This window comes from Ranitomeya imitator, chromosome 2 (assembly GCF_032444005.1).
Source record: "Ranitomeya imitator isolate aRanImi1 chromosome 2, aRanImi1.pri, whole genome shotgun sequence".
NCBI classification, from domain to species: Eukaryota; Metazoa; Chordata; class Amphibia; order Anura; family Dendrobatidae; genus Ranitomeya; species Ranitomeya imitator.
This window is the reverse complement of record NC_091283.1, coordinates 563224512-563296600: the sequence shown is the minus strand read 5'-3', so window position 1 is coordinate 563296600 and position 72089 is coordinate 563224512.

The window sequence follows — 72089 nt, the reverse complement described above, 5'->3', positions numbered from 1 at the left end:
TTGGAAAATACCACGTTGGAGGTCCTTGCTTTCAGCTTCCACCTACTTCTAAGTTGTCATTTGTGCCAATGTGCACCATGACCGCTGGGTCCTAACCAGCCCCTCCCAGTAATCTGTCCACCTGATCAGCGATGTGTTGGACTCGAGCACCAGGTAGGCAGCACACCGTTCGACGATCTGTCTTTGTGACAGATTGCCCTATCTGTTCCCCTAATAATTGAGTCCCCCACTACCAGCACCTGTATGGCCTGCCCTGCTCTCCTATTTCCCTCCTTAGTGGAGCAGTCAATCCTCCGGCTTTCAGAGGACATGCCTGGCTGCAGCAGTGCTACTCCTGTACTTGCACCCCCCTCATCTGCCAACTTAGCAAACTTATTGGGGTGTGCCAGATCAGGACTAGCCTCCCTGGCACTCTTCCCTCTACCCGGGCTTCTAACTGTCACCCAGCTTGCTGCTCCACTGTCCTGGAGCTCCATCCTACCATCCCCCCTCATCTATCTCATTGAGCATCTGCTCAGTGAGCAGAAGACTCCTTTCCATGTTGTCAGTGGATCTCAGTGTTGCCAGCTGCACATTTAGATCCAGAATCTGGGCTTCCAAATGCACAATGTGCTCACATCTCGCACAGCAGTACGCTCCCTCGACCAACTGATTAAGGACTGCATACATGTGGCAAGATGTGCACTGGATGGCATTAACAATAGTGGAGCACATTTCCTAATGGGGATTGCACCAGACAGAACCGTTAAACAAAAAAATAAATAAATAAATTATGGCCCCATAAGATGCTCCATAGAGATATTTGCCCCATATAACGCAGCACATGGCCCCATAAGATGCTCCATAGAGATATTTGCCCCATATAACACTGCACATGGCCCCATAAGATGCTCCATAGAGATATTTTCCCCATATAATGCTGCACATGGCCCCATAAGATGCTCCATAGAGATATTTGCCCCCATATAACGCTGCACATGGCCCCATAAGATGCTCCATAGAGATATTTGCCCCATATTCTGTTGCTGAGATTAAAAAAGAAAAAAATCACATACTCACCTCTCGTCGCCCAGGCCCCCGGCACTTGCTATATTCACCTGTCCTCTGTTCCACCGCCGAGCGCTGCTCCCTCTTTCCCGTCCTCCGCACTGACGCTCAGGCAGAGGGTGCACACTAATTGCGTCATCGCGCCCTCTGACCTGAGCATCACTGCAGAGGACGCAGAAGACAAAGCGGCGCCGACGGTGGAATGAGGAACAGGTGAATATAGCGCACTGCCCCCACCATACTCACCTACTCCCGGCGCTGGTCCCTGGACATCCCTGGTTCTCCGGGGGCCGGCAGCTTCTTCCTGTACTATTGAGCAGTCACATGGTACTGCTCATTACAGTAATGAATATGCGGCTCCACCCCTATGGGAGTGGAGTGGGGTCCATATTCATTACTGTAATGAGCGGTACCATGTGACCGCTCAACGCTGGAAAAAGCTGTTAGCGCCCAGAGAACCAGGGACGTGCAGGGACCACGCCAGGAGCAGGTGAATATTATTAGACAGCTGCCGCTCCCCCTCGCCTACCGACCCCTGGGAATGACTTGAGTATAAGCCGAGAGAGGCAATTTCAGCCTAAAAAAATGGGCTGAAATTCTCGGCTTATACTCGAGTATATACGGTAACTACATTTTTACCCTCAAAATTTCATCTTAGCCACAGATTTTACATTTTCACACAAGAAGTGGGTAAAATGGCACAGTCATTTGTCCCACAATTTCTTCTGAACGTGGCAGTTTCCCCTATGTGGCTGTACAGTTCTGCTTAGCCTTACGGAGAGACTCGGGAGGAACGGAGCGCTATTTGCCTCCTATAGTACAGATTTTCTTAGAAGAGTTTGCTAACTCCATATACAGAGCTCCTAATTGCTAGAGCAGAATCCCCCCTCAAGTGACCCCATTTTGGAAATTATACACTTTTGGGAATTTATCTACAGATGTAGTGACAATTTTGACTCCATGGGTATTTCCAGAAACAACAAGCAATGAATGTTACCGAGTAAAATTGCAAACTGGCGTTGTAGTGACCAGTACGCTGTAGTGACCTGTACATTATGCCCAGCTCATGCTTCTGGAGACATGCACCTGTAAGTTAGGCGGGCTCTCATCGCTTCAGAAATGCCTAACATGTGGACGCTATATATGGTTTAGGAACACTGTGGGGCTTAGAAGGGAGAGGAAGCATTTGGATTTGGAAGCACATAATTTGCTGAATTTCTTTTGAGAGGCGAGGAGCCGTTTAATTTTTCCAGAGCCTTTGTGCTACCAGTAATGTGGAAGCCCTCTATATTTCCGTTAACAGATGGCTGACCTGAGTGAGGGCTTACTTTTTTGTGGATTGAGTTGAAGCTTTTATTGAGAACAATTTACCTAATGTTTGGGATCATATTTATCCGGCGCTCTATGCTGAGCACTCACATTGGGGTTTTCATCTAAATCGCCGAGTGAGGTGATTCAGATGAAACCTCCTAGGGATCTATTCACTATAATGAGGCAGCAGAGTTACTCTAGACTTCATCTGGCCTCTGTTCAGCGTTGACCTCCTTTTCAGATGGGCGCAAAACTGTTTTTCAACGGAACTTTTATGCAATCCTACAAAGACGGACACCGCCTGATGATGTACACAGTGCCTCTTTCTGCCTCATTTTAGGGAATCTTCCACCGGGAGTTACGTCTGAATCACGTATTTCAGATGTTTACATGGAAAACTTGGTGTAAGTGCTCAATGCAGAGCGCAGGATAAATTTGCGCTGAGCCGTACTGCAACCTTTGGGAGGCAGAATGAGCAAAAGCCTACATCCACAGATCTGTGCTTAATTCTCCAAGATACTTGGAACAATCTCCTTACCGAGTTCCCTTAACCCCTTCCTGACTTCGCCAATCTCCTTTTTTTTTATTTTTCATTTTTGGCTCCCCTTCTTCCAAGAATCACAATTTTATATATATTTTTTTTATCTATATGACACTATTCATTTTACCACATAGCTTACTGGAAAATGGGAAGGAAATTCCAAATGCAATGGAATTGCGAAAAAAGCCTCAATTCTGACATTGTGAATTGGTTTTACAACATACATTGTGTGGTAAAATTGACCTCGCATTATGATTCTCCTCATCAGTACAATTATGAAGATACTGAATTTGTCAAGGTTTTTATTATTTTAGTGGTAAAAAAAAATCAGGAATGTGAAAAAAATTTGATGGGAAATATTTGATTGTATCGCAATTTTCTCATACCCGTTACACTTTAGGTTTTTGGTTGCTAGAGCTGTGTGAGGGCATGTTTTTGCAGAGTGAGAATGTTTTTATTAATACCTTTTTAAGAGAGATATGACATTTTGGTCACTTCTGTTTACGGTGTGGAACAATTGCATTAATTATTTTATATTTTCATGCAAAATATGTGTATTTTATAAAAGGTTTTATTATCTTTATTTTTAATGGTGGAAAAAGTGTTGTGATTTGAACTTTTATAGGGTTTTTATTTTATTGTCATATTTTTAAAACCTTTTTTTAATTTTTGACTATATTTATTAGTTCCCTTAGGGGACTTGACCGTGCGATTGCCTGTTCTATAGATAACAAAACTACAGTATTGCTGCAAATAGCAAAAATCACAGTCTTCTTTGAAGGTTAGCCACAAACTTGGTTTCAATGGAGCTCTGTAATGACTGACATGGAGGTCTTTAACAGACCCCCTGTTGTCACAGCATCCCATTAGCGCCCCGGGTGCGCTGATGGGTGCATTAAAAAACACGATTACATGCTAGTACGCTGTTAAAATCGTATATACCCCCCACCAACTTGCAACGTACATGTATGGCAGTTGTTGGTAAGGGGTTGAATACTATGTGCAACTATACCTAGATGAATTGATTCTGGTTTGAAGGCAAAGGACTGTCACACCAAATATTGATTTGATTTAGTCTTTTCCTTTGCTCATTCTCTTTCCTATTTATTAATTGAGAAAAATAAACTATTAACACTTCTATTTTAAAAAGCATTCTTACTGTAAAGCAATTCCACATCTGCATATAACTATTGCAAAACTATAAACAATGCTCAGCATAAATGAACAGATCCAACAGATTTGTCAGAAAAAAAACTTTATTTTCCATTCAGAATCAACATTTTCTATGAAGTAATATACTACAAAATACTTTCACAAATGTGGGCCATTAAATGCAAACAAGATTTGTTATTTTCCACACCCAAAAAAGTAATTTTCCCAAAAAGTAATCCAAGATCATGTTGTAAAAAATGAGTACACTTTAGGGCAGGGAAGCACAACATTTTTTGGTCCAAGGGCCAAATTGCCATGCTGAACCAATTCCAAGGGCCGCAAAAAAATTTAAAGGGATACTTACATGAATCCATCACTAGAACCACCATCAGTACATTAATACATCATCAGAACCAAGGTTTCAGTATTTGATGAAGATTTTGAGAGTTTATGCTCCCAAAAAAATCAGTATGGATACACACTAGCTTAGGTCTCCTTCACATGTCCTGGTGATTCCTGTACTGGTGAGATCTGTGGTCGGTGTCCGTGTGCCATCTTTATGTATGTATGTAACATCTGTGTATCCATTTGCCGTCTGTTTGTCACATCTGTGTGGCATCCGTGTGCTGTCTGTGTCCATGTGTTGTCAGTGTGCTGTCAGTGTGACACATATGGAATGAAATAGAGAATAGAAAATAAAGGTGGTGGGCTGCACGAGAACCTAGTCCTCTGGCATCGTTTTATTGACGACATATTTTTTATCTGGTCTGCAGGCCCAGAATCCTTGGTAGACTTTTTAGTGGAGATCAATAGAAAGTCTTATTTTGTAAATTTTACTGCAGTTACTAGTAAAGATACAATACATTTTTTAGATTTAAACATTTTCATTCAAGATGGTACTATACTACTATACATACTCGTACCTATTTCAAACCCACCGATTCAAAGAACTATATTTCCAAGGACAGTTGTCATCTTCCAAGCTGGCTATTGAACATACCAAGGAGCCAGTATACATGCATATACAGAAACTGTTCTCGTCTTCAAGATTTTGATAAAGAAGCAGATATGGTAACCACTAAATTTCTAAAGAAGAGCTATGACCAGGCCCATCTTTCAAAGGCTAGACAAATGGTATTAAGTAAGCCACGTCTGGACTTGCACTAAGAACAAATAATAATAATAATAATAATAATTTTTATTTATATAGCGCCAACATATTCCGCAGCGCTTTACAAATTATAGAGGGGACTTGTACAGACAATAGACATTACAGCATAACAGAAATACAGTTCAAAACAGATACCAGGAGGAGTGAGGGCCCTGCTCGCAAGCTTACAAACATGAGAGGTGGATGGTAACAATTGCTTTAGTTATTCGGACCAGCTATAGTGTAAGGCTCGGGTGTTCATGTAAAGCTGCATGAACCAGTTAACTGCCTAAGTATGTAGCAGTACAGACACAGAGGGCTAATACTGCATAAAGTGTATGAGAACATGATGCGAGGAACCTTTTTTTTTTTTTATTTTTTTTATTATAAATAGGCCACACAGGGATCGTTAGGTTAATGCATTGAGGCGGTAGGCCAGTCTGAACAAATGAGTTTTTAGGGCACGCTTAAAACTGTGGGGATTGGGGATTAATCGTATTAACCTAGGTAGTGCATTCCAAAGAATCGGCGCAGCACGTGTAAAGTCTTGGAGACGGGAGTGGGAGGTTCTGATTATTGAGGATGCTAACCTGAGGTCATTAGCGGAGCGGAGGGCACGGGTAGGGGGGTAGACTGATACCAGGGAGGAGATGTAGGGTGGTGCTGAGCCATGGAGTGCTTTGTGGATGAGGGTAGTAGTTTTGTACTGGATTCTGGAGTGGATGGGTAGCCAGTGTAATGACTGGCACAGGGTAGAGGCATCGGTGTAACGGTTGGTGAGGAATATGATCCTGGCTGCAGCATTCAGGACAGGTTGGAGCAGGGAGAGTTTTGCAAGAGGGAGGCCGATTAGTAGAGAGTTACAATAGTCCAGACGAGAATGAATAAGTGAAACAGTAAGAGTTTTTGCAGAGTCGAAAGAAAGAAAAGGGCGAATTCTAGAAATGTTTTTGAGATGCAGGTAAGAAGAGCGAGCCAGTGATCGGATGTAGGGGGTGAATGAAAGGTCAGAATCAAGGATGACCCCAAGGCAGCGGGCATGTTGCTTTGGAGTAATGGTGGAACCGCACACGGAGATGGCAATGTCAGGCAAAGGTAGGTTAGTATAGGGAGAGAACACGAGGAGTTCAGTTTTTGACAGGTTTAGTTTTAGATAGAGGGAGGACATGATGTTAGAGACAGCGGTAAGACAATCACTGGTGTTTTCTAAAAAGGTCGGTGTGGTATCAGGAGCAGAAGTGTATAATTGGGTGTCGTCAGCATAGAGATGTTACTGGAAACCAAATCTACTGATTGTTTGTCCAATAGGGGCAGTATACAACGAGAAGAGTAGGGGGCCTAGGACTGATCCTTGAGGAACCCCAACAGTAAGGGGAAGGTGAGAGGAGGAGGAACCAGCAAAACATACAGTGAAGGATCGGTCAGAGAGATAGGAGGAGAACCAGGAGAGAACGGTGTCCTTGAGGCCGATGGAGCGGAGCATAGTGAGGAGGAGCTGATGATCCACAGTGTCGAATGCTGCAGAGAGATCCAAGAGAATTAGCATGGAGTAGTGACCATTAGATTTAGCTGTTAGTAGGTCATTAGAGACTTTAGTGAGGGCAGTTTCAGTAGAGTGTAAAGAGCGGAAGCCAGATTGAAGAGGGTCGAGAAGAGAGTTATCTGAGAGATAGCGGGTAAGACGGGAGTGGACCAGGCGTTCGAGGAGTTTAGAGATGAAGGGAAGATTAGAGACAGGTCTATAATTAGCGGCACAGTTTTGATCGAGGGATGGTTTTTTAAGTAATGGATGTATGATGGCATGCTTAAATGAGGAGGGAAAAATACCGGAAGTGAGGGAAAGGTTGAAAATTTTTGTTAGGTGAGAGGTGACAGCCGGGGAAAGGGACTGGAGGAGATGTGATGGAATGGGGTCACTGGTGCAAGTGGTCGGGCGAGAAGATGCAAGGAGCCTGCTTACTTCTTCTTCTGTAACTGCTTCAAAGTCAGAGAGTGAACTAGATGCAGTGGGGGAGGGAGGACAGTGCATGGTATGAAGAGATTGGGAGATGATTTCCTGTCGAATGTGGTCAATTTTTTCTTTGAAGTAATTGGCCAGATCGTCAGCACGGAGATCCGTGGTTGGGGCCTGCTCTCTTGGGTTGAGTAGGGACTGGAACGTGTCAAAGAGACGTTTAGGGTTATTGGACAGGGAGGTGATGAGGGTGTTGAAGTAGGTTTGTTTGGAGAGGTGAAGGGCAGAATTGTATGTCAGAAAATACTGACGTGTTGAAGGACATTCCGATTATCATTCAGTACAATGCCAACACGCATATTTACACACAATAATTGTCAGGAGACATTGGGATTTATTAAAGGAGGACAAAATTATTGGTGACTCAATACCACCCAATCCCAGATTTAATTTTAGAAAAAGTAACGACCTATGGAACACAATAGTTCCCTCGATACCTATTTATAACCAAAGAGGGGAATCTATCTCTCAGTTTGGTTGCAATAAATGTGTTTTTTTCCCATGTCACAATTGCAGTGTATGCAAATATTTGAGGTCAACTAGGCAATGTGCCATCTCAAATGGGACACAAGAGAGTTTAAAATCCGTGATCGAATTACTTGTACCACTATGGGGGTAATCTATGCATTGATATGTCCCTGTAGTAAAATATATATAGGGCCTACCAAGCGTCTTCTGAATGTGAGAGTAAATGAGCATCTCAGAAATATAAAAATGAAATTCAGTGGACACCCATTATGCAAACATTATTTAGATTGCCATGATGGGCGTGTTAAAGGCACAATAGCCATGGGTTTGGAAATAGTAAAAAAAGATTGGCGAAAGGGTAATTTTATTAAAAAAATGCCCAGAGCTGAAAGTAAATGGATTTTTAATCTGGACACCTTGAAACCAATAGGTCTGAATAGTGAGGTAGAGCTGTTTGCATTCACATAATTTACTTAGATCTATTGTCGCCGAATTATAAACATATGTATCGATTGTATATAACTGAGTCTTACTCTGCAATGGGCCATCCCTGATGAAAAAGACCGTGTTCTTCGAAACACGTTGGAATTGGTCCATTCAGTGCTCCTTACCCGTGTTGGTCACATGACAACCTACGTAACGGAAGGTCCTGTCCGATGCTTGCCACTCTTCAGGTCTCGATCGTGTGCCGCGAACGTCCGCGTACAATCGGTAAGGAAAGTCATGGGGAGTGTATGTCACTGGCCGGGACGTCACACCTGAAGACTATTCTGTAATTACAGAAGAATCTCCTAAACGGTAACTCCTAAATTGTGACTGCTATCATCTACAGGACGGTATTTTTTATCGCTACGCTTCCTACTCAATTTGACTTCTACCCTAAGGCACTTGAAACTTCTTTATCTACAAGTATTTGGAATATTTGAAATATAGACCCAGTCTTTGGAGGACATTATGTATATGTATATGTGCACCTTGCTCAATGTAATTCGTTAATTCAGTATCGTCGGTGTGTTTTTGTTACATTGTGACCTTTTTATTAAATATTATATAATTTTTTTTTATATGGTGGAGAGAATGTTGGATAGCGCAAACATTTCTAGTTATTTATTGGGTTGATATATTTTTTGACAAATTTGTAGTTTTGTCCTGTTTGCAGCTGCACTTTCTTCCTATTATTAATCATTTTTGCTCCTACCTTCATATTCATAATCTAGAAAATAAAGAGTGTTAGGTATTAAATATGTCCAAGATAAAGATAGTGATGAGAAACATGATAAATAGATAGACAGGTAGATAGATTGGTAGAAATATGTCAGTGTGCTATATAATCGGTTCTTTGTGGGGGTTTGTGTTGTTTTCTTTTTTTAAATACATAAAAAAAAATGTTCTTTATATGTGTAATTTTGAAAGCTAGCATAGGGAAAGACGACCCCCGTGAGCTAATATTAATGATCTTCGGAAGGGGCCATTAGCCCTAAATGCTCCCAGGCTATTAATAACAACTCACAGCTCTTTCCTTAGCCTTTACTTGTTAGTTTACAGAAGGACCCCCCCCCCAAAAAAAAAAAGATGTAGGGTCCCCTATAAATTCTAACCAGCATAAGCTAAACAGACAGCTGTGGGCTGATATTAATAGCCAGGTGTTAGGCTGGGTTCACATTGCGTTAACAGCAGCCCATTCAACACATAGTAACATAGTAACATAGTTAGTAAGGCCGAAAAAAGACATTTGTCCATCCAGTTCAGCCTATATTCCATCATAATAAATCCCCAGATCTACGTCCTTCTACAGAACCTAATTGTATGATACAATATTGTTCTGCTCCAGGAAGACATCCAGGCCTCTCTTGAACCCCTCGACTGAGTTCGCCATCACCACCTCCTCAGGCAAGCAATTCCAGATTCTCACTGCCCTAACAGTAAAGAATCCTCTTCTATGTTGGTGGAAAAACCTTCTCTCCTCCAGACGCAAAGAATGCCCCCTTGTGCCCGTCACCTTCCTTGGTATAAACAGATCCTCAGCGAGATATTTGTATTGTCCCCTTATATACTTATACATGGTTATTAGATCGCCCCTCAGTCGTCTTTTTTCTAGACTAAATAATCCTAATTTCGCTAATCTATCTGGGTATTGTAGTTCTCCCATCCCCTTTATTAATTTTGTTGCCCTCCTTTGTACTCTCTCTAGTTCCATTATATCCTTCCTGAGCACCGGTGCCCAAAACTGGACACAGTACTCCATGTGCGGTCTAACTAGGGATTTGTACAGAGGCAGTATAATGCTCTCATCATGTGTATCCAGACCTCTTTTAATGCACCCCATGATCCTGTTTGCCTTGGCAGCTGCTGCCTGGCACTGGCTGCTCCAGGTAAGTTTATCATTAACTAGGATCCCCAAGTCCTTCTCCCTGTCAGATTTACCCAGTGGTTTCCCATTCAGTGTGTAATGGTGACATTGATTCCTTCTTCCCATGTGTATAACCTTACATTTATCATTGTTAAACCTCATCTGCCACCTTTCAGCCCAAGTTTCCAACTTATCCAGATCCATCTGTAGCAGAATACTATCTTCTCTTGTATTAACTGCTTTACATAGTTTTGTATCATCTGCAAATATCGATATTTTACTGTGTAAACCTTTTACCAGATCATTAATGAATATGTTGAAGAGAACAGGTCCCAATACTGACCCCTGCGGTACCCCACTGGTCACAGCGACCCAGTTAGAGACTATACCATTTATAACCACCCTCTGCTTTCTATCACTAAGCCAGTTACTAACCCATTTACACACATTTTCCCCCAGACCAAGCATTCTCATTTTGTGTACCAACCTCTTGTGCGGCACGGTATCAAACGCTTTGGAAAAATCGAGATATACCACGTCCAATGACTCACCGTGGTCCAGCCTATAGCTTACCTCTTCATAAAAACTGATTAGATTGGTTTGACAGGAGCGATTTCTCATAAACCCATGCTGATATGGAGTTAAACAGTTATTCTCATTGAGATAATCCAGAATAACATCCCTCAGAAACCCTTCAAATATTTTACCAACAATAGAGGTTAGACTTACTGGCCTATAATTTCCAGGTTCACTTTTAGAGCCCTTTTTGAATATTGGCACCACATTTGCTATGCGCCAATCCTGCGGAACAGACCCCGTCGCTATAGAGTCCCTAAAAATAAGAAATAATGGTTTATCTATTACATTTCTTAGTTCTCTTAGTACTCGTGGGTGTATGCCATCCGGACCCGGAGATTTATCTATTTTAATCTTATTTAGCCGATTTCGCACCTCTTCTTGGGTTAGATTGGTGACCCTTAATATAGGGTTTTAATTGTTTCTTGGGATTTCAGCTAGCATTTCATTTTCCACCGTGAATACCGTGGAGAAGAAGGTGTTTAATATGTTAGCTTTTTCCTCGTCATCTACAACCATTCTTTCCTCACTATTTTTTAAGGGGCCTACATTTTCAGTTTTTATTCTTTTACTATTGATATAGTTGAAGAACAGTTTGGGATTAGTTTTACTCTCCTTAGCAATGTGCTTCTCTGTTTCCTTTTTGGCAGCTTTAATTAGTTTTTTAGATAAAGTATTTTTCTCCCTATAGTTTTTTAGAGCTTCAATGGTGCCATCCTGCTTTAGTAGTGCAAATGCTTTCTTTTTACTGTTAATTGCCTGTCTTACTTCTTTGTTTAGCCACATTGGGTTTTTCCTATTTCTAGTCCTTTTATTCCCACAAGGTATAAACCGCTTACACTGCCTATTTAGGATGTTCTTAAACATTTCCCATTTATTATCTGTATTCTTATTTCTGAGGATATTGTCCCAGTCTACCAGATTAAGGGCATCTCTAAGCTGGTCAAACTTTGCCTTCCTAAAGTTTAGTGTTTTTGTGACTCCCTGACAAGTCCCCCTAGTGAAAGACAGGTGAAACTGTACAATATTGTGGTCGCTATTTCCAAGATGCCCGACCACCTGCAGATTTGTTATTCTGTCAGGTCTATTAGATAGTATTAGGTCTAAAAGTGCTGCTCCTCTGGTTGGATTCTGCACCAATTGTGAAAGATAATTTTTCTTGGTTATTAGCAGAAACCTGTTGCCTTTATGGGTTTCACAGGTTTCTGTTTCCCAGTTAATATCCGGGTAGTTAAAGTCCCCCATAACCAGGACCTCATTATGGGTTGCAGCTTCATCTATCTGCTTTAGAAGTAGACTTTCCATGGTTTCTGTTATATTTGGGGGTTTGTAACAGACCCCAATGAGAATTTTGTTACCATTTTTCCCTCCATGAATTTCGACCCATATGGACTCGACATCCTCATTTCCTTCGCTAATATCCTCCCTTAAAGTGGACTTTAGACAAGACTTTACATAGAGACAAACCCCTCCTCCTCTCCGATTTTTACGATCCTTTCTAAACAGACTGTAACCCTGTAAGTTAACTGCCCAGTCATAGCTTTCATCTAACCATGTCTCGGTTATTCCCACTATGTCAAAGTTACCTGTAGATATTTCTGCTTCTAGTTCTTCCATCTTGTTTGTCAGGCTTCTGGCGTTTGCGAGCATGCAGTTTAGAGGATTTTGTTTTGTTCCAATCTCCTCGCTGTGGATTGTTTTAGAAATGTTCTTACCTCCCTTCTGAGTATGTTTTCCTGGATCTTCTTCCACACATACGTTAACGGGCTGCTGTTAATGCAAGTGCCAGTATGGCAGCGCGCTAGCGCAGATAGAGCATCTGCTAGCTCTATCTGCGCTAGCGGACTCGGAAACGCTGCAGCCCGCGTCTCGGGGTCTGTCACTCAATGACGGCACATCACTAGTGGGCGTGCCCTAGCAATGTGTCCGACATTGAATTCAATGGCGGCGTTAAAGGACTGCGTTACACCGCGGTGTAACGTAGTCCGTCTAGTGGACGGGTTCAACGCAATGTGAACCCAGCCTTAGGTGTCAAGTTCCCACCTCTGCACAGGGGGAATCTCGAACCATCTCCACTGCGGTCTCCCATTCTTCTCCAGCCGCAGTGGAGTCTGCTCAGCGGAGACGTCGGTCCCAGCATCTAGCTTAGGCTGATAATGGATGACTGGTTACTACTGCCTTTCCAGGCTCTGTCCTTGTAGCCAGCAATGTTCAGCAGCGAGCAGGTCTTTCTGGGACTAAGTCCTGCTTTTCACATACTGAGCATGCCCACGGGATGACCTCCCATTGGAGTTCGGGGGTCACATGCTCAGGTCCTGCTGCAGCTCCTATTGGTCCATCTGGAAGGTCTTGTAGCACTGCCGGTATAAAAGGTTTGTATGGCCACTTGGCCATGTGCTAGTGTACACTTGTGAGTGTGTTGATGAGAGAAAGTCACCCTATAATTATCCCCTCCCTTGTGTTTGACTGCTCTCGAAAGGTGGATGATTGCTATCTAGTGCCCGACTTGTTATCAGCACTAGAACACACGAAACAGCGTCTATTTGCTCTGACCGCCAGTGCGGCTCCGTGCGCTATCACAATGTTTTCCTAACCCAAGACTGGGTGGTTAGTGGCGTCCACCAGTGCAGCACCGCACGCATTCTCGTGCATCTTAATTATTATTTCTGTTACTCTGACACCCCAGTTGCGGTGTCAAGCACAAGAGGTCTAGTTGTACTCTATCCCGAGTCTAGGGGTAGGGTTCTGTGACTAAACTCGGAAATTATAGGCCAGTAACTCTAACCTCTACTGTGGGTAAAATCCTGGAGGGTATTCTAAGGAATGCTATGCTGGAGTATCTGAAGAGGAATAACCTCATGACCCAATATCAACATGGGTTTACTAGGGACCATTCCTGTCAGACTAATCTGATCAATTTCTGTGAAGAGGTAAGTTCCGGACTGGACCAAGGGAACCTAGTGGACGTAGTGTATATGGACTTTTCAAAAGCTTTTGATACGGTGCCAAACAAAAGGTTGATACATAAAATGAGAATAATGGGGATAGGGGAAAATATGTGTAAGTGGGTTAAGAGCTGGCTCAGGGATAGGAAACAAAGGGTGGTTATTAATGGAGCACACTCAGACTGGGTCACGATTAGCAGTGGGGTATCACAGGGGTCAGTATTGGGCCCTCTTCTTTTTAACATATTTATTAATGACCTTGTAGGGGGCATACAGAGCAGAATTTCAATATTTGCAGATAACACTAAACTCTGCATGGTAATCAATACAGAAGAGGACAATTTTATATTACAGGATGATTTATGTAAGCTAGAAGCTTGGGCTGATAAATGGCAAATGAGGTTTAATGGGGATAAATGTAAGGTCATGCACTTGTGTAGAAGTAATAAGATGTATAACTATGTGCTTAATTCTAAATCTCTGGGCAAAACCGTCAATGAAAAAGACCTGGGTGTATGGGTGGAGGACAAACTTACATTTAGTGGCCAGTGTCAGGCAGCTGCTACAAAGGCAAATAAAATAATTGGATGCATTAAAAGAAATATAGATGCTCATGAGGAGAACATAATTTTACCTCTATACAAGTCACTAGTTCGACTACACTTAGAATACTGTGTACAGTTCTGGTCTCCGGTGTATAAGAAAGACATGGCTGAACTAGAGCGGGTGCAGAGAAGAGCGACCAAGGTTATTAGAGGACTGGGGGGTCTGCAATACCAAGATAGACACTTGGGGCTATTTAGTTTTGAAAAATGAAGGCTAAGGGGTGATCTTATTTTAATGTATAAATATATGAGGGGACAGTACAAAGACCTTTCTGATGATCTTTTTAATCATAGACCTGAGACAGGGACAAGAGGGCATCCTGTACATCTGAAGGAAAGAAGGTTTAAGCATAATAACAGACGCGGATTCTTTACTGTAAGAGCAGTGAGACTAAGGAACTCTCTGCCATATGATGTTGTAATGAGTGATTCATTACTAAAATTTAAGAGGGGACTGGATACCTTTCTTGAAAAGTATAATGTTACAGGTTATATATACTAGATTCCTTGATAGGGTGTTGATCCAGGGAACTAGTCTGACTGCCATATGTGGAGTCGGGAAGGAATTTTTTTCCCAATGTGGAGCTTAGTCTTTGCCACATGGGTTTTTTTTGCCTTCCTTTGGATCAACTTGTTAGGGCATGTTAGGTTAGGCTATGGGTTGAACTAGATGGACTTAAAGTCTTCTTTCAACCTTAATTACTATGTTACTATGTATAATGGCACCCATTGTTCCATAATGACCCCATAGTGTCCTCCATTGCTCCATAAGGTTTCTCATTGCCTCATTAATTTCCTTTATAATGGCATCCATAGTGTCCCCATTGCTCCATATTGTCACTCATTGCCTCATAATGTTTCTTATTGCCTCATAATGTTCCCCAAAATGACCTCCATAGTGTTCACCATTGTCTCAGAATGTCCCCCATAATAGCTTTGTTAATGTCCCCCATTGTTCCATAATGTCTCTCATAGCCTCATCATATCCCCCATAATGTCCTCCATAGTGTTCCCCATTTCCCCATAATGTTCTCCATTGCTCCATAATGGCCCCTGGAATGTAATCCCAAGCACAAAACAAACATTTCATCTTCGATTCTTGGAACACTTACCAATGCCGACAGCCTCTGCACCTCTGCAGCCTGGTGCCAACAGCAGTGTGATGACATCAGCGGAGTGCTTACCTCATTACACCGTTGCATGTCAGGGCTGGGACAGACAAGTGCTGCTCTGCAACAGTCCCGGCACTGCAATTTTCTAATGTATTCGTGTCTGAAAGACTGCAGATAGTTGACTGTAAAAGGGTGTTACTTAAAGAAACCCTTCCCATTTCATGCTGTCAGCAATGGCACCACATGGAAGAGAAATGCCATGAGACCTGAAAAGAAAATAATTTCTTTATGTAATAAAGGTGAAGGATACAAGAAGATTAACAAAACTTTACTCATCAGTCAGTATACTGTAACCATCTAATAGAGACGTCCAGGCCAGTCACTTAAATAGGAGTATCTTCTGATGAGAAGAGTTGAAGAAAATCAATATGCAAGTTCACTGCAGTTAGCTACAGAAGTAGAAAGCCAAAATGAGATGAGTGTTTCCTGTGACAAAATATGGCACACACTGCAGAGGAATCACTTTAATAGGTTTTGTCCACAAAGGAAGCCTCGCCTAAAGCCCATGCTGAATTACCTTTGCTGGTTTCATAAAATAGAGGGGACCCCACATCATTTTTTTCCTTTATTTACTTATTAGGTTAAACAAGCATAAAAAGCTGTAGAAAAACCTCTAGATGAAACACATGAAATAAGGGTCAAAGTTTATAATATTTAGGGGGCTTGTGAAATTATATTTCTGCAGGATATCTATCTATCTATGCTATATATCTATTTTAGTTTCTATCTAATATCTTATTATCATTCTATCATCTATCTATATCTTTTGTGACGCAGTCACTGGTAAAGTAATGGAGGGGAGATATGTTTCACTACGCCCAATGGCATCAGTGATATGAAACCAGGATACTTTCTTTCAGCACACTACGTGTTGTGAGAGTTAAGTTACAGTTGCATACATGGGCTGGTTTTTATGTGGCCTTCTATAGAGTGGATGGGAAGATGTCCACCTTATCTCCACCTGCAGAGTACTGACAGGACCTGAGTGATGTCACAATCATGTGATCAGTCACATGATGGAGGAGTCACATGGTCTGGGCTTAAACGGCAGAACTCCAGGGACAGTCTGTATTGGTGAGTTCCTGGACAGAAAGACTCCAGGACAGTGTTTGTGCACATGATGCCTGTTGGCTGACCCCCACCAATGCAAGGACTGCACATTTTGTTTTGCTGCTTTTGCCCGGAGGGCTGTGTTTGTTGTATGCTTAAACCTTGGTTTATGCTGTATCCAATAAACTAAGTGCATCCTTAAAACCACAGTGTTCCCGTGATTATCTCCGTGTGCAACCGAGTGAGCCGATCTACTACACTTTATACAAGATTGCTTTATTAGTTTTGTAAACTAGCTTTAATTTACAGAGAGTATTATAGTATGTAAAAGATGATGTTAAAAACACATTGCATACGCATGTCATACGGATGCTAGGCGAGAAAAAAATTGAACACTTTCATAGCACTCGAATGACATGGAATTACATTCATTGCACTCGTCCAACTTTTCAGGATGAACATCAGATCAATTTTCAATGTGCAAATATGAGCAAACCCTAAGAAAATAACATATGCAGCAATGTCCCAGCACACTTACACATCACTGGTAGGTATGTGTTGTGATAGGCAATTCAGTATCACAATGGACATAGCGGTCAGAGCACATACAGTGATCTGACAATAACCCAAAATAATAGAACGAGCTCTGAGACGTGGGAACTCTGCAGACCGCAATCCCTAATCCTCTCCAAACAACACTAGAGGCAGCCGTGGATTGCGCCTAACTCTGCCTATGCAACTCGGCACAGCCTGAGAAACTAACTAGCCTGAAGATAGAAAATAAGCCTACCTTGCCTCAGAGAAATACCCCAAAGGAAAAGGCAGCCCCCCACATATAATAACTGTGAGTTAAGATGAAAAGACAAACGTAGGGATGAAATAGATTCAGCAAAGTGAGGCCCGACTTTCTTAACAGAGCGAGGATAGGAAAGATAACTTTGCGGTCTACACAAAACCCTAAAGAAAACCACGCAAAGGGGGCAAAAAGACCCTCCGTACCGAACTAACGGCACGGAGGTACACCCTTTGCGTCCCAGAGTTTCCAGCAAAACAATTAGACAAGCTGGACAGAAAAAATAGCAAACAAATAGCAAAGAAGAACTTAGCTATACAGAGCAGCAGGCCACAGGAACGATCCAGGGAAAAACAAGTCCAACACTGGAACATTGACAGGAAGCATGGATCAAAGCATTAGGTGGAGTTAAGTAGAGAAGCACCTAACGACCTCACCAGATCACCTGAGGGAGGAAACTCAGAAGCCGCAGTACCACCTTCCTCCACAAACGGAAGCTCCCAGAGAGAACCAGCCGAAGTACCACTCGTGACCACAGGAGGGAGCTCTGCCACAGAATTCACAACAGTACCCCCCCCTTGAGGAGGGGTCACCGAACCCTCACCAGAGCCCCCAGGCCGACCAGGATGAGCCACATGAAAGGCACAAACAAGATCGGGAGCATGGACATCAGAGGCAAAAACCCAGGAATTATCTTCCTGAGCATACCCCCTCCACCAAAACCGGGGCAGGAGGGTCAACAGATGGAACCATAGGTGCCACGTATCTCCGCAACAATGACCTATGGAATACGTTATGTATGGAAAAAGAATCTGGGAGGGTCAGACGAAAAGACACAGGATTAAGAACCTCAGAAATCCTATACGGACCAATGAAACGAGGTTTAAACTTAGGAGAGGAAACCTTCATAGGAATATGACGAGAAGATAACCAAACCAGATCCCCAACACGAAGTCGGGGACCCACACGGCGTCTGCGATTAGCGAAACATTGAGCCTTCTCCTGGGACAAGGTCAAATTGTCCACTACATGAGTCCAAATCTGCTGCAACCTGTCCACCACAGTATCCACACCAGGACAGTCCGAAGACTCAACCTGTCCTGAAGAGAAACGAGGATGGAACCCAGAATTGCAGAAAAATGGCGAAACCAAGGTAGCCGAGCTGGCCCGATTATTAAGGGCGAACTCAGCCAAAGGCAAAAAGGACACCCAGTCATCCTGATCGGCAGAAACAAAGCATCTCAGATAGGTTTCCAAGGTTTGATTGGTTTGTTCGGTCTGGCCATTAGTCTGAGGATGGAAAGCCGAGGAAAAAGACAAGTCAATGCCCATCCTACCATAAAAGGCTCGCTAAAACCTCGAAACAAACTGGGAACCTCTGTCAGAAACGATGTTCTCTGGAATGCCATGCAAATGAACCACATGCTGGAAGAACAATGGCACCAAATCAGAGGAGGAAGGCAATTTAGACAAGGGTGCCAGATGGACCATCTTAGAAAAGCGATCACAGACCACCCAAATGACTGACATCTCTTGAGAAACGGGAAGATCTGAAATAAAATCCATAGAGATATGTGTCCAAGGCCTCTTCGGGACCGGCAAGGGCAAAAGCAACCCACTGGCACGAGAACAGCAGGGCTTAGCCCGAGCACAAATCCCACAGGACTGCACAAAAGTACGCACATCCCGTGACAGAGATGGCCACCAAAAGGATCTAGCCACTAACTCTCTGGTACCAAAGATTCCAGGATGACCAGCCAAAACCGAACAATGAACCTCAGAGATAACTTTATTCGTCCACCTATCAGGGACAAACAGTTTCTCCGCTGGACAACGATCAGGTTTATTAGCCTGAAATTTTTGCAGCACCCACCGCAAATCAGGGGAGATGGCAGACACAATTACTCCTTACTTGAGGATACCCGCCGGCTCAGATAAACCCGGAGAGTCGGGCACAAAACTCCTAGACAGAGCATCCGCCTTCACATTTTTAGAGCCCGGAAGGTACGAAATCACAAAGTCAAAACGGGCAAAAAACAGCGACCAACGAGCCTGTCTAGGATTCAAACGCTTAGCAGACTCGAGATAAGTCAAGTTCTTATGATCAGTCAATACCACCACGTGATGCTTAGCTCCTTCAAGCCAATGACGCCACTCCTCGAATGCCCACGTCATGGCTAGCAACTCTCGGTTGCCCACATCATAATTTCGCTCAGCAGGCGAAAACTTCCTGGAAAAAAAAGCGCATGGTTTCATCACTGAGCAATCAGAACCTCTCTGCGACAAAACAGCCCCTGCTCCAATCTCAGAAGCATCAACCTCGACCTGGAACGGAAGAGACACATCTGGTTGACACAACACAGGGGCAGAAGAAAAACGACGCTTCAACTCTTGAAAAGCTTCCACAGCAGCAGAAGACCAATTGACCAAATCAGCACCCTTCTTGGTCAAATCGGTCAATGGTTTGGCAATACTAGAAAAATTGCAGATGAAGCGACGATAAAAATTAGCAAAGCCCAGGAACTTTTGCAGACTTTTCAGAGATGTCGGCTGAGTCCAATCATGGATGGCCTGGACCTTAACAGGATCCATCTCGATAGTAGAAGGGGAAAAGATGAACCCCAAAAATGAAACCTTCTGCACACCAAAGAGACACTTTGATCCCTTCACAAACAAAGAATTAGCACGCAGGACCTGAAAAACCGTTCTGACCTGCTTCACATGAGACTCCCAATCATCCGAGAAGATAAAAATGTCATCCAAGTATACAATCAGGAATTTATCCAGGTACTCTCGGAAGATGTCATGCATAAAGGACTGAAACACTGATGGAGCATTGGCAAGTCCGAATGGCATCACTAGATACTCAAAATGGCCCTCGGGCGTATTAAATGCAGTTTTCCATTCATCGCCTCGCCTGATTCGCACCAGATTATACGCACCACGAAGATCTATCTTGGTGAACCAACTAGCCCCCTTAATCCGAGCAAACAAATCAGATAACAATGGCAAGGGGTACTGAAATTTAACAGTGATCTTATTAAGAAGGCGGTAATCTATACAAGGTCTCAGCGAACCATCCTTCTTGGCTACAAAAAAGAACCCTGCTCCTAATGGCGACGATGACGGGCGAATATGCCCCTTCTCCAGGAATTCCTTCACATAACTGCGCATAGCGGTGTGCTCAGGCACGGATAAATTAAACAGTCGACCTTTTGGGAATTTACTACCAGGAATCAAATTGATAGCACAATCACAATCCCTATTCGGAGGTAGGGTATCGGACTTGGGCTCATCAAATACATCCCGGTAATCAGACAAGAACTCTGGAACCTCAGAAGGGGTGGATGACGAAATTGACAGAAATGGAACATCACCATGTACCCCCTGACAACCCCAGCTGGACACCGACATGGATTTCCAATCCAATACTGGATTATGGGCTTGTAGCCATGGCAACCCCAACACGACCACATCATGCAGATTATGCAACACCAGAAAGCGAATAACCTCCTGATGTGCAGGAGCCATGCACATGGTCAGCTGGGTCCAGTATTGAGGCTTATTCTTGGCCAAAGGCGTAGCATCAATTCCTCTCAATGGAATAGGACACTGCAAGGGCTCCAAGAAAAACCCACAACGTTTAGCATATTCCAAGTCCATCAAATTCAGGGCAGCGCCTGAATCCACAAACGCCATGACAGAATACGATGACAAAGAGCAGATCAAGGTAACGGACAGAAGGAATTTTGACTGTACTGTACCAATGGTGGCAGACCTAGCGAACCGCTTAGTGCGCTTAGGACAATCAGAGATAGCATGAGTGGAATCACCACAGTAGAAACACAGCCCATTCAGACGTCTGTGTTCTTGCCGTTCAACTCTGGTCATAGTCCTATCGCACTGCATAGGCTCAGGTTTAATCTCAGGTAATACCGCCAAATGGTGCACAGATTTACGCTCATGCAAGCGTCGACCGATCTGAATGGCCAAAGACATAGACTCATTCAAACCAGCAGGCATAGGAAATCCCACCATGACATCCTTAAGGGCTTCAGAGAGGCACTTTCTGAATATAGCTGCCAGCGCAGATTCATTCCATTGAGTGAGCACGGACCACTTTCTAAATTTCTGGCAATATACCTCTATCTCATCCTGAGCCTGACAAAGAGCCAGCAAATTTTTTTCTGCCTGATCCACTGAATTAGGCTCATCGTACAGCAATCCAAGCGCCAGGAAAAACGCATCGATATTACTTAATGCAGGATCTCCTGACGCAAGAGAAAATGCCCAGTCCTGAGGGTCCCCACGCAAAAAAGAAATGACGATCCTAACCTGTTGAACTGGGTCACCAGAGGAGCGAGGTTTCAAAGCCAGAAATAGTTTACAATTATTTTTGAAACTCAGAAATTTAGTTCTATCTTCAAAAAACAAATCTGGAATAGGAATTCTCGGTTCTAACAAAGAATTCTGAACCACAAAATCTTGAATATTTTGAACTCTTGCCGTGAGCTGATCCACACATGAAGACAGACCTTTAATGTCCATTGCTACACCTGTGTCCTGAACCACCCAAATGTCTAGGAGAAAAAAAAGGCAAAACACAGTGCAAAGAAAAAAAAATGGTCTCAGAACTTCTTTTTTCCCTCTATTGAGAATCATTAGCACTTTTGGCTTCCTGTACTGTTGTGATAGGCAATTCAGTATCACAATGGACATAGCGGTCAGAGCACATACAGTGATCTGACAATAACCCAAAATAATAGAACGAGCTCTGAGACGTGGGAACTCTGCAGACCGCAATCCCTAATCCTCTCCAAACAACACTAGAGGCAGCCGTGGATTGCGCCTAACTCTGCCTATGCAACTCGGCACAGCCTGAGAAACTAACTAGCCTGAAGATAGAAAATAAGCCTACCTTGCCTCATAGAAATACCCCAAAGGAAAAGGCAGCCCCCCACATATAATGACTGTGAGTTAAGATGAAAAGACAAATGTAGGGATGAAATAGATTCAGCAAAGTGAGGCCCGACTTTCTTAACAGAGCGAGGATAGGAAAGATAACTTTGCGGTCTACACAAAACCCTAAAGAAAACCACGCAAAGGGGGCAAAAAGACCCTCCGTACCGAACTAACGGCACGGAGGTACACAATTGCGTCCCAGAGCTTCCAGCAAAACAATTAGACAAGCTGGACAGAAAAAATAGCAAACAAATAGCAAAGAAGAACTTAGCTATACAGAGCAGCAGGCCACAGGAACGATCCAGGGAAAAACAAGTCCAACACTGGAACATTGACAGGAAGCATGGATCAAAGCATTAGGTGGAGTTAAGTAGAGAAGCACCTAACGACCTCACCAGATCACCTGAGGGAGGAAACTCAGAAGCCGCAGTACCACCTTCCTCCACAAACGGAAGCTCCCAGAGAGAACCAGCCGAAGTACCACTCGTGACCACAGGAGGGAGCTCTGCCACAGAATTCACAACGGTATGTTGGTCTAGGATGCTGCTCTCACGAGTGGTCTGGCTAAGATAGTGTTTGGCAACCCTTCTTCTAGCTGATTGTGGACCACATGCCCTGGTTACTTCCCCCAAAATATAACTCTGTTGTGTAATTTGGACACAAAGGCCCCGATTCAAAATTTGTGCTTTTTTCAAGTCACTTTCCTTTTTTGTCTTGTGCATCAGTTAATGTTATTAGTGTCAAATCCATCAAGATGGTGCATGTGATTCATGAATTTCATGCAATGTAAAGCATTAGGTTACTTCTTTTCAAAAACTGGTTGTTTCTGTTGCATAGTTTGGTCGCAGAAGAAACTTGGGAGTAGATTATATGGGGTAATTCAACTTTTTTCTTCACAGAACATGAGGTACATGCATCAGCTTCTTAATACAGCATAACAGGAAGTCTGAAGGACCTTTTATTAGAGAGAAAGTGAAACCAACAAGTATATGCATTACATTCAACTAAGCATATAACAGTAACAACATCGCCATCTACTGTCAGAAAAGTGTAAACGCCTCCTGCACACAAATAAGTCTGTATATGTTGCATATCTGCCAACACCTTTTCTCAACAGTAAGGACTTATTCAGTTAAGTCTAATTTCTTCATCAGTCTCTGATGTCTTTCAGCATTCAAAGCCTTTGTGAAAATATCTGCTTTCATATCTTCAGTTGGGCAGTAGTCTAAATTTAGGGTTCCTTATTCCTGGTGATCTCTCATGGAGTGAAACTTCACATTAATGTGTTTAGTTCTTGAATTCTTTCCATCTGAGCAAGAAATAAATCCTTGATTGTCCTCATACATCTTTGTTGGTCCCAATTGTTGTTGTCCTAAGTCTGTTAGCAGTTGTCTTAACCCCTTTACCCCCAAGGGTGGTTTGCACGTTAATGACCGGGCCAATTTTTACAATTCTGACCACTGTCCCTTTATGAGGTTATAACTCTGGAACGCTTCAATGGATCCTGGTGATTCTGACATTGTTTTCTCGTGACATATTGTACTTCATGACAATGGTAAAAATTATTTGATAGTACCCGCGTTTATTTGTGAAAAAAACGGAAATTTGGCGAAAATTATGAAAATTTCGCAATTTTCCAACTTTGAATTTTTATGCAATTAAATCACAGAGATATGTCACACAAAATACTTAATAAGTAACATTTCCCACATGTCTACTTTACATCAGCACAATTTTGGAACCAAAATTTTTTTTTGTTAGGGAGTTATAAGGGTTAAAAGTTGACCAGCAATTTCTCATTTCTACAACACCATTTTATTTTAGGGACCACATCTCATTTGAAGTCATTTTGAGGGGTCTATATGATAGAAAATACCCAAGTGTGACACCATTCTAAAAACTACACCCCTCAAGGTGCTCAAAACCATATTCAAGAAGTTTATTAACCCTTCTGGTGCTTCACAGGAATTTTTTGAATGTTTAAATAAAAATGAACATTTAACTTTTTTTCACAAAAAATTTAATTCAGCTCCAATTTGTTTTATTTTACCAAGGGTAACAGGAGAAAATGGACCCCAAACATTGTTGTACAATTTGTCCTGAGTATGCCAATACCCCACATGTGGGGGTAAACCACTGTTTGGGCGCATGGCAGAGCTCGGAAGCGAAGGAGTGCCATTTGACTTTTCAATGCAAAATTGACTGGAATTGAGATGGGACGCCATGTTTCGTTTGGAGAGCCCCTGATGTGGCTAAACATTGAAACCCCCCACAAGTGACACCATTTTGGAAAGTAGACCCCCTAAGGAACTTATCTAGAGGTGTGGTGAGCACTTTGACCCAACAAGTGCTTCACAGAAGTTTATAATGTAGAACCGTAAAAATAAAAAATCATATTTTTTCACAAAAATTATCTTTTCGCCCCCAATTTTTTATTTTCCCAAGGGTAAGAGAAGAAATTGGACCCCAAAAGTTGTTGTACAATTTGTCCTGAGTACGCTGATAGCCCATATGTGGGGGTAAACCACTGTTTGGGCGGATGGGAGAGCTCGGAAGGGAAGGAGCGCCGTTTGACTTTTCAATGCAAAATTGACAGGAATTGAGATGGGACGTCATGTTGCGTTTGAAGAGCCACTGATGTGCCTAAACATTGAAACCCCCCACAAGTGACACCATTTTGGAAAGTAGACCCCCTAAGGAACTTATCTAGAGGTGTGGTGAGTACTTTGACCCACCAAGTGCTTCACAGAAGTTTATAATGTAGAACCGTAAAAATAAAAAATCATATTTTTTCACAAAAATTATCTTTTTGCCCCCAATTTTTTATTTTCCCAAGGGTAAGAGAAGAAATTGGACCCCAAAAGTTGTTGTACAATTTGTCCTGAGTACGCGGATACCCCATATGTGGGGGTAAACCACTGTTTGGGTGGATGGGAGAGCTCGGAAGGGAAGGAGCGCCGTTTGACTTTTCAAAGCAAAATTGACAGGAATTGAGATGGGACGCCATGTTGCGTTTGAAGAGCCACTGATGTGCCTAAACATTGAAACCCCCCACAAATGACACCATTTTGGAAAGTAGACCCCCTAAGGAACTTATCTAGAGGTGTGGTGAGCACTTTGACCCACCAAGTGCTTCACAGAAGTTTATAATGCAGAGCCGTAAAAATAAAACAAAATTTTTTTCCCACAAAAATTATTTTTTTAGCCCCCAGTTTTGTATTTTCCTGAGGGTAACAGGAGAAATTGGACCCCAAAATTTGTTGCCCAATTTGTCCTGAGTGCGATGATACACCATATGTGGGGGGAACCACTGTTTGGGCACATGGGAGGGCTCAGAAGGGAAGGAGTGCCATTTGAATGCAGACTTAGATGGAATGGTCTGCAGGTGTCACATTGCGTTTGCAGAGCCCCTAATGTACCTAAACAGTAGAAACCCCCCACAAGTGACACCATTTTGGAAAGTAGACCCCCTTAGGAACTTATCTAGATGTGTGCTGAGCGCTTTGACCCACCAAGGGCTTCACAGAAGTTTATAATGGAGAGCCGTAAAAATAAAACAAAAATTTTTTCCCACAAAAATTATTTTTTAGCCCCCAGTTTTGTATTTTCCCGAGGGTAAAAGGAGAAATTCGACCCCACAATTTGTTATCCAATTTGTCCTGAGTGCGCTGATACCCCATATGTGGGGGGGAACCACTGTTTGGGCGCATGGGAGGGCTCGGAAGGGAAGGAGCTCCATTTGGAATGAGGACTTAGATGGAATGGTCTGCAGGTGTCACATTGCATTTGCAGAGCCCCTAATGTACCTAAACAGTAGAAACCTCCCACAAGTGACACCATTTTGGAAACTAGACCCCCTAAGGAACTCATCTAGATGTGTTGTGATAGCTTTGAACCCCCAAGTGTTTCACTACAGTTTGTAACGCAGAGCCGTGAAAATTAAAAAAAAAAATCTTTCCCCCCAAAATTATTTTTTAGCCCCCAGTTTTGTATTTTCCCGAGGGTAAGAGGAGAAATTCGACCCCAAAAGTTGTTGTCCAATTTGTCCTGAGTACGCTGATACCCCGTATGTTGGGGGAAACCAACGTTTGAGCGCATGGCAGAGCTCGGAAGGGAAGGAGCGCCATTTGGAATGCAGACTTAGATGGAATGGTCTGCAGACGTCACATTGCGTTTGCAGAACCCCTAATGTACCTAAACAGTAGAAACCCCCCACAAGTGACCCCATATTGGAAACTAGACCCCCCAGGGAACTAATCTAGATGTGTTGTGAGAACTTTGAACCCCCAAGTGTTTCACTACAGTTTATAACGCAGAGCCGTGAAAATAAAAAATCTTTTTTTTTCCCACAAAAAATATGTTTTAGCCCCGAGTTTTGTATTTTCCCAAGGGTAGCAGGAGAAATTGGACCGCAAAAGTTGTTGTCCTATTTGTCCTGAGTACGCTGATACCCCATATGTTGGGGTAAACCCCTGTTTGGGCACACGGGAGAGCTCGGAAGGGAAGAAGCACTGTTTTACTTTTTCAACGCAGAATTGGCTGGAATTGAGATCGGACGCCATGTCGCGTTTGGAGAGCCCCTGATGTGCCTAAACAGTGGAAACCCCCCAATTATAACTGAAACCCTAATCCAAACACATCCCTAACCCTAATCCCAACAGTAACCCTAACCACACCTCTAACCCTGACACACCCCTAACCCTAATCCCAACCCTATTCCCAACCATAAATGTAATCTAAACCCTAACTGTAACTTTAGCCCCAACCCAAACTGTAGCCCTAGCCCTAACCCTAGCCCTAATCCTAACCCTAGCCCTAACCCTAGCCCTAACCCTAGCCCTAACCCTAGCCCTAACCCTAGCCCTAACCCTAGCCCTAACCCTAACCCTAGCCCTAACCCTAGCCCTAACCCTAGCCCTAACCCTAGCTCTAACCCTAGCCCTAACTCTAACCCTAGCCCTAATGGGAAAATGGAAATAAATACATTTTTTTAATTTTTCCCTAACTAAGGGGGTGATGAAGGGGGGTTTGATTTACTTTTATAGCGGGTTTTTTAGCGGATTTTTATGATTGGCAGCCGTCACACACTGAAAGACGCTTTTTATTGCAAAAAATATTTTTTGCGTTACCACATTTTGAGAGCTATAATTTTTCTATATTCTGGTCCACAGAGTCATGTGAGGTCTTGTTTTTTGCGGGACGAGTTGATGTTTTTATTGGTAACATTTTCGGGCACGTGACATTTTTTGATCGCTTTTTATTCCGATTTTTGTGAGGCAGAATGACCAAAAACCAGCTATTCATGAATTTCTATTGGGGGAGGCGTTTATACCGTTCCGCGTTTGGTAAAATTGATGAAGCAGTTTTATTCTTCGGGTCAGTACGATTACAGCGACACCTCATTTATATCATTTTTTTATGTTTTGGCGCTTTTATACGATAAAAACTATTTTATAGAAAAAATAATTATTTTTGCATCGCTTTATTCTCAGGACTATAACTTTTTTATTTTTTTGCTGATGATGCTGTATGGCGGCTCGTTTTTTGTGGGACAAGATGACGTTTTCAGCGGTACCATGGTTAGTTATATCTGTCTTTTTGATCGCGTGTTATTCCACTTTTTGTTCGGCGGTATGATAATAAAGCGTTGTTTTTTGCCTCGTTTTTTTTTTTTTTTCTTACGGTGTTTACTGAAGGGGTTAACTAGTGGGCCAGTTTTATAGGTCGGGCCGTTACGGACGCGGCGATACTAAATATGTGTACTTTTATTGTTTTGTTTTTTTTATTTAGATAAAGAAATGTATTTATGGGAATAATATTTTTATTTTTTTTTCATTATTTTGGAATATTTTTTTTTATTTTTTTTTTACACATTTGAAATTTTTTTTTTTTACTTTTTTACTTTGTCCCAGGGGGGGACATCACAGATCAGTGATCTGACAGTTTGCACAGCACTCTGTCAGATCACTGATCTGATAGGAGTGCAGGCTGCTTCACAGTGCCTGCTCTGAGCAGGCTCTGTGAAGCCACCTCCCTCCCTGCAGGACCCGGATCCGCGGCCATCTTGGATCCGGGGCTGGAGGGAGCAGGGAGGGAGGTGAGACCCTCGCAGCAACGCGATCACATCGCGTTGCTGCGGGGGGCTCAGGGAAGCCCGCAGGGAGCCCCCTCCCTGCGCGGTGCTTCCCTGTACCGCCGGCACATCGCGATCATCTTTGATCGCGGTGTGCCGGGGGTTAATGTGCCGGGGGCGGTCCGTGACCGCTCCTGGCACATAGTGCCGGATGTCAGCTGCGATAAACAGCTGACACCCGGCCGCGATCGGCGGCGCTCCCCCCGTGAGCGCTGCCGATCGCATATGACGTACTATTGCGTCCTTGGGAAGTAAAGCCCACCCCACATGGACGCAATAGTACGTCTAATGGCAGAAAGGGGTTAACCATAAGACTTCTTGACTGGCATGTACTGCGGCAACATATTCTGCTTCTGTCGACGACAGTGTAACTATAGATTGTTTCTTACTAGTCGAACTAATTGGTCTGCCTTAGAGCAAGAAGAGAGAGCCACTGGTAGATTTTCTGTCAATTGGATCTCCAGCCCAATCTGCATCAACGTATCCGGTTAAAATGCATTTCTCACTTGCAGGTAGTTTCAGTTTAACACTGCTAGTCCCTTTCAAATAATGGATTACTCTCTTCGCTGCATTTCAATCCATTTTGTTTGGCTTTGACACCTTCCTGCTCAAAATTCCCACTGCTGCTGCAATGTCTGGCCTTGTAACAGTCGCAAGAAATAATAATTTTCCCATTGCCTTTCTGTATTGTTCATTATTCAGTAACAGATTCTGTTCACTACTTATTTCCTTCAGATAGTTGGTTTTCATTGGTTTTGCATCTTTCAATCCAAATGTTTAGATTATGTCTTGAATCATGTGATTTTGATTAAAAAGGAAACTCCCGTCTTCTTCTTTTTTTTTTTTTCTATTTCTATCTGTATTCCTGTTACTGTTTCACATTTCCCAGATCTTTGGTCTCGAAGTGTTGATCCAAAGTTTTCACTATCTCTGCTTCATCCCTTTCTTTTTCTAAACAAACTAAAATATCGTCGACATATATCAGCACATAGATTCATCTGTCTGTCAGTCTCTTTGTATATAGACAAGGAACCGCTTTGCTTCTTTAAAAATGTTCATTTATGAGTACTTCTGTGATTTTATCATTCCATGCTTTAGCGGCTTGTTTTAAACCTTGTGTATTTTTCTGAAGCTTACAATCTGTTTGGCTTCCTTTTATCCTTGAATCATTAGGGTTGTTCCATGTAAGTGTCTTCTGTTAAGTCTCCATTCAGAAATGCTGCCTTTACATCCAGATGTTTCAACTGCATTTGTTTTGTTGCTGCAACTGCAAACAAAGTTCGGCTTGTGGTGTGTTTGACAACTGGAGCAAATGTCTCATCATCCATATTTCTGAGAACAGCCTTTAGCTACGAGTCTTGCTCGATCAGCTGTGCCGTCTGCTTAATATTTTACGTTAAAAACCCATTTGCATCCTATAGTCTTTTTTTCTTTTGGTGGTTCTGTCAGTGTCTATATCTTTGAGTCATGCATGGACTTTATTTCTGTTTCTGCTGCCTTTATCCATCTGTTGGCCTCTTCTTCTGAAAGTTGAGATTGTCCTCCCAAGATGTAGGTTCTTACATTTTATTTGTACTTGCCTTGTATGAAAGACGTTGATATGGTCTTGCCTTGTTTTCTATTATTGAGAGTCTTGGTTCTGTGTCTGTATGAGATGTATCGCTTGACTTTCAGTTTTTTTATTTTCAACAATTTCCACTTCTTTCTCATCAGATATTCCTGCAGTTATATCACTGTTATTTCTCTCATTTTTCATTTCCAGTGATGTCATTATGTCATCATTTAGATCTTCAATGAATATTACACTGTTATTCACTGTGATTCTGTCTGTCTTGGAATCTAGAAAGATATATATCTTTGTACCGTGTTAGCTAGTAGATAGAAAAATATTTAGAATTGAGAGTCCTCAGTGGTTAATACCTTTTAATGGCTAACTGAAAAGATGGTAACAAATTGCAAGCTTTCGAGACTACTCTGGTCCCTTTATCAGGCAAAGACTAATGATGAGCGAACATGCTCGCCACTAGGGTTGAGCGAAACAGGTCGAACATTTTCAAAAGTCGCCGACTTTTGACAAAGTCGGGTTTCATGAAACCCGATCCGACCCCTGTGCGGGGTCGGCCATGCGGTACCCGACTTTCGCGCCAAAGTCGCGTTTCAATGACGCGAAAAGCGCCATTTCTCAGCCAATGAAGGTAAACGCAGAGTGTGGGCAGCGTGATGACATAGGTCCTGGTCCCCACCATCTTAGAGAAGGGCATTGCAGTGATTGGCTTGCTGTCCGCGGCGTCACAGGGGCTATAAAGGGGCGTTCCCGCCGACCGCCATGTTACTGCTGCTGATCTGAGCTTAGGGAGAGGTTGTTGCCGCTTCGTCAGAAGCAGGGATAGCGTTAGGCAGGGTCCATTAACCACCAAACCGCTTGTGCTGTAGCGATTTCCACAGCCCAACACCACCTTCGGTGTGCAGGGACAGTGGAAGCTACATTTTTTTTTTTTTCCTCAGCGCTGTAGCTCATTGGGCTGCCCTAGAAGGCTCCCTGATAGCTGCATTGCTGTGTGTACGCCGCTGTGCAAACCAACTGCTTTTTTCAAAGCACAAATCCTCTTGTTCCTTCCTTTCTGCACAGCTATCTTGTTTGTTTGTCCACACTTTTTATTTAATTTGTGCATCAGTCCACTCCTTATTGCTGCCTGCCATACCTGGCTGAGATTACCGCAGGGAGATAGTAATTGAAGGACAGTTCCTTTTTTTTTTTTTTTTTTGTGGGAGATTAAGATTGGCATTTCTGCTAGAGTGCCATCCCTGTCTGTGTCATCTCTCACTCAGTGGGCCATAGAAAGTCTATTTATTTTTTTGCTTGATTTGGGTTCTAAAATCTACCTGAAAAAATCACTACATCAATCAGTGGGAGAAAAATATTGGCCTCAGGGCTTGTGTGCCACTCCTTACTCCTGTGTGTGCCATCTCTCACTCAGTGGGCCATAGAAAGCCTATTTATTTTTTTGCTTGATTTGGGTTCCAAAATCTACCTGAAAAAATCACAACATCAATCAGTGGGAGAAAAATATTGGCCTCAGGGCTTGTGTGCCACTCCTGACTCCTGTGTGTGCCATCTCTCACTCAGTGGGCCATAGAAAGCCTATTAATTTTTTTGCTTGATTTGGGTTCTAAATTCTACCTGAAAAAATCAATAAATCAATCAGTGGGAGATTAATATTGGCCTTTGGGCTTGTGTGCCAGTCCTAAGCGTGCCATCTCTCTCTCTCAGATAGTGGGCCATAGAAAGCCTATTTATTATTTTTTTTATTGGGTTTATAAATTTTCCCTGGAAAAAAAAAAAAAAGTGGGAGATTAATATTGGCCTCTGGGCTTGTGTGCCAGTCCTGAGCGTGCCATCTCTCTCACAAATAGTGGGCCATAGAAAGCCTATTTATTTTTTTGGTTGATTTGGGTTCTAAATTCTACCTGAAAAAATCAATAAATCAATCAGTGGGAGATAAATATTGGCCTCTGGGCTTGTGTGCCACTCCTGACTCCTGTGTGCGTCCTCTCTCACTCAGTGGGCCCTAGAAAGCCTATTTTTTGTTTTATTTGTTTTCTAAATTCTCCCTGAAAAAATCATTTTATTTTATTTGGTTTCTAAATTATTCCTGAAAAAATCATTTTTTTTTTATTTTTTTTTTCTAAAGTCTCCCTGAAAAAAAAAAAAATCAAATCAGTGGGAGATTAATATTGCCCTTTCTGCTTGTGTGCCAGTCTTGACTCCTGGGTGTGCCATCTCTCTCTCTCCAATTGTGGGCCATAGAAAGCCTATTAATTTTTTTGCTTGATTTGGGTTCCAAAATCTACCTGAAAAAATCACTAAATCAATCAGTGGGAGAAAAATATTGGCCTCTGGGCTTGTGTGCCACTCCTGACTCCTGTGTGCGTCCTCTCTCACTCAGTGGGCCCTACAAAGCCTATTTTTTTTTATTTGTTTTCTAAATTCTCCCTGAAACAATCATTTTATTTTATTTGGTTTCTAAATTCTTCCTGAAAAATTCATTTTTTTGTATTTTTTTTTTCTAAAGTCTCCCTGAAAAAAAAAAAAAAATCAAATCAGTGGGAGATTAATATTGCCCTTTCTGCTTGTGTGCCAGTCTTGACTCCTGGGTGTGCCATCTCTCTCTCTCCAATTGTGGGCCATAGAAAGCCTATTAATTTTTTTGCTTGATTTGGGTTCCAAAATCTACCTGAAAAAATCACTAAATCAATCAGTGGGAGAAAAATATTGGCCTCTGGGCTTGTGTGCCACTCCTGACTCCTGTGTGCATCCTCTCTCACTCAGTGGGCCCTACAAAGCCTATTTTTTTTTTATTTGTTTTCTAAATTCTCCCTGAAACAATCATTTTATTTTATTTGGTTTCTAAATTCTTCCTGAAAAATTCATTTTTTGTATTATTTTTTCTAAAATCTCCCTGAAAAAAAAAAAAAAAATCAAATCAGTGGGAGATTAATATTGCCCTTTCTGCTTGTGTGCCAGTCTTGACTCCTGGGTGTGCCATCTCTCTCTCTCCAATTGTGGGCCATAGAAAGCCTATTAATTTTTTTGCTTGATTTGGGTTCCAAAATCTACCTGAAAAAATCACTAAATCAATCAGTGGGAGAAAAATATTGGCCTCTGGGCTTGTGTGCCACTCCTGACTCCTGTGTGCGTCCTCTCTCACTCAGTGGGCCCTACAAAGCCTATTTTTTTTTTATTTGTTTTCTAAATTCTCCCTGAAACAATCATTTTATTTTATTTGGTTTCTAAATTCTTCCTGAAAAATTCATTTTTTTGTATTTTTTTTTCTAAAGTCTCCCTGAAAAAAAAAAAAAATCAAATCAGTGGGAGATTAATATTGCCCTTTCTGCTTGTGTGCCAGTCTTGACTCCTGGGTGTGCCATCTCTCTCTCTCCAATTGTGGGCCATAGAAAGCCTATTAATTTTTTTGCTTGATTTGGGTTCCAAAATCTACCTGAAAAAATCACTAAATCAATCAGTGGGAGATAAATATTGGCCTCTGGGCTTGTGTGCCACTCCTGACTCCTGTGTGCGTCCTCTCTCACTCAGTGGGCCATAGAAAGCCTATTTTTTTTTTATTTGTTTTCCAAATTCTCCCTGAAACAATCATTTCATTTTATTTGGTTTATAAATTCTTCCTTAAAAAATCATTTTTTTTATTATTTTTTTTTTTCTAAAGTCTCCCTTTTAAAAAACAAAAAACAAATCAGTGGGAGATTAATATTTACATTTGCGCTTCAGTGACAGTCCTGCATGTGTGGCATCTCTCTCATTTGTTGCCACCAACAACAGAGTGTGTAACATTGTGCCTGATTTTCGTTGTGGTCTCACCCACCTGTAAAGGGGTAGCTAAATCATACTGAAGTTATAGCTCACCGTGTAAGTTTTGTGACAGCAACAAATACCGTTAGTTTGGTAACGTTTTTAAAACAATGAGGAAGTCTGGTGGAAGAGGTCGTGGCCGGGGGCGTTCATTGTCAGCTGGTAATGAGGGTAGTGGTAGTGGTGGAGCATCAGGTGGTCGTGGGAAAAAAAATATTGCACCTAAGTCTGGAGCTGTGGAGCCAGGTTCGTCGTCTGGCTACACAAGGCCTCGAACGCTCCCTTTTCTGGGAGTAGGAAAACCGCTTTTAAAGCCGGAGCAGCAAGAGCAAGTTTTGGCTTATCTTGCTGACTCAGCCTCTGGCTCTTTTGCCTCCTCTCGTGAAACTGGTAAAAGTAAAAGCAACGCGTCGTTAGTGGATGTTCACGGTCAGGGACAAGTCGCTTCCTTGTCCTCTTCAGCAAAAACAACAACAGAGAAGAATGCAGCAGGCGACACAACGGGTTACTCCATGGAGCTCTTTACACATACCGTCCCTGGCTTAGAAAGTGAAGCAGTTAACAGTCCATGCCCATTACAAGTTGAATCTGACATGGAGTGCACTGATGCACAGCCACAACCAGACTACTATGCTGGTCCTTTAACTCAGACCACAACATTGCCCTCGCAGGGTGCTGATCAAGAATCAGACCCTGATGAGACTATGTTGCCCCATCACGAACGCTATACCACCGACCGACACGGTGACACAGACGAAGTTGCACACGAGCTACAAGAAGAGGTAATAGATGACCCAGTTCTTGACCCCGATTGGCAGCCATTGGGGGAACAGGGTGCAGGCGGCAGCAGTTCTGAAGCGGAGGAGGAGGGGCCGCAGCAGGCATCAACATCGAAACAGGTTCCATCTGCCGGGCCCGTATCTTGCCCAAAACGCGTGGCAAAGTCAAAACCTGTTGGAGGACAGCGTGGCCATCTGGTTAAAGCTCAGTCTGCAATGCCTGAAAAGGTATCCGATGCTAGAAAGAGTGCAGTCTGGCATTTTTTTAAACAACATCCAATTGATCAGCGCAAAGTCATCTGTCAAAAATGTTCAACTACCTTAAGCAGAGGGCAGAATCTGAAAAGTCTCAATACAAGTTGCATGCATAGACATTTAACCACCATGCATTTGCAAGCTTGGACTAACTACCAAACGTCCCTTAAGGTTGTAGCACCCTCGGCCAATGAAGCTAGTCATCAACGCAACATCCCTTCCGGCAGTGTAGGGCCACCATTTTCTGCACCACCTGCAGTATCTGTGCAGGTTTCTTTGCCAGGCCAAAGCAGTCAGGGTCAGGGAATCACCAGTTTCGTAGTAGGAAACGCTGCATCTAGGGCACTGGCGGCAACAATACCATCTCCCACCGTCTCTCAGTCTGCCATGTCCACCGGCACCCCCGCTAGTTCCACGATCTCCAGCTCTCCAGTCCAGCTCACCCTACATGAGACTATGGCTAGAAAAAGGAAGTACTTAGCCTCGCATCCGCGTACACAGGGTTTGAACGCCCACATAACTAGACTAATCTCGTTAGAGATGATGCCCTACCGGTTAGTTGAAAGCGAAGCTTTCAAAGCCCTGATGGACTACGCTGTACCACGCTACGAGCTACCCAGTCGACACTTTTTTTCCAGAAAAGCCATCCCAGCCCTCCACCAGCATGTTAAAGAGCGCATCGTCCATGCACTCAGGCAATCTGTGAGCACAAAGGTGCACCTGACAACAGATGCATGGACCAGTAGGCATGGCCAGGGACGTTACGTGTCCATCACGGCACACTGGGTAAATGTGGTGGATGCAGGGTCCACAGGGGACAGCAAGTTTGGGACAGTTCTGCCTAGCCCACGGTCTAGGAAACAGTTGGCTGTAGCCGTACGCACCCCCTCCTCCTCCTCCTCGTCCTCCTGCAGAAGCGAGACCTCGTCCACAGACCGCAGTCGCACAACCACTCCATCCGCAGCTGCCACTGTTGCACACCAGGTCTCCCATTATGGGGCAGCTACTGGCAAACGTCAGCAGGCTGTATTGGCTATGAAGTGTTTGGGCGACAACAGACACACCGCTGAAGTTCTGTCCGAGTTCTTGCAGAAAGAAACGCAGTCGTGGCTGGGCACTGTAGATCTTGAGGCAGGCAAGGTAGTGAGTGATAACGGAAGGAATTTCATGGCTGCCATCTCCCTTTCCCAACTGAAACACATTCCTTGCCTGGCTCACACCTTAAACCTGGTGGTGCAGTGCTTCCTGAAAAGTTATCCTGGGTTATCCGACCTGCTCCTCAAAGTGCGTGGACTTTGCTCACATATCCGCCGTTCGCCCGTACACTCCAGCCGTATGCAGACCTATCAGCGTTCTTTGAACCTTCCCCAGCATCGCCTAATCATAGACGTTGCAACAAGGTGGAACTCAACACTGCACATGCTTCAGAGACTGTGTGAACAGAGGCGGGCTGTTATGTTTTTGTGGGAGGATACACATACACGGGCAGGCAGTAGGATGGCAGACATGGAGTTGTCAGGTGTGCAGTGGTCGAAGATTCAAGACATGTGTCAAGTCCTTCAGTGTTTTGAGGAATGCACACGGCTGGTTAGTGCAGACAACGCCATAATAAGCATGAACATCCCCCTAATGCGTCTGCTGATGCAAAGTTTGACGCACATAAAGGATCAGGCGTCTGCAGCTGAGGAAGAGGAAAGCCTTGATGACAGTCAGCCATTGTCTGGCCAGGGCAGTGTACAGGACGAGGTAGCGGGCGAAGAGGAGGAGGAGGACGAGGAGGATGATGGGGATGATTATATTTTTAATGAGGAAGCTTTTCCGGGGCCAGTGGAAATTGTTGGCGCGGCAAGGCCGGGTTCTGGTTTTTGGAGGGACACAAGTGACGTGGATTTGCCTGAAACTGCCCCTCAACCAAGCACAACCACAGATTTGAGAACTGGAACTTTGGGCCACATGGCAGATTATGCCTTACGTATCCTCAAAAGGGACACACGCATAACAAAAATGATGAACGATGACGATTACTGGTTGGCCTGCCTCCTTGATCCTCGCTATAAAGGCAAATTGCAAAATATAATGCCACATGAGAACTTGGAACTAATATTAGCAACCAAACAATCAACTCTTATTGACCGTTTGCTTCTGGCATTCCCTGCACACAGCGCCCGTGATCGTTCTAACACGAGCTGCAGGGGCCAGCAGACCAGAGGTGTTAGAGGGGCAGAAATCAGAAGTGGCGTTGGCCAGAGGGGTTTTCTGACCAGGTTGTGGAGTGATTTTGCTATGACCGCAGACAGGACAGGTACTGCAGCATCAATTCAAAGTGACAGGAGACAACATTTGTCCAGTATGGTTACTAACTATTTTTCATCCCTTATCGACGTTCTCCCTCAACCGTCATTCCCATTTGATTACTGGGCATCAAAATTAGACACCTGGCCAGAATTGGCAGAATATGCATTGCAGGAGCTTGCTTGCCCGGCAGCTAGTGTCCTATCAGAAAGAGTATTCAGTGCTGCAGGTTCAATACTAACAGAAAAAAGGACTCGTCTGGCTACCCAAAATGTAGATGATCTAACCTTCATTAAAATGAACCACAACTGGATTTCGAAATCTTTTGCCCCACCTTGCCCGGCTGACACCTAGCTTTCCTATGTAAAGGTCTTGCCTGTGGACTATTCTGAACGACTTTTCCAATCTCGTAATTTGCAGCACCTGATTGTCCAGCATCCGACATGTTAACACCTCCCTAAATGGCCAAAGTCCCCACACGGGGCCGTGGTATCGCCACTTGGCGCCAGCACCCGTGAGAGTACTGTTTGTCTGAAGAGGTGGGTGTGCCCGCTTTTGGTCGACGGCACTGCCACTAGGTCCCTCATAGTACAATAAAGTGTCTGGCGGTGGTGGTGCGCACCCAACGTCAGACACACCGTTGTAATATGAGGGGCCCTGGGCCTGTACTGCCGGCCACAAGACAGTCCCCCCCCCCAGGTCAAACAGTGCTCTACCACTTGCAAAATTTTCTCTCACAGCTCCACCAATGTTTAGTCTATGCGCTGACATCCTTCAATGCCTGGCACTGTCAATACCATTGTATTGACATTTTTCTTATGTTAGGCCTTCGAAGCCTGTCTGCGGTCACTCCTTCCACTAGGCCTCCACTGACCTGTCTACTGCTGCCCGTGTTCTCCTGGAACCAATTTTAAATTGCCTACAGCCAGCTCAATTTATTATGTTAGGGCTTCGAAGCCTGTCTGCGGTCCCTCCTTCCACTAGGCCTCCACTGACCTGTCTACTGCCGCCCGTGTTCCCCTGGAACCAATTTTAAATTGCCTACAGCCCAATTTTTGTTATGTTAGGCCTTCGAAGCCTGTCTGCGGCCCGTTCTTTCCACTACTACTACACTGACCTGGCTACTGCCGCCCGTGTTCCCCTGGAACCAATTTTAAATTGCCTACAGCCAGCCCAATTTATTATGTTAGGGCTTCGAAGCCTGTCTGCGGTCCCTCCTTCCACTAGGCCTCCACTGACCTGTCTACTGCTGCCCGTGTTCCCCTGGAACCAATTTTAAATTGCCTACAGCCAGCCCAATTTATTATGTTAGGGCTTCGAAGCCTGTCTGCGGTCCCTCCTTCCACTAGGCCTCCACTGACCTGTCTACTGCCGCCCGTGTTCCCCTGGAACCAATTTTAAATTGCCTACAGCCAGCCCAATTTATTATGTTAGGGCTTCGAAGCCTGTCTGCGGTCCCTCCTTCCACTAGGCCTCCACTGACCTGTCTACTGCTGCCCGTGTTCCCCTGGAACCAATTTTAAATTGCCTACAGCCAGCCCAATTTATTATGTTAGGGCTTCGAAGCCTGTCTGCGGTCCCTCCTTCCACTAGGCCTCCACTGACCTGTCTACTGCTGCCCGTGTTCCCCTGGAACCAATTTTAAATTGCCTACAGCCAGCCCAATTTATTATGTTAGGGCTTCGAAGCCTGTCTGCGGTCCCTCCTTCCACTAGGCCTCCACTGACCTGTCTACTGCCGCCCGTGTTCCCCTGGAACCAATTTTAAATTGCCTACAGCCAGCCCAATTTATTATGTTAGGGCTTCGAAGCCTGTCTGCGGTCCCTCCTTCCACTAGGCCTCCACTGACCTGTCTACTGCTGCCCGTGTTCCCCTGGAACCAATTTTAAATTGCCTACAGCCAGCCCAATTTATTATGTTAGGGCTTCGAAGCCTGTCTGCGGTCCCTCCTTCCACTAGGCCTCCACTGACCTGTCTACTGCTGCCCGTGTTCCCCTGGAACCAATTTTAAATTGCCTACAGCCAGCCCAATTTATTATGTTAGGGCTTCGAAGCCTGTCTGCGGTCCCTCCTTCCACTAGGCCTCCACTGACCTGTCTACTGCTGCCCGTGTTCCCCTGGAACCAATTTTAAATTGCCTACAGCCCAATTTTTGTTATGTTAGGCCTTCGAAGCCTGTCTGTGGCCCGTTCTTTCCACTACTACTACACTGATCTGGCTACTGCCGCCCGTGTTCCCCTGGAACCAATTTTAAATTGCCTACAGCCAGCCCAATTTATTATGTTAGGGCTTCGAAGCCTGTCTGCGGTCCCTCCTTCCACTAGGCCTCCACTGACCTGTCTACTGCTGCCCGTGTTCCCCTGGAACCAATTTTAAATTGCCTACAGCCAGCCCAATTTATTATGTTAGGGCTTCGAAGCCTGTCTGCGGTCCCTCCTTCCACTAGGCCTCCACTGACCTGTCTACTGCTGCCCGTGTTCCCCTGGAACCAATTTTAAATTGCCTACAGCCCAATTTTTGTTATGTTAGGCCTTCGAAGCCTGTCTGTGGCCCGTTCTTTCCACTACTACTACACTGATCTGGCTACTGCCGCCCGTGTTCCCCTGGAACTAATTTTAAATTGCCTACAGCCAGCCCAATTTATTATGTTAGGGCTTCGAAGCCTGTCTGCGGTCCCTCCTTCCACTTGGCCTCCACTGACCTGTCTACTGCTGCCCGTGTTCCCCTGGAACCAATTTTAAATTGCCTACAGCCAGCCCAATTTATTATGTTAGGGCTTCGAAGCCTGTCTGCGGTCCCTCCTTCCACTAGGCCTCCACTGACCTGTCTACTGCTGCCCGTGTTCCCCTGGAACCAATTTTAAATTGCCTACAGCCAGCCCAATTTATTATGTTAGGGCTTCGAAGCCTGTCTGCGGTCCCTCCTTCCACTAGGCCTCCACTGACCTGTCTACTGCTGCCCGTGTTCCCCTGGAACCAACATCAGAAAATATAAAAATAAGTATTTTGCTTATAAAAAAGAAAATACTGGAGAGATATCAAATGCAGACATTTTAACATTAAAAACAAACACATACAACAAAAATCTGGTACAGTACTAAAAATGGCCACCAGCTACAATAACTTTCTCCTGCAAGTAGTTAACTGAAAGTTTTTTTCAATTTAAAACACAGATATGGCATTCACCGAGTGTTGTCCTGTCGCGTCTTCTTTATATTATTGTCAAGAAGATGCAAAACAATGAAAATAATAAAATCATTATTTACCAAAAAAATAGAGTAAGTCAAAACCACATTGCAAATAAACATTCATTACAAATAAAGAAGCAGGGCGCGTCCGAGGGTGAGTATATACCTAATAAGAATATAATCACCCTCGGACGCGCCCTGCTTCTTTCCGACAGCCTTCCTTCCTAAGAATCAGCCCTTCCGTGGTGTAGAGAGAGGGTGTGTTACACTCCAAGGTGTTCCCCAGGTTGCCTTTCCTGAGCTTCGATCTTCATGCTCTCGTTTAGTAGTTGTCGGAAAGTAGGCTGCATTAGGCCTACAAATTGGGTATGGGGTGGAGAGAGATAGTGTGTTACACTCCAAGGTGTTCCCCAGGTTTCCTTGCCATTGCTTCAGTCTTCCGACTCTCGTTTAGTAGTTGTAGAAAACTACACTGCATTAGGCCTACAAAATGGGTATAGGGTGGAGAGAGATGGTGTGTTCCACTCCAAGGTGTTCTCCAGGTTGCCTTTCCAGAGCTTCGATCTTAATGCTCTCGTTTAGTAGTTGTTGGAAACTACACTGCATTAGGCCTCCAAATTGGCTATGGGATGGAGAGAGATGGTGTGTTACACTCCAAGGTGTTCTCCAGGTTTCCTCGCCATTGCTTCGATCTTCAGACTCTCGTTTAGTAGTTGTAGAAAACTACACTGCATTAGGCCTACAAAATGGGTATCGGGTGGAGAGAGATGGTGTGTTACACTCCAAGGTGTTCCCCAGGTTTCCTTGCCATTGCTTCGGTCTTCCGACTCTCGTTTAGTAGTTGTAGAAAACTACACTGCATTAGGCCTACAAAATGGGTATAGGGTGGAGAGAGATGGTGTGTTCCACTCCAAGGTGTTCTCCAGGTTGCCTTTCCAGAGCTTCGATCTTAATGCTCTCGTTTAGTAGTTGTTGGAAACTACACTGCATTAGGCCTCCAAATTGGCTATGGGGTGGAGAGAGATGGTGTGTTACACTCCAAGGTGTTCTCCAGGTTTCCTCGCCATTGCTTCGATCTTCAGACTCTCGTTTAGTAGTTGTAGAAAACTACACTGCATTAGGCCTACAAAATGGGTATCGGGTGGAGAGAGATGGTGTGTTACACTCCAAGGTGTTCCCCAGGTTTCCTTGCCATTGCTTCGGTCTTCCGACTCTCGTTTAGTAGTTGTAGAAAACTACACTGCATTAGGCCTACAAAATGGGTATGGGGTGGAGAGAGATGGTGTTTTCCACTCCAAGGTGTTCTCCAGGTTGCCTTTCCTGAGCTTCTATCTTCAGGCTCTCGTTAAATTGTGGTTAAATGGAACAACTGCATTTGGCGTACTAGTTGGTTTGGGGCCTACTAACAGTGTCTGCCGCTCCTTGCTGTTCTCCTGGTTTCCTGTCCTGAAATTCCGTTTTCAGGCGCTCGTTAAGTAGTTGTTAATGTTAGACTGCATTTGGACTACTAGTTGGGTTGGGGCCTACTATCGGTGTCTGCCACTCCTTGCTGTTCTCCTCCACTGAACAAAGCTGTGCCGCCTGTTTACTACGGTTGCCAATTTTGAACTGCATTTCGACTACTTACTGATTTGGGCCTACTCTCTGTGTCAGCCTCTCATTCCAGTTGTCCTCCACTGCAATGCCCCCTGGTTATTCCTGTGTTACCAATTTTGAACTGCATTTAGCCAACTTTATTCTTTGGGCCTATATCTGTGTTTCCTCCTCATCCTGCCCATTGCCCAGCCAGTGATAGATGAGTCTGCTGGTACATTGACCCATAACGCAACATTCCCCGTGCACGCTACACAACAACATTGTGACCCTGCTGAAAGTCAGGTTGCTCTTCCCGCATACCATACCACCTTGCACGGGGACAAAGAGGAAGGTGCAGATGAAAGTGCAGGTTCCTTCATCAGGTGGGGGGAGGAATACTAGTTGGCGACGTCACTGGCACAGGGCCTCTCATAGTACGCAAAAGTGTTGCTGCCGGTGGGAGGCGCCCCCGCCGTGCAAACACACCGCTGTACTTTGAGGGGCCCTGTGCCAGTGCCAATGCCAACGAGTGGGCCCCCCCTGCTTGCTCAGGTTCACAGCACTTGCAAAGTTGAAATTAGAGTTGAGCGACCTTGACCTTTTTAGAGTCGAGCCGGGTTTCGCGAAACCCGACTATCTCAAAAGTCGGGTCGAGTGAAATTGGCCGATTATGACGTAAAGTCGGGATCGACCGAAACACGAAACCCAATGCAAGTCAATGGGGCAGCATAGTCGACAGTGAGTGGGGGCCAGGAAAACACCTAGAGTGCCCATTTTAATGTCAATACCATCCATTCTTCTTAATGAAGCTTGTCAAGCGTAATTTACCTTATAATAATTGGAAGGCATTTGAAATTGGGGGTCATTTGGCTAAAGTTGTGGTGGGTAGGGCTGGTTCAAGTAATTAGTGGGCCCAGGAAATCCACGGCAGTGGAGCAGGGAGAGGTAAGTATTTCAACTTTGCAAGTGCTGTGAACCTGAGCAAGCAGGGGGGGCCCACTCGTTGGTATTGGCACTGGCACAGGGTAACACAGGAATAACCAGGGGGCATTGCAGTGGAGGACAACTGGAATGAGAGGCTGACACAGAGAGTAGGCCCAAATCAGTAAGTAGTCGAAATGCAGTTCAAAATTGGCAACCGTAGTAAACAGGCGGCACAGCTTTGTTCAGTGGAGGAGAACAGCAAGGAGTGGCAGACACCGATAGTAGGCCCCAACCCAACTAGTAGGCCAAATGCAGTCTAACATTAACAACTACTTAACGAGCGCCTGAAAACAGAATTTCAGGACAGGAAACCAGGAGAACAGTAAGGAGCGGCAGACACTGTTAGTAGGCCCCAAACCAACTAGTACGCCAAATGCAGTTGTTCCATTTAACCACAATTTAACGAGAGCCTGAAGATAGAAGCTCAGGAAAGGCAACCTGGAGAACACCTTGGAGTGGAACACACCATCTCTCTCCACCCTATACCCATTTTGTAGGCCTAATGCAGTGTAGTTTTCTACAACTACTAAACGAGAGTCGGAAGACCGAAGCAATGGCAAGGAAACCTGGGGAACACCTTGGAGTGTAACACACCATCTCTCTCCACCCCATAGCCAATTTGGAGGCCTAATGCAGTGTAGTTTCCAACAACTACTAAACGAGAGCATTAAGATCGAAGCTCTGGAAAGGCAACCTGGAGAACACCTTGGAGTGGAACACACCATCTCTCTCCACCCTATACCCATGTTGTAGGCCTAATGCAGTGTAGTTTTCTACAACTACTAAACGAGAGTCGGAAGACCGAAGCAATGGCAAGGAAACCTGGGGAACACCTTGGAGTGTAACACACCATCTCTCTCCACCCGATACCCATTTTGTAGGCCTAATGCAGTGTAGTTTTCTACAACTACTAAACGAGAGTCTGAAGATCGAAGCAATGGCGAGGAAACCTGGAGAACACCTTGGAGTGTAACACACCATCTCTCTCCACCCCATAGCCAATTTGGAGGCCTAATGCAGTGTAGTTTCCAACAACTACTAAACGAGAGCATTAAGATCGAAGCTCTGGAAAGGCAACCTGGAGAACACCTTGGAGTGGAACACACCATCTCTCTCCACCCTATACCCATGTTGTAGGCCTAATGCAGTGTAGTTTTCTACAACTACTAAACGAGAGTCGGAAGACCGAAGCAATGGCAAGGAAACCTGGGGAACACCTTGGAGTGTAACACACCATCTCTCTCCACCCGATACCCATTTTGTAGGCCTAATGCAGTGTAGTTTTCTACAACTACTAAACGAGAGTCTGAAGATCGAAGCAATGGCGAGGAAACCTGGAGAACACCTTGGAGTGTAACACACCATCTCTCTCCACCCCATAGCCAATTTGGAGGCCTAATGCAGTGTAGTTTCCAACAACTACTAAACGAGAGCATTAAGATCGAAGCTCTGGAAAGGCAACCTGGAGAACACCTTGGAGTGGAACACACCATCTCTCTCCACCCTATACCCATGTTGTAGGCCTAATGCAGTGTAGTTTTCTACAACTACTAAACGAGAGTCGGAAGACCGAAGCAATGGCAAGGAAACTTGGGGAACACCTTGGAGTGTAACACACCATCTCTCTCCACCCCATACCCAATTTGTAGGCCTAATGCAGCCTACTTTCCGACAACTACTAAACGAGAGCATGAAGAGCGAAGCTCAGGAAAGGCAACCTGGGGAACACCTTGGAGTGTAACACACCCTCTCTCTACACCACGGAAGGGCTGATTCTTAGGAAGGAAGGCTGTCGGAAAGAAGCAGGGCGCGTCCGAGGGTGATTATATTCTTATTAGGTATATACTCACCCTCGGACGTGCCCTGCTTCTTTATTTGTAATGAATGTTTATTTGCAATGTGGTTTTGACTTACTCTATTTTTTTGGTAAATAATGATTTTATTATTTTCATTGTTTTGCATCTTCTTGGCTATAACATAAAGAAGACGCGACAGGACAACACTCGGTGGATGCCATATCTGTGTTTTAAATTGAAAAAAACTTTCAGTTAACTACTTGCAGGAGAAAGTTATTGTAGCTGGTGGCCATTTTTAGTACTGTACCAGATTTTTGTTGTATGTGTTTGTTATTAATGTAAAAATGTCTGCATTTGATATCTCTCCAGTATTTTCTTTTTTATAAGCAAAATACTTATTTTTATATTTTCTGATGTTGGTTCCAGGGGAACACGGGCAGCAGTAGACAGGTCAGTGGAGGCCTAGTGGAAGGAGGGACCACAGACAGGCTTCGAAGCCCTAACATAATAAATTGGGCTGGCTGTAGGCAATTTAAAATTGGTTCCAGGGGAACACGGGCAGCAGTAGACAGGTCAGTGGAGGCCTAGTGGAAGGAGGGACCGCAGACAGGCTTCGAAGCCCTAACATAATAAATTGGGCTGGCTGTAGGCAATTTAAAATTGGTTCCAGGGGAACACGGGCAGCAGTAGACAGGTCAGTGGAGGCCTAGTGGAAGGAGGGACCGCAGACAGGCTTCGAAGCCCTAACATAATAAATTGGGCTGGCTGTAGGCAATTTAAAATTGGTTCCAGGGGAACACGGGCGGCAGTAGCCAGGTCAGTGTAGTAGTAGTGGAAAGAACGGGCCGCAGACAGGCTTCGAAGGCCTAACATAACAAAAATTGGGCTGTAGGCAATTTAAAATTGGTTCCAGGGGAACACGGGCAGCAGTAGACAGGTCAGTGGAGGCCTAGTGGAAGGAGGGACCGCAGACAGGCTTCGAAGCCCTAACATAATAAATTGGGCTGGCTGTAGGCAATTTAAAATTGGTTCCAGGGGAACACGGGCGGCAGTAGACAGGTCAGTGGAGGCCTAGTGGAAGGAGGGACCGCAGACAGGCTTCGAAGCCCTAACATAATAAATTGGGCTGGCTGTAGGCAATTTAAAATTGGTTCCAGGGGAACACGGGCAGCAGTAGACAGGTCAGTGGAGGCCTAGTGGAAGGAGGGACCGCAGACAGGCTTCGAAGCCCTAACATAATAAATTGGGCTGGCTGTAGGCAATTTAAAATTGGTTCCAGGGGAACACGGGCAGCAGTAGACAGGTCAGTGGAGGCCTAGTGGAAGGAGGGACCGCAGACAGGCTTCGAAGCCCTAACATAATAAATTGGGCTGGCTGTAGGCAATTTAAAATTGGTTCCAGGGGAACACGGGCAGCAGTAGACAGGTCAGTGGAGGCCTAGTGGAAGGAGGGACCGCAGACAGGCTTCGAAGCCCTAACATAATAAATTGGGCTGGCTGTAGGCAATTTAAAATTGGTTCCAGGGGAACACGGGCGGCAGTAGCCAGGTCAGTGTAGTAGTAGTGGAAAGAACGGGCCGCAGACAGGCTTCGAAGGCCTAACATAACAAAAATTGGGCTGTAGGCAATTTAAAATTGGTTCCAGGGGAACACGGGCAGCAGTAGACAGGTCAGTGGAGGCCTAGTGGAAGGAGGGACCGCAGACAGGCTTCAAAGCCCTAACATAATAAATTGGGCTGGCTGTAGGCAATTTAAAATTGGTTCCAGGGGAACACGGGCAGCAGTAGACAGGTCAGTGGAGGCCTAGTGGAAGGAGGGACCGCAGACAGGCTTCGAAGCCCTAACATAATAAATTGGGCTGGCTGTAGGCAATTTAAAATTGGTTCCAGGGGAACACGGGCAGCAGTAGACAGGTCAGTGGAGGCCTAGTGGAAGGAGGGACCGCAGACAGGCTTCGAAGCCCTAACATAATAAATTGGGCTGGCTGTAGGCAATTTAAAATTGGTTCTAGGGGAACACGGGCGGCAGTAGCCAGGTCAGTGTAGTAGTAGTGGAAAGAACGGGCCGCAGACAGGCTTCGAAGGCCTAACATAACAAAAATTGGGCTGTAGGCAATTTAAAATTGTTTCCAGGGGAACACGGGCGGCAGTAGACAGGTCAGTGGAGGCCTAGTGGAAGGAGGGACCGCAGACAGGCTTCGAAGCCCTAACATAATAAATTGGGCTGGCTGTAGGCAATTTAAAATTTGTTCCAGGGGAACACGGGCAGCAGTAGACAGGTCAGTGGTGGCCTAGTGGAAGGAGGGACCGCAGACAGGCTTCGAAGCCCTAACATAATAAATTGGGCTGGCTGTAGGCAATTTAAAATTGGTTCCAGGGGAACACGGGCGGCAGTAGACAGGTCAGTGGAGGCCTAGTGGAAGGAGGGACCGCAGACAGGCTTCGAAGCCCTAACATAATAAATTGGGCTGGCTGTAGGCAATTTAAAATTGGTTCCAGGGGAACACGGGCAGCAGTAGACAGGTCAGTGGAGGCCTAGTGGAAGGAGGGACCGCAGACAGGCTTCGAAGCCCTAACATAATAAATTGGGCTGGCTGTAGGCAATTTAAAATTGGTTCCAGGGGAACACGGGCAGCAGTAGACAGGTCAGTGGAGGCCTAGTGGAAGGAGGGACCGCAGACAGGCTTCGAAGCCCTAACATAATAAATTGGGCTGGCTGTAGGCAATTTAAAATTGGTTCCAGGGGAACACGGGCAGCAGTAGACAGGTCAGTGGAGGCCTAGTGGAAGGAGGGACCGCAGACAGGCTTCGAAGCCCTAACATAATAAATTGGGCTGGCTGTAGGCAATTTAAAATTGGTTCCAGGGGAACACGGGCGGCAGTAGACAGGTCAGTGGAGGCCTAGTGGAAGGAGGGACCGCAGACAGGCTTCGAAGCCCTAACATAATAAATTGGGCTGGCTGTAGGCAATTTAAAATTGGTTCCAGGGGAACACGGGCAGCAGTAGACAGGTCAGTGGAGGCCTAGTGGAAGGAGGGACCGCAGACAGGCTTCGAAGCCCTAACATAATAAATTGGGCTGGCTGTAGGCAATTTAAAATTGGTTCCAGGGGAACACGGGCGGCAGTAGCCAGGTCAGTGTAGTAGTATTGGAAAGAACGGGCCGCAGACAGGCTTCGAAGGCCTAACATAACAAAAATTGGGCTGTAGGCAATTTAAAATTGGTTCCAGGGGAACACGGGCGGCAGTAGACAGGTCAGTGGAGGCCTAGTGGAAGGAGGGACCGCAGACAGGCTTCGAAGCCCTAACATAATAAATTGGGCTGGCTGTAGGCAATTTAAAATTGGTTCCAGGGGAACACGGGCAGCAGTAGACAGGTCAGTGGAGGCCTAGTGGAAGGAGTGACCGCAGACAGGCTTCGAAGGCCTAACATAAGAAAAATGTCAATACAATGGTATTGACAGTGCCAGGCATTGAAGGATGTCAGCGCATAGACTAAACATTGGTGGAGCTGTGAGAGAAAATTTTGCAAGTGGTAGAGCACTGTTTGACCTGGGGGGGGGGGGACTGTCTTGTGGCCGGCGGTACAGGCCCAGGGCCCCTCATATTACAACGGTGTGTCTGACGTTGGGTGCGCACCACCACCGCCAGACACTTTATTGTACTATGAGGGACCTAGTGGCAGTGCCGTCGACCAAAAGCGGGCACACCCACCTCTTCAGACAAACAGTACTCTCACGGGTGCTGGTGCCAAGTGGCGATACCACGGCCCCGTGTGGGGACTTTGGCCATTTAGGGAGGTGTTAACATGTCGGATGCTGGACAATCAGGTGCTGCAAATTACGAGATTGGAAAAGTCGCTCAGAATAGTCCACAGGCAAGACCTTTACATAGGAAAGCTAGGTGTCAGCCGGGCAAGGTGGGGCAAAAGATTTCGAAATCCAGTTGTGGTTCATTTTAATGAAGGTTAGATCATCTACATTTTGGGTAGCCAGACGAGTCCTTTTTTCTGTTAGTATTGAACCTGCAGCACTGAATACTCTTTCTGATAGGACACTAGCTGCCGGGCAAGCAAGCTCCTGCAATGCATATTCTGCTAATTCTGGCCAGGTGTCTAATTTTGATGCCCAGTAATCAAATGGGAATGACGGTTGAGGGAGAACGTCGATAAGCGATGAAAAATAGTTAGTAACCATACTGGACAAATGTTGTCTCCTGTCACTTTGAATTGATGCTGCAGTACCTGTCCTGTCTGCGGTCATAGCAAAATCACTCCACAACCTGGTCAGAAAACCCCTCTGGCCAACGCCACTTCTGATTTCTGCCCCTCTAACACCTCTGGTCTGCTGGCCCCTGCAGCTCGTGTTAGAACGATCACGGGCGCTGTGTGCAGGGAATGCCAGAAGCAAACGGTCAATAAGAGTTGATTGTTTGGTTGCTAATATTAGTTCCAAGTTCTCATGTGGCATTATATTTTGCAATTTGCCTTTATAGCGAGGATCAAGGAGGCAGGCCAACCAGTAATCGTCATCGTTCATCATTTTTGTTATGCGTGTGTCCCTTTTGAGGATACGTAAGGCATAATCCGCCATGTGGCCCAAAGTTCCAGTTCTCAAATCTGTGGTTGTGCTTGGTTGAGGGGCAGTTTCAGGCAAATCCACGTCACTTGTGTCCCTCCAAAAACCAGAACCCGGCCTTGCCGCGCCAACAATTTCCACTGGCCCCGGAAAAGCTTCCTCATTAAAAATATAATCATCCCCATCATCCTCCTCGTCCTCCTCCTCCTCTTCGCCCGCTACCTCGTCCTGTACACTGCCCTGGCCAGACAATGGCTGACTGTCATCAAGGCTTTCCTCTTCCTCAGCTGCAGACGCCTGATCCTTTATGTGCGTCAAACTTTGCATCAGCAGACGCATTAGGGGGATGCTCATGCTTATTATGGTGTTGTCTGCACTAACCAGCCGTGTGCATTCCTCAAAACACTGAAGGACTTGACACATGTCTTGAATCTTCGACCACTGCACACCTGACAACTCCATGTCTGCCATCCTACTGCCTGCCCGTGTATGTGTATCCTCCCACAAAAACATAACAGCCCGCCTCTGTTCACACAGTCTCTGAAGCATGTGCAGTGTTGAGTTCCACCTTGTTGCAACATCTATGATTAGGCGATGCTGGGGAAGGTTCAAAGAACGCTGATAGGTCTGCATACGGCTGGAGTGTACGGGCGAATGGCGGATATGTGAGCAAAGTCCACGCACTTTGAGGAGCAGGTCGGATAACCCCGGATAACTTTTCAGGAAGCACTGCACCACCAGGTTTAAGGTGTGAGCCAGGCAAGGAATGTGTTTCAGTTGGGAAAGGGAGATGGCAGCCATGAAATTCCTTCCGTTATCACTCACTACCTTGCCTGCCTCAAGATCTACAGTGCCCAGCCACGACTGCGTTTCTTTCTGCAAGAACTCGGACAGAACTTCAGCGGTGTGTCTGTTGTCGCCCAAACACTTCATAGCCAATACAGCCTGCTGATGTTTGCCAGTAGCTGCCCCATAATGGGAGACCTGGTGTGCAACAGTGGCAGCTGCGGATGGAGTGGTTGTGCGACTGCGGTCTGTGGACGAGGTCTCGCTTCTGCAGGAGGACGAGGAGGAGGAGGAGGGGGTGCGAACGGCTACAGCCAACTGTTTCCTAGACCGTGGGCTAGGCAGAACTGTCCCAAACTTGCTGTCCCCTGTGGACCCTGCATCCACCACATTTACCCAGTGTGCCGTGATGGACACGTAACGTCCCTGGCCATGCCTACTGGTCCATGCATCTGTTGTCAGGTGCACCTTTGTGCTCACAGATTGCCTGAGTGCATGGACGATGCGCTCTTTAACATGCTGGTGGAGGGCTGGGATGGCTTTTCTGGAAAAAAAAGTGTCGACTGGGTAGCTCGTAGCGTGGTACAGCGTAGTCCATCAGGGCTTTGAAAGCTTCGCTTTCAACTAACCGGTAGGGCATCATCTCTAACGAGATTAGTCTAGCTATGTGGGCGTTCAAACCCTGTGTACGCGGATGCGAGGCTAAGTACTTCCTTTTTCTAACCATAGTCTCATGTAGGGTGAGCTGGACTGGAGAGCTGGAGATCGTGGAACTAGCGGGGGTGCCGGTGGACATGGCAGACTGAGAGACGGTGGGAGATGGTATTGTTGCCGCCGGTGCCCTAGATGCAGTGTTTCCTACTACGAAACTGGTGATTCCCTGACCCTGACTGCTTTGGCCTGGCAAAGAAACCTGCACAGATACTGCAGGTGGTGCAGAAAATGGTGGCCCTACACTGCCGGAAGGGATGTTGCGTTGATGACTAGCTTCATTGGCCGAGGGTGCTACAACCTTAAGGGACGTTTGGTAGTTAGTCCAAGCTTGCAAATGCATGGTGGTTAAATGTCTATGCATGCAACTTGTATTGAGACTTTTCAGATTCTGCCCTCTGCTTAAGGTAGTTGAACATTTTTGACAGATGACTTTGCGCTGATCAATTGGATGTTGTTTAAAAAAATGCCAGACTGCACTCTTTCTAGCATCGGATACCTTTTCAGGCATTGCAGACTGAGCTTTAACCGGATGGCCACGCTGTCCTCCAACAGGTTTTGACTTTGCCACGCGTTTTGGGCAAGATACGGGCCCGGCAGATGGAACCTGTTTCGATGTTGATGCCTGCTGCGGCCCCTCCTCCTCCGCTTCAGAACTGCTGCCGCCTGCACCCTGTTCCCCCAATGGCTGCCAATCGGGGTCAAGAACTGGGTCATCTATTACCTCTTCTTGTAGCTCGTGTGCAACTTCGTCTGTGTCACCGTGTCGATCGGTGGTATAGCGTTCGTGATGGGGCAACATATTCTCATCAGGGTCTGATTCTTGATCAGCACCCTGCGAGGGCAATGTTGTGGTCTGAGTCAAAGGACCAGCATAGTAGTCTGGCTGTGGCTGTGCATCAGTGCACTCCATGTCAGATTCAACTTGTAATGGGCATGGACTGTTAACTGCTTCACTTTCTAAGCCAGGGACGGTATGTGTAAAGAGCTCCATGGAGTAACCCGTTGTGTCGCCTGCTGCATTCTTCTCTGTTGTTGTTTTTGCTGAAGAGGACAAGGAAGCGACTTGTCCCTGACCGTGAACATCCACTAACGACGCGCTGCTTTTACTTTTACCAGTTTCACGAGAGGAGGCAAAAGAGCTAGAGGCTGAGTCAGCAAGATAAGCCAAAACTTGCTCTTGCTGCTCCGGCTTTAAAAGCGGTTTTCCTACTCCCAGAAAAGGGAGCGTTCGAGGCCTTGTGTAGCCAGACGACGAACCTGGCTCCACAGCTCCAGACTTAGGTGCAATATTTTTTTTCCCACGACCACCTGATGCTCCACCACTACCACTACCCTCATTACCAGCTGACAATGAACGCCCCCGGCCACGACCTCTTCCACCAGACTTCCTCATTGTTTTAAAAACGTTACCAAACTAACGGTATTTGTTGCTGTCACACAACTTACACGGTGAGCTATAACTTCAGTATGATTTAGCTACCCCTTTACAGGTGGGTGAGACCACAACGAAAATCAGGCACAATGTTACACACTCTGTTGTTGGTGGCAACAAATGAGAGAGATGCCACACACGCAGGACTGTCACTGAAGCGCAAATGTAAATATTAATCTCCCACTGATTTGTTTTTTTTTTTTTAAAAGGGAGACTTTAGAAGAAAAAAAATAATTAAAAAAAATGATTTTTTAAGGAAGAATTTATAAACCAAATAAAATGAAATGATTGTTTCAGGGAGAATTTAGAAAACAAATAAAAAAAAATAGGCTTTCTATGGCCCACTGAGTGAGAGAGGACGCACACAGGAGTCAGGAGTGGCACACAAGCCCAGAGGCCAATATTTATCTCCCACTGATTGATTTAGTGATTTTTTCAGGTAGATTTTGGAACCCAAATCAAGCAAAAAAATTAATAGGCTTTCTATGGCCCACAATTGGAGAGAGAGAGATGGCACACCCAGGAGTCAAGATTGGCACACAAGCAGAAAGGGCAATATTAATCTCCCACTGATTTGATTTTTTTTTTTTTTTCAGGGAGACTTTAGAAAAAAAAAATACAAAAAAATGAATTTTTCAGGAAGAATTTAGAAACCAAATAAAATAAAATGATTGTTTCACGGAGAATTTAGAAAACAAATTAAAAAAAAATAGGCTTTGTAGGGCCCACTGAGTGAGAGAGGACGCACACAGGAGTCAGGAGTGGCACACAAGCCCAGAGGCCAATATTTTTCTCCCACTGATTGATTTAGTGATTTTTTCAGGTAGATTTTGGAACCCAAATCAAGCAAAAAAATTAATAGGCTTTCTATGGCCCACAATTGGAGAGAGAGAGATGGCACACCCAGGAGTCAAGACTGGCACACAAGCAGAAAGGGCAATATTAATCTCCCACTGATTTGATTTTTTTTTTTTTTTTCAGGGAGACTTTAGAAAAAAAAATACAAAAAAATAAATTTTTCAGGAAGAATTTAGAAACCAAATAAAATAAAATGATTGTTTCAGGGAGAATTTAGAAAACAAATAAAAAAAAATAGGCTTTCTATGGCCCACTGAGTGAGAGAGGACGCACACAGGAGTCAGGAGTGGCACACAAGCCCAGAGGCCAATATTTATCTCCCACTGATTGATTTAGTGATTTTTTCAGGTAGATTTTGGAACCCAAATCAAGCAAAAAAATTAATAGGCTTTCTATGGCCCACAATTGGAGAGAGAGAGATGGCACACCCAGGAGTCAAGACTGGCACACAAGCAGAAAGGGCAATATTAATCTCCCACTGATTTGATTTTTTTTTTTTTTTCAGGGAGACTTTAGAAAAAAAAAATTAAAAAAAATGATTTTTTCAGGAATAATTTAGAAACCAAATAAAATAAAATGATTTTTTCAGGGAGAATTTAGAAAACAAATAAAACAAAAAATAGGCTTTCTAGGGCCCACTGAGTGAGAGAGGACGCACACAGGAGTCAGGAGTGGCACACAAGCCCAGAGGCCAATATTTATCTCCCACTGATTGATTTATTGATTTTTTCAGGTGGAATTTAGAACCCAAATCAACCAAAAAAATAAATAGGCTTTCTATGGCCCACTATTTGTGAGAGAGATGGCACGCTCAGGACTGGCACACAAGCCCAGAGGCCAATATTAATCTCCCACTTTTTTTTTTTTTTTTCCAGGGAAAATTTATAAACCCAATAAAAAAAATAATAAATAGGCTTTCTATGGCCCACTATCTGAGAGAGAGAGATGGCACGCTTAGGACTGGCACACAAGCCCAAAGGCCAATATTAATCTCCCACTGATTGATTTAATGATTTTTTCAGGTAGAATTTAGAACCCAAATCAAGCAAAAAAATAAATAGGCTTTCTATGGCCCACTATTTGTGAGAGAGATGGCACGCTCAGGACTGGCACACAAGCCCAGAGGCCAATATTAATCTCCCACTTTTTTTTTTTTTTTCCAGGGAAAATTTATAAACCCAATAAAAAAAATAAAAAATAGGCTTTCTATGGCCCACTATCTGAGAGAGAGAGATTGCACGCTTAGGACTGGCACACAAGCCCAAAGGCCAATATTAATCTCCCACTGATTGATTTATTGATTTTTTCAGGTAGAATTTAGAACCCAAATCAAGCAAAAAAATTAATAGGCTTTCTATGGCCCACTGAGTGAGAGATGGCACACACAGGAGTCAGGAGTGGCACACAAGCCCTGAGGCCAATATTTTTCTCCCACTGATTGATGTTGTGATTTTTTCAGGTAGATTTTGGAACCCAAATCAAGCAAAAAAATAAATAGGCTTTCTATGGCCCACTGAGTGAGAGATGGCACACACAGGAGTAAAGAGTGGCACACAAGCCCTGAGGCCAATATTTTTCTCCCACTGATTGATGTAGTGATTTTTTCAGGTAGATTTTAGAACCCAAATCAAGCAAAAAAATAAATAGGCTTTCTATGGCCCACTGAGTGAGAGATGACACAGACAGGGATGGCACTCTAGCAGAAATGCCAATCTTAATCTCCCACAAAAAAAAAAAAAAAAAAGGAACTGTCCTTCAATTACTATCTCCCTGCAGTAATCTCAGCCAGGTATGGCAGGCAGCAATAAGGAGTGGACTGATGCACAAATTAAATAAAAAGTGTGGACAAACAAACAAGATAGCTGTGCAGAAAGGAAGGAACAAGAGGATTTGTGCTTTGAAAAAAGCAGTTGGTTTGCACAGCGGCGTACACACAGCAATGCAGCTATCAGGGAGCCTTCTAGGGCAGCCCAATGAGCTACAGCGCTGAGGAAAAAAAAAAAAATGTAGCTTCCACTGTCCCTGCACACCGAAGGTGGTGTTGGGCTGTGGAAATCGCTACAGCACAAGCGGTTTGGTGGTTAATGGACCCTGCCTAACGCTATCCCTGCTTCTGACGAAGCGGCAGCAACCTCTCCCTAAGCTCAGATCAGCAGCAGTAACATGGCGGTCGGCGGGAACGCCCCTTTATAGCACCTGTGATGCCGCGGACAGCAAGCCAATCACTGCAATGCCCTTCTCTAAGATGGTGGGGACCAGGACCTATGTCATCACGCTGCCCACACTCTGCGTTTACCTTCATTGGCTGAGAAATGGCGCTTTTCGCATCATTGAAACGCGACTTTGGCGCGAAAGTCGCGTACCGCATGGCCGACCCCGCACAGGGGTCGGATCGGGTTTCATGAAACCCGACTTTGTCAAAAGTCGGCGACTTTTGAAAATGTTCGACCCGTTTCACTCAACCCTAGTTGAAATACTTACCTCTCCCTGCTCCACTGCCGTGACGTGGTCCAGATTTCCTGGGCCCACTAATTACTTGAACCAGCCCTACCCACCACAACTTTAGCCAAATGACCCCCAATTTCAAATGCCTTCCAATTATTATAAGGTAAATTACGCTTGACAAGCTTCATTAAGAAGAATGGATGGTTTTGACATTAAAATGGGCACTCTAGGTGTTTTCCTGGCCCCCACTCACTGCCGACTATGCTGCCCCATTGACTTGCATTGGGTTTCGTGTTTCGGTCGATCCCGACTTTACGTCATAATCGGCCGATTTCACTCGACCCGACTTTTGAGATAGTCGGGTTTCGCGAAACCCGGCTCGACTCTAAAAAGGTCAAGGTCGCTCAACTCTACTCGCCACTACTCGGTACTCGCCCGAGTATCACTATGCTCTGTGTACTCGGCGAGCACCGAGTATTTCCGGGATTATTCAGCAGGAGCTCGGGTCTCCGACCTGCAATTCTGGTGCTCTTTAGAGCGCCAATGACAGTGCAGGGATTGTCAGCCATGCACTGTAATGCCGCAGCCATCTTTGTTGTGGTATTACAGTGATTGGCTGGCCGCACAGCGTCATCAGGCCTATAAGAGACCTGGCGCCGCCCTGTTCGCCGCATTCTGCTCTAGACTTCGCGAGTGTAGGGAGAGCTGCTGCTGAGTTAGTGTCAGAATCGTGCTTTTAATAGTCAGTGTAGGTCTGCAACTGTTCAGTCCACAACTCCTGAGAAACCAACAGTCTTTTTTAGAGCTAATTCGTCGGTCCCGAGATTGCAGCGCTAGGTAGGCAGGGGAGTCTATGTGCCCATATCCACATCAGTGCAAGGCCTACAGGCATTGTATGTGAGTACATAGCTCTCACTGCATACCTCCAAAAGCTCCATTACTGTCTGCTGCTGCTTATTTAATATATATCTAGCTGCAGTTTTCTGTGCCTTTTTTTTTTCTTCCCCTGATACCTGCTCATTTTATTCTAAAGCAATCCATAGCCCCCTTATTTTAACATTTATTTGCTTGTTCACGCTGCCTTCTACAGCCAGGTTATTGAAATCTAAGAAAGTGCATATCTACCTTTCTTTTGTCCCAGACACCAGATGTGAGTGCGCCTAAACATCTGTTTTTTTTTTGTGTGTGTCATAGCCAACTTGTTGACACAATTTAGTTGTGCCCAAAAAAATCAAGACCACATTTAGATCAGTCTGTTATCTGAGGCTGACGGCTAGTGTATTGGTGGTGGAAAAATCGTAGTTTCTCAGGCATACGTATCATAGTTATGTGTGCTAGCCTTGTTCTCCTTTTTTTTTTTCACAAATTCACACCCCCCAAAAAATATTTTATAGAGTCTGTTGTGTCAGGCTGAGGCCTGGTCTGAGGCCTGGTGTATCTGTGTTTGAAAAATCGTAGCTTCGCAGGCATAAGTTCCATAGTTCTGTCTGCTAGCCTTGTTCCACTTTTTTTTTTTTTAATTCTCCAAAAATAAAAAAAAAAGATTTATACAGTCTGTTATGTCAGGCTGAGGCCTGTTGTATCTGTGGTGGAAAAATCGTAGCTTCGCAGGCATAAGTTTCATAATTCTGTCTGCTAGCCTTGTTCCACTTTTTGTTTTTATTTTAAAAATTCTCCAAAACCCCCCCAAAAATGTATACAGTCTGTTGTGTCAGGCTGAGGCCTTGTGTGTTAGGGCTGGCGGAACACACCAAATAATTATAAGGATGGTATAAGGTGCGTTCGCAGCCCAGGGTCCACCGTGCAGGGATGGAACCTGCTGCTGAGTAATGACGGACTATATGGTGGTATAATGTGGATACACACACGGGTTAGCTTCACCCAGTATGAAGGATGCGAACCCTGTTGCGTCACAGGGCCGCGGTACGACACAAAGAGTGCAAGTAAAGAGTCACAGAACTCTGTCCCAAGGCTCAGGGGAAGAGTTCCTCTTGACCTCTTGCATTCAACACTGCTACTGGGGTGTCAAAGATAATTTAAACTAAGAATTTATTGCACAAGATTGCGTGCAGCGTCATTCTGGCGGACGCCACTAATCACCCAAACTTCAGCCAAGAAAGTGCACAATTAGCGCACCGTGCTGCACTGGCGGTCACTGCTAAGAGATGCAGTATCGTGTGCTAAACATGTAGGATAGCACTGTCAGACGCTGGGTAGCTTCCACCATTCTCGAACAGTCAACAACACTAGGGATGGGAACAGGGCCGGCTCCAGGTTTTTGAGGGCCCCGGGCGAAAGAGTCTCAGTGGGCCCCCCCTTTAACACATACCCCGATTCATGATCGTATATAAACACAGCCATGTAGTATATAACACTGTCCACGTAGTATATAGCAGCCCATGTAGTATATAGCAGCCCACGTAGCATATAGCAGCCCACGTAGTGTATAGCAGTGCCACTCACTCATGCACTGGTAGGACTAGGAGCTCCTCCTGAATCTGCCTCATAACTTCAGCAGCAAGGCAGCCAGCCAGGGGCGGAGAGCAGAGCAGAGAAGTGCTCTCTCCACCCACAAACAATGTCATGCTGGCTGCCTTCTCTTAACCCCTATGTGTGCCTGCCTGGCTGCACTCACTGAGTGATAAGATGCTTGTGTCAGAGCTGTCACATAGGGGTTAAGAGAACGCAGCCAGCAGTGACTTTGTAGGTGGAGAGAGCATGTTATCTCCTGCTCTGCTCTCCCAGCTGTATCTATGACAGCGTGAGTGGGCCCCCCTCTCTCCCCAGGGCCCCGGCATTTGCCCGCTGTGCCGGGTGCTGACGCCGGCCCTGGATGGGAATGATTCAGAGCTTTCATCCATTGACAGGCATACATCCACACACACGTTTGCTGAGCAGCCATGCAAACCTTTTATAGTAGTAACGCTCCGGGAACTTCCTGATGGTCCAATAGGAGCCGCAACGGGACCTGAGCATGTGACCCCCGACCTCCAGTAGGAGGTCATCCCGTGGGCATGCTCAGTTTGAGAAAAGCAGGACTTAGTCCCTGGAAGGCTTGCTCGCTGCTGATCAGTGCTGGCGACAAAGGCAGAGCCTGGAAAGGCAGTAGTAACCATGCACACAGTATCAGCTTGAGCCAGACGCTGGGACCGACATCTCTGCTGAGCAGGTTCCACTGCAGCTGGAGGAGAATCGGAGACTGCAGTGGACATGGTTCAAGATTCCCCCTGTGCAGCAGTGGGAACTCAATACCTAACATTACCCCCCTCATTGGGCCCCGCTATGTTAAAAGGCTGCAATGAGCAGCCGAGCTCGAATGTGCTCCACAGGTTCCCAGGTGCTGTCCTCTGGGCCGTGCCCTTTCCAGTCCACCAGTACTTTTTGCCACGTACCACCTTGCACCTTAAGATAGAATTCACCTCGTACTCATCTGAGGACGAACCCGATGTCCCAGCTGATGACTCGGAAAACTGGGACATATAAACGAACTTTAAGAGGGACACATGAAAGGTGTCGGTGATACCCAGGCATGGAGGAAGAGCCAGACAGTAGACCACAGGGTTAACATGTTCCAGGACCTTGAAGGGACCCAAGTAGCGAGGTGCAAACTTAGTGGACTCAACTCGCAGCCTGATATTACGGGCGGAAAGCCACAAGTCGCCAGGAGCAAAGGTCGGATTGGGGGGCCGATGTGCATCGGTGGAGGACTTCATTCTTTCCTTGGAGGCCCAGATGGCATCCTGTGTGTGGTCCCATATGTCACTTGCCTCCACAGCCCAGTCTGCCACTCTGGAGTTGGCAGAGAACACGGGCATGGGCACAGGAACCTGCGAATGCTGGCCATGATTAAGGAGGAATGGGGTCTGCCCAGTGGAGTCGGCTATGGCGTTGTTCAGCGCAAACTCTGCCCATGGTAGCAAGTATGCCCAGTCATCCTGCCTGGCTGAAACAAAATGTCACAGGTATGTGACCAGGGTCTGGTTGGCCCTCTCTACCAACCCATTTGTCTCAGGATGGTATGCTGAAGAGAGATTCAGCTCAATGCTGAGTAAACGACAAAGCTCTCTCCATAACCGAGATGCAAACTGGGGACCCCGGTCACTGACAATTTTGTACAGCATACTGTGTAGGCAGAAAACATGCTTAATAAAGAACGCCACCAAGGCCCGTGCAGAAGGTAGCTGTGGAAGTGGCACCAAGTGCACCATTTTGGAAAAATGGTCAGTGACTACCCAAATAATGGTGCAGCTACGAGACTTGGGTAAGCCCACCACAAAGTCCTTCCTGACCATCTCCCAGGGCCTGTCTGCCACCGGCAGAGGATAAAGTAACCCAGCAGGCCGTTGTCGAGGAGACTTATTCTTGGCACAGGAGACACATGCCCGAATATAGTCTCCAATGTCACGGGCCATATGCGGCCACCAGTATGTCTTAGCCAGAAGCTCAGATGTACTCTTGGTCCCAAAATGTCCACCCACCCTGGACGAGTGAGCCCAAGAGAGAACCTCCGGTCGCAAATTAGATGGCACAAAAGTGTTGCCCGGGGGCACAGACTTCAGCGAAACCGGAGCCACAGTTCTCAGGCTCTCTGAAGAGACAATAAGCTGAGGCTCCTCCTCCTCTAATGACACTACGGCGCGGGAGAGAGCGTCGGCACGAATGTTCTTCTCCCCAGAGAGAAAATGGGGGGTGAAATGGAACCGGGAGAAAAACAGGGACCATCTAGCCTGGCGAGAATTTAGCCGCTGGGCAGTCTGTAGATACACCAAATTTTTGTGGTCGGTGTAAACTTGAGAAAGCGAGCCTCCTCCAGGAGGTGTCTCCATTGCGAGAAGGCCAATTTCATGTCTAGCAACTCCCTGTTCCCATTGGAATAATTCCTCTACGCCGGTGTGAAGGTCTTGGAGAAGAAGAAGCAAGGATGCTTCCGACCTTGAGCATCCTTCTGGAAGAGGACTGCTCCAGCACCTACGGAAGAGGCATCCACCTCCATGATAAATGGTTTATCCACATCGGAGCGAAGTAGAATGGGAGCACTAGCGAAGTGTGACTTAATAGTGAGAAAGGCCTTGGAGACCTCCTCCGAGCACAATTTGGGATTTGCTCCCTTCTTGGTGAGGGCAACCAAGGGAACTACCAAAGTTGAGAAGTGGGGAATGAACTGGGAATAGTAATTAATGAACCCCATAAAGCGCTGTACCGCTTTAAGAGAATGGGGTTCTTGCCAGTCCATCACAGCCTGTAGTTTGGCAGGATCCAAGGCCAATCCCCGGGCAGTCATGATATAGTCCAGGAAAGGAAAAGACTCCTGCTCAAACACACACTTCTCCAACTTGGCATAGAGGGAGTTTGCCTGTAGGAGGTCAAAGACTTTGCAACCACCTCTCCGGTGGGAGTCTATATCTGAAGAGTAAATGAGAATATCATCCAGATAGACTACAACCGAGGTAATGAGCATATCCCGGAAGATATCGTTCACAAAGTCTTGGAAAACGGCAGGAGCATTACAGAGCCCAGGTATTCATAGTGCCCATCCCTGGTGTTAAATGCTGACTTTCATTCGTCCCCCTCATGGATGCGAATCAGGTTGTAAACACCCATGCAGATCAAACTTACTAAATACCCTCGCTCCCCGCAACCTATCGAATAGCTCAGATATCAGAGGCAGAGGGTATTTGTCCTTAATGGTGATGACGGTAAGACCCTTGTGCATGCTTACTTAATCCGTTTTAGGTCGAAACGTCGCATTATGGCAGAATAAAGATATTGGATTCTTTTATCACATGGACTGGATGCTGTTCCTTTTACTTTGAAGACTGTTTATTTCCAATTGGACTGGAGCATGCATCCCACTATTGATGTGTTGTCGACTGCCTTCCTTTTTTATCATTGATTCGGAGCTTTCATCTATCAACAGGCATACATCCACACACACGTTTGCAAGTTTACATTAGCGCATGGCCGAGTGCATGAGTGACCATGCGCACATTATCAGCTTGAGCCAGACACTGGGACTGATGTCTCTGCTGAGCAGGTTCCACTGTGGCTGGAGGAGAATGAGGGTACCGTCACACAGTGGCATTTTGATCGCTACGACGGCACGATCTGTGACGCTCCAGCATCGTAACAATATCGCTCCAGCGTCGTAGACTGCTGTCACACTTTGCAATGTACGACGCTGGAGCGATAATTTCATGACGTATGTGCGATGTAGAAGCCGTTGGTTACTATGCGCACATCGTATACAATATCGTGCACACCTTTGTTACACCATGCGATCCTGCCGCCACAGCGGGACACTAGACGACGAAAGAAAGTTTCAAACGATCTGCTACGACGTACGATTCTCAGCGGGGTCCCTGATCGCAGGAGCGTGTCAGACACTGCGAGATCGCTGGAACGTCACAGATATATCGCTGGAACGTCACAAATCGTGCCGTCGTAGCGATCAAAATGCCACTGTGTGACGGTACCCTAAGAGACTGCAGTGGACATGGCTCGAGATTCCCCCTGTGCAGCAGTGGGAACTCGACACCTAACATTGTGTATCTGTGGTGGAAAAATCATAGCTTTGCAGGCATAAGTTTCATAGTTCTGCCTGCTCGCCTTGCTCCACTTTTTTTTTAACATTCTCCAAAAGCCAAAAAAAATATGTATACAGTCTGTTATGTCAGGCTGAGGCCTGTTGTATCTGCGTTGGAAAAATCGTATCTTCGCAGGCATAAGTTTCATAGTTCTGTCTGCTAGCCTTGTTCCACTCTTTTTTTAAAAAGAAAAAAAAAACTCTAAAAAAACAACAAAAATTATACAATCTGTTATGTCAGGCTGAGGCCTGTAGAAGGCATACTGATCAGATATAATTTTGCTCCAAATAAATACATGTGTGGTGAGCTTTTGAAATAGTTCAGTAGTCCATTTAAAATGGGCAAGGCAAGGGGCAAGGGACGGGGAAGTGGACATGATGCTGATGGTGCATGCAGAGGAAGAGGCCGTGTCCAAGCTGAAAGTGGGCCACAACAAAGACCCACACCTTCTCGCTCAACCTTCCTGTCCCAGTTTCTAGGGGATCGCAGCACAACACTATTGAAGCCAGAGCAGTATTGTTTGTTGGATAGCGAACAATGCTTCCAGTCACTTAGCTATGACCACCACCATGTCTTCCACACGGTCAAGTCTGAGTAGCCATGAGTGTGGACCGGTTATTCATCACCCTGATCCTCCTTCCTCCCACCATGCCAAGTGCCCTGAAACAACTGAACCCACACTTGGAAACTCCGACGAGCTGTTCAGTTTTCCCTTTCAAGATTCTGTACTCTCGGATGGTCATCTTGAAGTGGGGCCAGATGAAATCACATGTAGCGATGCCCAAAGCTTTGACCAGCCATGGTCACACGAATGCGATGGTGGGAATATGTCACAAGAGGTGGACGATGATGAAACACAATTGCCAGAAAGTCAAGAGGAGGAGCAAGGTGGTGGATAACATAGTGACTGACCCGACTTTGCAGGAGGACATGCAGAGCGAGGACAGCAGCACACATGGAGAAGGAGGCATATCACCCCAATAGGCAGGAAGAAGCAGTGTGGTGGCCACAGACAGAAGGCGTGCATCCGTTTCCCGTAACACCAACATGAGGGATGTTGCCATTCCAATTGTTAGATCTTCCCAAGTCTGGCTATTTTTTAAAGACTCTGCTGATAACCCCCAACAGGCCATTTGCAGCACCTGTCATGCTCGCATCAGGTGGGGTAGAAAACCTACCAGCCTGACCACCACCAGCATGATCAGGCACATGACAGCAAAGCACCCGACTTTGTGGGCCAAACCCCAGGCTCCAGAAACACTGTCTGCAGGTGACACCACTGCTTCTTCCACTGTTTTGCGTAGAAGCCAATCCCCAGTCAACCGTGCATGTGAAGATGCCTCTAGCCCTGCATCTGTTGTTGTCCACAGTCAATCAGCACCATTATCAAGCCTGTCCACGTCCTTGTCCCAGCACAGCATTCAGTTGTCTATACCCCAGTCATTGGAACGCAAGTGGAAATACCCAGCCAATGCCCCACAGGCCACAGTACTAAATTCTAACATTTCTCTTCTGCCTGAGCTCGAAATGTTGCCTTTTAGGCTCATTGAGATGGAAGCTTTCCGCAACCTGATGGCGGCAGCTGTCCCAAGGTACTCGGTCCCTAGTTGCCACTATTTCTCCCCGTGTGCCCTACCGGCATTACACCAGCATGTGTCCCACAACATCACCCGTGCCCTCAACAATGCTGTTACTGGGAAAGTCCACCTAACCACGGACACCTGGACACGTGCTTGTGGCCAGGGATGGTACATCTCACTGACGACACACTGGGTTAACATAGTGGAATCCGGGACCTAGTCGGACCTTGGGATGGATTCCAGGCCCTACGTTAATCAGGGTTGCCCCCACAGTCTGCAGCTCCTGCACCTCTTCCTCCTCTTCAGCCTCCATCTCTGAAATCAACACATCAGTCAGAAGCTGAAAGCACTGCAGCACTGCCTCAGCCAAGGGGTAACAGGCTGTGCTGAAGCTAATCAGCATAGACAAACCGCACAATGCAGAAGAGTTGTTGACAACGCTGAAAGAGCAGTCAGATATTTGGATGACACCTCTGAACCTACAGCCAGGCATGGTCATGTATGACAATGTCCAGAACCTGGTGGCGGCTCTGAGGCAAGGTGAGCTCACACACGTACCTTGCCTGGCCCATGTGCTTAACCTCGTGGTTCAACGTTTTCTGAAAAGCTACCCAGAGCTGCCGGATCTGCTAGTGAAAGTATGCTGTCTGTCTGCCCATTTTAGAAAGTCAGCCACAGCTTCCGCCACCCTTGCCATGCTTCAGCAGTGTTTGCAGCTTCCAGCTCACCGACTGGTGTGTGATGTCCCCACACGTTGGAACTCTACACTGCATATGTTGGAAAGGATTTGTGAGCAGAAGAGGGCAGTTGTTGACTACCAACATCAACAAGGCCATCAATATTCACTTCAGACTCCACACATAAGACCTCAGGAGTGGACATGGATGTCAGACATGTGTACCATCCTACAAAACTTTGAGGACTGAACCAAGATGGTGAGGGGCGATGACTCCATAATTAGCATCACCATCCCGCTTCTCAGCATTCTGAAAACCTCTCTGCTCACAATTAAAGAGGATGCATTACAGGCAGAGCATGAGGACATGGACCAAGGAACCCTAGAGGGGGATTACACTCAGCCCAGCCTCATGTCTTCCCAACGTGGATTGGTAGGCAATGAAAAGGAGAAAGAACAGGAGCTACTTTCATATGCTATAGACAGTACTAAAAGCACAGCTGTCATACCGTCTGTTCAGCGGGAATGGCCTGAGGACAGGGAGGAGGAGGAGGAGGAGGACGGCATGGTCAGTCATCCTGTTGGAGAGGACACGGAAAAATTATCTTTCACAATTGGTGCAGAATCCAACCAGAGGAGCAGCACTTTTAGACCTAATACTATCTAATAGACCTAACAGAATAACAAATCTGCAGGTGGTCGGGCATCTAGGAAATAGCGACCACAATATTGTACAGTTTCACCTGTCTTTCACTAGGGGGACTTGTCAGGGAGTCACAAAAACACTGAACTTTAGGAAGGCAAAGTTTGACCAACTTAGAGATGCCCTTAATCTGGTAGACTGGGACAATATCCTCAGAAATGAGAATACAGATAATAAATGGAAAATGTTTAAGAACATCCTAAATAGGCACTGTAAGCGGTTTATACCTTGTGGGAATAAAAGGACTAGAAATAGGAAAAACCCAATGTGGCTAAACAAAGAAGTAAGACAGGCAATTAACAGTAAAAAGAAAGCATTTGCACTACTAAAGCAGGATGGCACCATTGAAGCTCTAAAAAACTATAGGGAGAAAAATACTTTATCTAAAAAACTAATTAAAGCTGCCAAAAAGGAAACAGAGAAGCACATTGCTAAGGAGAGTAAAACTAATCCCAAACTGTTCTTCAACTATATCAATAGTAAAAGAATAAAAACTGAAAATGTAGGCCCCTTAAAAAATTGTGAGGAAAGTATGGTTGTAGATGACGAGGAAAAAGCTAACATATTAAACACCTTCTTCTCCACGGTATTCACGGTGGAAAATGAAATGCTAGCTGAAATCCCAAGAAACAATGAAAACCCTATATTAATGGTCACCAATCTAACCCAAGAAGAGGTGCGAAACCGGCTAAATAGGATTAAAATAGATAAATCTCCGGGTCCAGATGGCATACACCCACGAGTACTAAGAGAACTAAGTAATGTAATAGATAAACCATTATTTCTTATTTTTAGGGACTCTATAGCGACGGGGTCTGTTCCGCAGGACTGGCGCATAGCAAATGTGGTGCCAATATTCAAAAAGGGCTCTAAAAGTGAACCTGGAAATTATAGGCCAGTAAGTCTAACCTCTATTGTTGGTAAAATATTTGAAGGGTTTCTGAAGGATGTTATTCTGGATTATCTCAATGAGAATAACTGTTTAACTCCATATCAGCATGGGTTTATGAGAAATCGCTCCTGTCAAACCAATCTAATCAGTTTTTATGAAGAGGTAAGCTATAGGCAGGACCACGGTGAGTCATTGGACGTGGTATATCTCGATTTTTCCAAAGCGCTTGATACCGTTCCGCACAAGAGGTTGGTACACAAAATGAGAATGCTTGGTCTGGGGGAAAATGTGTGTAAATGGGTTAGTAACTGGCTTAGTGATAGAAAGCAGAGGGTGGTTATAAATGGTATAGTCTCTAACTGGGTCGCTGTGACCAGTGGGGTACCGCAGGGGTCGGTATTGGGACCTGTTCTCTTAAACATATTCATTAATGATCTGGTAGAAGGTTTACACAGTAAAATATCGATATTTGCAGATGATACAAAACTATGTAAAGCAGTTAATACAAGAGAAGATAGTATTCTGCTACAGATGGATCTGGATAAGTTGGAAACTTGGGCTGAAAGGTGGCAGATGAGGTTTAACAATGATAAATGTAAGGTTATATACATGGGAAGGAGGAATCAATATCACCATTACACACTGAACGGGAAACTACTGGGTAAGTCTGACAGGGAGAAGGACTTGGGGATTCTAGTTAATGATAAACTTACCTGGAGCAGCCAGTGCCAGGCAGCAGCTGCCAAGGCAAACAGGATCATGGGGTGCATTAAAGGAGGTCTGGATACACATGATGAGAGCATTATACTGCCTCTGTACAAATCCCTAGTTAGACCGCACATGTAGTACTGTGTCCAGTTTTGGGCACCGGTGCTCAGGAAGGATATAATGGAACTAGAGAGAGTACAAAGGAGGGCAACAAAATTAATAAAGGGGATGGGAGAACTGCAATACCCAGATAGATTAGCGAAATTAGGATTATTTAGTCTAGAAAAAAGACGACTGAGGGGCGATCTAATAACCATGTATAAGTATATAAGGGGACAATACAAATATCTCGCTGAGGATCTGTTTATACCAAGGAAGGTGACGGGCACAGGGGGGCATTCTTTGCGTCTGGAGGATAGAAGGTTTTTCCACCAATATAGAAGAGGATTCTTTACTGTTAGGGCGGTGAGAATCTGGAATTGCTTGCCTGAGGAGGTGGTGATGGCGAACTCAGTCGAGGGGTTCAAGAGAGGCCTGGATGTCTTCCTGGAGCAGAACAATATTGTATCATACAATTATTAGGTTCTGTAGAAGGACGTAGATCTGGGGATTTATTATGATGGAATATAGGCTGAACTGGATGGACAAATGTCTTTTTTCGGCCTTACTAACTATGTTACTATGTTACTAAGTCTTGCCTGTCAGTCTGGCACACATGGCTGACTTTATGTTGCGCTGCGTTTCACGTGACCCTTGCATTATAAAATTTTTGGGTGACACTGATTACTGGCTGGTGACACTTCTAGACCCACGCTACAAGAACAATTTTCAATCTCTTCTGCCAGAGGTAGAGAGGTGTTATGATACGGTGGTCTAGGAGCAACATGGAAAGAGCTCTGAAGGAAGTGGTAACTGTACTGACCGCAGTCCCTAAGCTCAACACAACACTAGAAGTAGCCGTGGAATGCTCCTAACTCTCCCTAGGCATCTCGTCACAGCCTAAGAGCTAACTACCCCTAAAGAAAGAAGCAGGAAAGCTATCTTGCCTCAGAGAAAATCCCCAAAGGATAGATTATCCCCCCACAAATAATGACTGTGAGTGGAGAGGGAAAAGACATACATAGAATGAAACCAGGATGAGCACAGGAGGCCAGTCTAGCTAAATAGATAGGACAGGATGGAATACTGTGCGGTCAGTATAAAACACTACAAAAATCCACGCAGAGTTTACAAAAAATCTCCACACCTGACTAAAGGTGTGGAGGGCAAATCTGCCTCCCAGAGCTTCCAGCAAGACAGAATTAATTCACACAGATAAGCTGGACAAACCTAGAAAGCACAGAATGGATAAGTGCACAATATATGGACAGAAAAGAGCAAGCAAAAACTTAGCTTTGCTGAACTGGTCAGGATAACAGGGAACTCAAAAGAGATGTGAATCCAACCAGGAACCATTTACAAGTGGCACTGGCTGAAGAAAGAGCCAGGCCTAAATAGCCGAGCAGAATAGACGATAAGTGGAGGCAGCTGATGACAGCTAACTCCAAGGAGCAGCCATACCACTAGAAACCACAAGAGGGAGCCCAAGAGCAGAACTCACAAAAGTGCCACTTACAACCACCGGAGGGAGCCCAAGACCGGAATTCACAACAGAGAGGTGTACTAAAATGTTGCAGTACCAGAGGGCCCTTGTAGCGGAATTACTAAGAAAATTTCCATGTGAGAAGGCTGGCAGCAGACGTCAGAGTTTGTTGTACAACCAAGAAGTCCAAGCGAGAGAGACAGAAGTACAATCCCACTCAGGCAGGGGAACAATGGCAAAGTTCTGGGACAGTTTTCTCAGACCCTCCCATTGTGGCGGCACAGAGGCAAGGGGTGCTGTCACAAGAACTGCAATGTTTGGGAAGATGCTGAGGGAGTACCTTGCAGATCGTACAAATGTCCTCCGTGATTCCTCTGTGCCTTTTAATTATTGGGTATCCAAGCTGGACGCGTGGCATGAACTAGCTCTCTACGCCTTGGAGGTCCTGGCCTGCCCTGCTGCTAGCATTCTGCCAGAGCAGGTTTTTAGTGCCGCTGGTGGAATTATAACAGATAAGCGCATCCGCTTGTCAACTGAAAATGCTGACAGGCTGACTCTTATAAAAATGAAAAAAGGCTGGATTGAGCAAGATTTCTGTACACCACCAAGTGAAAACAGCGAAACATAACCTGTAATATATTGTCTTTTTTGTGGAGGTGTATTGTCATGTACCTCTCCCCAACCACATATGGCTATCCGCTTCCTGATTTCGTCTGTTTGGTGTTATCCTCCTCCTTATTCTCATCCTCATCATCCACAACCAGTAACTCAATTTTTGTGCAAGGGTGTTTTTCAGATGCCTGTTACTAATTAGAAACCAAAATAAACTCCCCCAGGGGGAACTGTCATGAAAATGAGATGTACGTATATTTTTCCCATTTATTCTTATATATTACAGTTTTAATATATCTGCACCATCCTTTTATGACCCAGTGTATACCTCTACAATATGAAAATATTGAAATACTATTATATATTTTTTTATATCCCTGTCTCTGAGCTGTTGCTAGGGACAAACATATCTTGCTGGACACAATCTGGCATCATATATATGAACCTTTGTTCGCCCCTCCCTTTTGTTATTTACTTTCATCGGTGGATTCACACCTTTTTTTTATTACAGTATGATTTATCTCTATGTCTCCTCATTCTCCACCACAAGATCACCAGGCTTAATGTATTCCGTGCCGCTACAAGCAGTCCAATTTTTGGCAAGGGTGTCTATGATGACCATAGTATATTTTAAAAAAATGTATCTCCCTTGGGGAAATGTTTGTTAGCCCATGCACTGCGTGTATGGGCATTACAAGTCTAGGAGTCCCGCTCCTGTAAATTGGGCCTAGTTTTTATTGAGGCCTTCCTCCACCTCTCATCATTTTCCACCACTAGATTACCAGAGTTCACGTGTTCCGTGCTGCTACAAACAGTCAATTTTTTGGCAAGGGTATCTGTGATCCCCATTAAATAATTTTTAAAAATGTATCCCCATGGGGAAATGTTTGTCGGCCCATGCACGTATTACGGGTCTAGGAGACCCGCTCCTTTGTATTGGGACAGTTTTTTATGAGGCCCTCTTCCATGTTTCTTCCAAGGGGATTGGGGTGCATGCAAATTTGTGCTAAGGTTGCCCTTACATTCAATGTTTAAAAATACGGTATTGCAGGACCAACTGAAGAATGTGAAGTGGGTTTTCCTGTGGTCATCCAGTACCTGGGTTCAAAGGCTTATTGGCGTGCATATGACTTGATAGCAGGGCAGGCCTTGCAGGTAATACCTAACAAAACAGTATGGCAGGACCAACTGAAGAATGTGAAGTGGGTTTTAGTGTGCCATCCAGTACTTGGGTTCAAAGGCTTATTGGGGTGCATATGAATTGATAGCAGGGCAGGCCATGCAGGTAATACATAAGAAAACAGTATGGCAGGACCGACTGAAGAATGTAAAGTGGGTTTTAGTTTGGCCATCCAGTACCTGGGTTCAAAGGCTTATTGGGGTGCATATGACTTGATAGCAGGGCAGGCCTTGCAGGTAATACATAAGAAAACAGTGTGGCAGGACCAACTGAAGAATGTGAAGTGGGTTTTCCTGTGGCCATCCAGTACCTGGGTTCAAAGGCTTATTGGGGTGCATATAACTTGATAACAGGGTAAGCCTTGCATTCAATGCAACATATTTTCAGGAAGGCCTCCTGTACTTCTCGTGAAAGGGGTATTGGGGTGCGTTGTAATTGTTGGCAGCCCAGCCACTCACTTCATAGGCAATAACAGCATAGGAGACCCACTGTTTAATAATGGTCCGTTAAGAATATTAATGCCGCCTGATGTCCCTCTAAAAATAAGCTTTGAGACTTTAAGACTGAGTCCCTCTTTCATAAATGAAACAAGATGTGTCTCCTTATGTGTCACACACCACATGGCCAGCTAGGGTTGTTAAATGTTACAATGACATTTCCCAGTGAATGCATTTGTATTGGTTGAAAGCAATGTAAAAGTTGAAAAACGCATCAAAAACGCTGCGTGTGAACATAGCCCAAGTTGTGGAGGAACATTTTGGTCTGGGGTTAATTATTTTGCCTTATATACAAGTCATTACCCTGGAAAGGATGTACCTTAACATATTCCCCAGCAATATCCATTTTGGTTTCGTTTTTGCATGTTTTTTGGTGCACCTGTAAAAATGGCGTGAAACTCTCACAACATTGCTTACAGCTGTGACCTTGGAGTCAGAAATGCTTCCAGAGGCGATCCCCATGATGTTCCCATGTCATTTGACCACTGTTTCCACATTTTCAGATGTGTTTAGACCTTAAAAGGACCCCCGGGGGGTCGCGGTAAAAATACTCGAGTTTCCAAGCATTTTAGTGCTCACTTATCACTAGCAAAGACTAATAGAAATTCTGAAGAATCACATATTTATGTACAACACAGCGCAGATATAATGTCATAGATAAGACAGGTGATGTGAAGCAAAACTACCATTATGGGAGAGTGATAAAACAGTCCGTTCCAGAGAGACTCGGACGATTACCAACAGGATCGCGTTTACAGATGGAATGATTCACCGAGTGGGGGCTACAGACGTGGAAACTATGGCAACAGAAGACCAGATTCCTTCAGTTCAGACAGTGAAGGATCAACCAGCAGCCATCCACAAACCCGTTTTTTATCAGGATGTCCGCCCAGGAGATACAACTCACGGACCACAGGAGGAGGCCGACCAGGAGGGGCCACCACAACTGCTCCAGAGCGAATGACAATACGATTTCAGGTAGGACACTCAACTTGGTTGTTAACATTTCCGATTACACACTAACCCCATCTGAATTGACTGTCCTCCGGCGAGGTATCTCCTTTTGTCCCACTCCACCTTGGGATAAATTTAGACTCGAGCAAGATCTACAACGATTTTTCCGTAGCATACGTTTGAAAACACACTTTGGACTTCAACAAGATCCACCAAGGACAAGTACTATACCTCAGACCCCGGAACTTTCCATTTCCATATTGGGGTTACATAATGTGAGTAGCTTCAATCCACCACGGGGCTTTTCACGCCACAGAGGCATATATCGACCTTATACAAAAGGACATTAACCAGGTATTGGAACAACATAGTAAAGGGGCCTTCCCGACACATAACAACATGTCAGACTTAGAGAAACAAGCTGTGCGGTCACTTAAGAGTAACAAGCTCATAACTATCAAACCGGCAGACAACGTAGGGGCCATAGTAATTATGAACCAAGTGGACTAGATCAGGGAAATTAGGAATCAACTATCTGACACACAGACATATAGACAGATCACTCAGGACCCCACTAGTGACATTAAAAGGAAAATAGAATCAACATTAAATAAATATTTGACCTTCAACACGATAGACCACAAAACATCAACCTTTCTAATTAATCAACACCCCATAACTCCTGTTTTCTAAATTTTACCAAAAATACACAAATCTCTCAACAACCCTCCCGGCAGACCTATAGTCGCATCTACAGATTCCATCTTATCCCCACTGTCCGTTCTATTGGAAAAAATCCTCACACCC